At 40.8% G+C, this 71,551-nt stretch overlaps 4 protein-coding genes across 4 annotated transcripts; 1 reads left to right on the top strand and 3 right to left on the bottom strand.

Moving 5' to 3' along the window:
* Positions 1 to 2,044: 2,044 nt before the first annotated feature.
* Positions 2,045 to 6,307, bottom strand: LOC137258142 (transcription factor MafB-like). The gene has a single exon (XM_067795708.1). The coding sequence runs from the start codon at positions 5,354 to 5,356 to the stop codon at positions 4,475 to 4,477; it is 882 nt and encodes a 293-aa protein (XP_067651809.1). The 5' UTR covers positions 5,357 to 6,307; the 3' UTR covers positions 2,045 to 4,474.
* A 17,505-nt stretch (positions 6,308 to 23,812) lies between these two features.
* Positions 23,813 to 24,652, bottom strand: LOC137257487 (uncharacterized). The gene has a single exon (XM_067794817.1). The coding sequence runs from the start codon at positions 24,650 to 24,652 to the stop codon at positions 23,813 to 23,815; it is 840 nt and encodes a 279-aa protein (XP_067650918.1).
* Positions 24,653 to 38,920: 14,268 nt separating this feature from the next.
* On the bottom strand, positions 38,921 to 53,326 carry LOC137258135 (uncharacterized). Its single transcript, XM_067795700.1, has 11 exons — positions 53,263 to 53,326; positions 50,616 to 52,301; positions 49,194 to 49,344; positions 46,559 to 46,809; positions 45,854 to 45,946; positions 44,825 to 44,966; positions 44,018 to 44,182; positions 43,162 to 43,357; positions 42,533 to 42,648; positions 40,404 to 41,035; positions 38,921 to 39,506 (listed from the first exon to the last, which is right to left on the bottom strand). The coding sequence occupies exons 1-11, from the start codon at positions 53,318 to 53,320 to the stop codon at positions 39,475 to 39,477; spliced, it is 3,522 nt and encodes a 1,173-aa protein (XP_067651801.1). The 5' UTR covers positions 53,321 to 53,326; the 3' UTR covers positions 38,921 to 39,474.
* A 187-nt stretch (positions 53,327 to 53,513) lies between these two features.
* LOC137258141 (ubiquitin-conjugating enzyme E2 25-like) lies at positions 53,514 to 69,851 on the top strand. Its single transcript, XM_067795707.1, has 9 exons — positions 53,514 to 53,835; positions 56,336 to 56,458; positions 58,938 to 59,095; positions 62,248 to 62,330; positions 64,571 to 64,647; positions 65,073 to 65,153; positions 65,404 to 65,497; positions 66,818 to 66,894; positions 68,365 to 69,851. Exons 1-9 carry the CDS (start codon positions 53,665 to 53,667, stop codon positions 68,506 to 68,508), a joined length of 1,008 nt encoding a protein of 335 aa, XP_067651808.1. The 5' UTR covers positions 53,514 to 53,664; the 3' UTR covers positions 68,509 to 69,851.
* The last annotated feature ends 1,700 nt before the right edge of the window (positions 69,852 to 71,551 follow it).

Below are 71,551 nucleotides of genomic sequence, written 5' to 3'. Positions count from 1 at the left end.
AAACACGGAAAATCAACATGGCGCACGCTACTAAGAATATAGTCGGTACTGATATGAGATTCGACCCTAGACCAAGGTTCCTAAGGACGTAGCTATGAGCTGTGTTAGACAACTAGGTCAGTCAATAGTGCCCTACGGGTTATTTAACACCTATCGCAGCATTGTTTGTTCAGTACAACATGGCCATATCGACCATACTCAACAGATAATTCGGTAATTGCGTCACTTAACATCAAGGGCCGTTTACAATAATCTATACATGACATATGTGACGCAGCCTGTCGCTAACTTCCACTGACATTTCACAAACGATTTGCACGTCCATATTAACCTTTGAAATTCGATTTACCCAAGCGTTCATGAAACAATTTAAGATCGTGGAAAAAACATAATCCCTAGTAATGATAATTAAGCACTTATTTATGCTGCAATATTTTCTGTTCCCCAGATTGCCCGGATTTTCTCTCCGATGTGAAATGGAAAATGTGTCTTATCTCAGTTTATGCTCTGATAAAAAATGTTCTTATTCATTCAGGTCAGCTTGATTTTTATTTGTCTACATTTATTAAAATAGGTTTCCGAAGCAAATCGACACCACCTTTCACAACCAAACTCAGTCTAAAAACTAGAATGTATTTCCAAATTGAAAAATAACTTTGGTAATTTCAGTTTCTCTTTCGCCCGCCGCCATCTTCTTGTTGATGTCACTAAGGCTTGTATCGGTTAGAAACAGTGATCTAAAGACATAGGTGTATAGACCGTACCCAACTATCCCTTTATATAGTACTGGGGTAGGGCCTATACACATAGATGTCTCTAACACTGTTTCTAAGCGATACAATCCCACGTGGTTGATATTGGAGATGACAAACACATAAAAAGTATGGATAGACCACAGAATCATACAACCTGCCATGATGCCAAACTCACTGTGCTTTGTTGTACAATCTACCATTATTGCACAAATAAATGAAATACAACAGAAATATACGGATTCGTAGTCTCAACTGTTTGGTAGTTGTTCTCTGCAATATCCCAGTTATTTATCGGCGGTATGTAAATAATGGAGTATGGATCTGATAATCCAATGACAAACATTATAATCACTCGATCTTATTAGACGCCTCTCAGCAACATGAGATCCGGGTAGATAGGTCTACCAGCAATATTCAATGAGGGTGCCCCGCTCCCCACCCCCTTTCGGTATAGCTGATACAGCAGTGTAGCCATAGGTAATAGGGATCCATTGAAATAGTGATCTGGTATGAGGGTGACAATATTTAAAAGTCGATTTTTCTTAAAACAAACAATTCTTCCAAAGAGCGACAAATCATTAAATATTTCTCTCTGAAGTACTCATGTATGGGCACAAATGGCCACGTGACCTATAAAACAAACTTCCAGTCTAAATTACTTGTACTCCTATACGACTCTTAATTCGATACTGTTATATGACTGGAATATTATTGACGTCAACAGTATTTGATCATATGGCAAATCGAGTGTCCTGATTTCTGGCCAAGGGTGGTCAGGCAGGCTGACTTGGTTGACACGTCATCGGTTCCCAGTCGCGCAGATCAATGCTAACGCTGTTGATCATTGGATTATCTGTTCCATTCTCGGTTATTTACAGCTTGAATATTGCCGAGTGAGGCGTAAAAGTAAACTCACTCACTCTGGCCTAGTCAGGTTTGGCTCCCTCATACATTTCGCAGCCACCCGAGCCATTGAATCCACAAGGGTATTCGAACCTGTTGTTTGGCATGATAAGGGAAGGCTTACACCACTGGGCTAACCCACAGTTAAATACAAATGCATATCAGTCAAACTCTGAAAACCCAGTTCTGCAAACAAGTACCTTGACCTATTTCAGAGCAGTGCGCTGGCATGTCTGAAAAATGTAATTCACGAACACTTTGTAGCCTTTCTTCACATCGCTACATCAAAGACAAAACTTTGAACACTGCGAAGGACTCAAACTGACGGTGGGTTAGCCCAGGGCCTTCGTACTACCCACCACAAATACAAGACAAAACGAGAAGAATCGTTTTTTTCATGCTTTAATGCTTTAAATAGGTCAGCTGACAATCTGAACCATAGGTAAAGCTAATAGCAACAAATGCAGTGAACAACGTGCCCCTGCTGGGGGTCACGCTCTGAGACATACGTGATACACTCTTAATGACAGGTCATTCAGTCTGACGCCTACTGACATAACAAGGGGAGATAACTCCCACGTAACAGGTATGTACACTATTTACAGTAAATGGTAACATGTTAACATAAGTGTCAGTGTCATAAGTAATATCACATTTTTTCAGATTCAACTAAGAGCTTTACTTACGACAGAATGTTACAATGAATCAACACATCACTGAACCTGACAAAGGGTCCCCCGAGGAGGCGCTTCGAGATGACAATATGGTGACGTCTCACTCGGTGGACATGGGATTTACATCATACATGACAATCCCTTCGACCTACACGTGAGGATGGAATTCACGCGAGGCCAGGGGGAGGTAACCGACCTGGTCAAGCTTGGTCACACCTTGTTAGGTGCGAATGTCCCAGCTGGGACAACAAAATTTGACTGGCAAGTTCGAGAGCTGGACCCAGCATCACTTGTGTTACATCTGCTCGTCCAAGCTTTTTTTCGTATTTTTGTACTTTTTTTCTTCTTTTGCTATTTTTTTGTCCCATTCCCACATGAGGAATAATTTTTTTTTGTGGATTTTTTTTTCATACATACACATACATACATGTAGATAAACGTATACAAGGTATTTGGTTGTTGTGGCCCTTTTTATGTTAGTTTTTGCTTTTTTTGTCGTTTTAGTCTTACACAGTTCATACATGCACACACACAGTTTCATAGTCAATCGTCATCTTCCGGTTTGTCCGAGATCAACTTCTCCCCAGCACACTTCTCGATCGTGGGGAGAAATATAAGCATTACAAAATAGGCTGACATGTCCGGTACCCACCAGTCGCCTTTAACTGACAGTATATTGGTATAACAGCACATTCCTGCAGTAAAGATTCATCACCATGGCAACATGGCTGTCAGTGCACTGACATTTTACATATATCACAGTCAAGGAGGTGTCCCGCGTGCAAACTACTGAGTTGTTTGCCCTTGGTCAGGTCTTCACACCGGAGACATCCGATAGTGCTTGAACACTATTTAGTAACAGAATGCACAGGAAATGTGACAGAGTGGGACACACGCACGTGTGTTACTGTGCACGTGCAGTAGTGAAATATGTACACGTTTAACACGTCGATATGTTCTGTGTTATTTTCAGGTTAGTGCTGCAACAGTCGACACCAACATCAAACATGCAGTGAACTAAAACAGGTTAAATTACAGAAATAACCATAAAAATGTCAACTACTAAATATTATCAATTAACAATATAAACATTTGAACCTTCATGTGATGTAACACTGGTAACCGCTAACAAGAGGTGGCGACTGCGGAAGGAAGGTAAAAAGTGTCACGCGACACGCTATCACACAATCAACCATGAAACTCAACACTATGACAGCATTAGCACAGTTTCAGTCTGCTCAAGGCAGAATATTTTTATCACAAGATTTTCAATGGCAACTAGTCCGTCCGTCAAACAAACATTATACTATTTGAGACATGACACCTGGAAAATACTGAAACAATGAACATGTGTTTGATATGGTCAAATAGCATGATGTCTGGATTCTGGTGTGGACATTCAATAGTAATCAATATATTCTAGAAACTTTTTAACAAATTGTAACAGTGTTTAGGTGTGACAAAAGCCACAAACAAGTTCTTTACAGCACTAAGTATAGAAACCAGATACCGACTACAGGGCTATTTGCCAGTGTGCAACTCTACATCTGTGGAACATTGGTGTGATCGATAATTCATCGAAGCATTCACTTTGTAAGTGGGTTCGACACAAAGAAGACATATCGACTATATGTTGCCTACCTAGAAAATCAATACACTTCCAGCAAGCGGGAGGCGCCGTGAGTCGACGAACAGCATATGGCATAAAGTCCATGGTGAATTGTGTAGTGGGTAGGCTTCGCTGCACAGTCATTGCAGTAGATACACTTTATTTTGCATTGTTGAGGAGACTGTTGAAAAGTCTAGCAGAATAAATAACGTATTTGTAGTGTAGTGAATGCGATGACCTAGTTTCGCTGAGGCAGGACTGGTTAGACGATCAGCTGAGCTGGCAAGTATCCAAGTCTTGAACAGCGAGGTTTCCATGTCGGCTGCACGCTGTCGGTCTTAGCTAGCACTCAATCCTCGTTCTGGCAACACCAATTCACGTGCACCGGGCACGAGCACTCCTTACTTGCACGCACAGTCTAAATATAATCTCCATGTAGAAAAAATGAATTAGCATTAGAATCACAGAATTTAGGCACAGCATGAAGTCCCCATCTGTCAGCTTGGGTGGAGGGAGGGTGGAGGGAAGGAGGGTTAGAAGTTGTCGTCGGGAGAGCTAGGGTAGCTACTGCTGACAGAGCCATCCCGACTCCCCCTGGGGGGTGTTGCTGCCTTGACCTGTGACCTCAAGAGGCCACACTGCTGCTTGTACAAGTCTCGTTCACGTGTCAAGTGGCTTACCTGACGCTGCAGGGATGTAATCTGCTGCTGTAATGTCGTGTTCGTGTTTTCTAGTTCGTATTTATGCTGCAGACGTTTAGAGCGACAGTTTTGTGCGTAGCCTCGGTTTTTAAGTGTCCTGCGTTTTTGCTTGAGCCTGAGAACTTCGTCTTTAGGGAACCCTTGCAGGCGTCTGTTGAGCTCCCGCACCGGTAACGTCACCAACTCCTCATCACCAAGACGAGTCACACGCTCTCCACGACCATGTTTCGCACGTGACTTTGTTTGGGGGACCTGAGGCGAGTCGTCGACTTCTTTTTTCACCTTCTCTTCAACGTCAGAAATGTCATCAAAGTCGGTAATGAGTTCGTCGTCGTCATCGTCATCTTCCTCCTCGTCCGCTATGGACGTTGCCACAGACGGAGGAGCACTTTCCACAGAATTTATGATTTCCTCTAGGGCATGTTCCGGCGAGAAGTCTGGAGCACACAGGGCGTTCAGTTGCAGACCAGCACTCCACTGCAGCCAGTTGAGGTCTTCCAGCAAAGATTTCTGCTCCTTGGGGCTGGGAAGATCGTCCGTGAGCGCGGGGGAGGGAGGTAGACAGCATTCTGGGGTCGCAGGGCTCACTGGGCCAGGGGCATCGGCTACACAACAAGCCGACCGGACCCTCCCGTCAAACTCACGCTTGATTTCAGCAAAGTCCAACTGGTCCAGATCGAATGTATTAATGTACTCCTCTGCTAAGCTCTCCATGTCTGCCGTCTGTTTGTACCCGAGTTAAGAGCAATGGCTGTCTGACTGCCGGGTGTTGCCGTGCTCTCTCTTCTCTCTCCTGTGTAAGTAGGTCACAGGCGACCTGACGGCTAGCAGATCAGCTGGCAGCCGGCAAGCAGCAAGACAATACTGGTGAAGGCCGTCAGCTAGCTAATGAGTGATCCCAACACCCGGACTGGCCTCCTCGTTCACCTTGAGTCTGTAAGTAACTCACAGTACTCACAGAAGCGGCGTGGACAACACCGGGGAGCCTCGGAGTCCAATCGTCGGTGGTTCAAGGGCCTAACCACCACGATGTGCACAGTCCGATCGAGCAGGCAACAACAAGTGGCCAGGGGAATCCCACTTGCTTATATACTTGGCATCACGTGACCAGGTTCGTTTTAGAAACCCGTCACTGTGGACCAATCGCTGCGCTTCGGTGTTACTATTTCGGGCAACTTGCGTGTCAGTTTCACTTCGAGGCCGAACTATTCGATCCAATATGGCGCACCGTTGTGCAATAGCACATGGAACCGGTATAGAGGCTGCTCACAAAACTATTTTTCAGAGCTCGTATGCTAGGTGTTACTCAGTCTTACACACATCCAAATACACATGTACTGACCCCAATATAGCCGTTCCTAGAATCCAAAATCAAAATCAGCTGTCACAAATTCCTAATCGGGGAATTTTAAAAGGAAACTTGATAGACTGGGTGTCAAAATGGAGAGTTTCGCTCTGTGGTTAATCGCTACTTCCTACCTAGGTCGTGTCAACCAGTTTGACAACTCCCGTGCAATACCGGTTCAAAATCGGTCAATCCTCCTCTAGTCCGAGCCGTGCATGTGATACAGTCATCGCCCCTCAAATGACTAGTCTTTAGGTTACAGATGGTGAACAACGATGGTTGTAGCGAGTGAGCAACGTGCTTCACAAGTCGCGTTGATGCAAGCTGAGATGAAGGCCCGTCATCCGCCGAGCTACAGACTTGTCTTAGCCTGTCTCAACATACAGCTCTGGAGGCTTTGGCTAACTCCACGTGTTCTAATGAACCGGGATACTTTTTCACTGCATGTAACTACAATGCCGCGCCATGAAAAAATATAGAGTTAAATGGATTTGATAATTTAAGTAGTTTATATGAAATATGTCCAACATTTGTGTTATCATGGACGATATTCATTCTTTTATGATCAGAATCAATATTTTATTTTTAAACCTATTCCTACTACATCACTATAAGGTTCAATAACTGAAAACTGGATTGAACCAGATTGACGAAGCTATAAATAGAGATTGCTCTCTTAAAAGTGGTGACGGTGATTGGTCGAGGACATCCCTTTAAAATATTCGTGATGATATTTATCTCCAATTTCTGAATTTCCTTTATCTTGGTATTTATAAACACATCACTAAATCTGGTCAGGGCTTCAGTAGAGAGTTATTTATACTGTAACTACTTCATACAGTTTACCTGACTCATAAAAGGTTTACAATGCTTTCACCAATCTACAGGGTGGAGCTAATGATTCAAACGTTTCAGTTTGCACTCTTGTTAGCTAATGCAGTTTAACAATTAATTATACACGATTTCTTAGTTCCACACAAGGCTTTAATTACAGTGTCTAGACCTATCCTGGAAATGGGGACAAGGCTCTGTAGCCAAGCCCCCATTTAAGCAGCCAGGAATCCTCCAGCGTGGTGGGATGCTACAAGGTTAAGTTTCTGCAGTGCTACCTCCGTATGTTTTTGCCATATAATGTTGACATGCTAGACACCCCGAGTCCGACAAGTACACCTGTTGCCTTCTCCCTCTCTCACTGAGAATATCGAGTAACCTAGGCTGTGGACGGCGATTCTCACTGCCTTACACTTAACACATAGAGACACATAGAGACACACACAGAGACGTAGCTACCATTATAAAAATAGGCCTGGCTTAAAACGGTTAGGAAATCTCTCTCTCTCTCTCTCTCTCTCTCTCTCTCTCTCTCTCTCTCTCTCTCTCTCTCTCTCTCTCTCTCTCTCTCTCTCTCTCTCTCTCTCTCTCTCTCTCTCACGCGCAGTGGTGAAAAATGAGTGACGGGATTCGAACCCGCCACTGCCGAAGCCCTCCGTCGGTCGCGTTGAACCCCCTCTATCTGATGACTGGTGCAGATAAACCACTGCAGTTGGCTATGTAGTTATTTCTGATCAGAGGATGTGCCTTCCAATCGATACATATGGCGCTCCCTGTCCCTGTCAGCGACAACATTACAATTTGTTTGATAAATGGACCGATCTTTGTTGTCCTATCTCTCGCTATGGGACACGCTTATATATGTTATCAGTTCATAGCATGGGGATGGGATGCATTAGACAGATTTGCACCCTCCCCAACCCAACCAGACCCCTACATAACGCCCTAATCCCATTCCTCCATGCTGTAATTAATCTCCCGTCACAGCCCGTCCGTCCCTCCCGAACACCCTCCACCCACCGAAACCCATCAAGGCCACTCGCTATACATACACAGTTGACAAGGCACATCTCCATGGTCCTGTACTCTAGTGTCACGTGACAACCCTCCCACGACCCAGCGACTGGTGTTGTCAATCAATGTGTTCATGTCACACAGTCAAAGAACTTAACAAAATATTCAGCGAGTTCTGGTTTACTACGCTTTGCTGGATCTTCGTTATACCGCGTGGCTGCAATCCCCTTGTATAAGACGCGACGTTACATGCATGGCGGTGTAATTGTAAAGTCGTATTGTGATATTTTTTTTCTGACAGAACCATATGGTAGATTTTAGAACTAGTTGTGTTCGACCTAACATACCTAACATACATGCACGTATACACGCACGCACGAGCACACACACACACACACACACACACACACACACACACACACACACATGCATACATACATGTCCTACGAATGTGCTATATTCCCCCAGCGCAAGTTCTTCTCAGTTCCATTCCATTTCTCAATGAAACCTCGAACATACCTAAACTACAGATGTATAACGCCACAATACAACACTTACAAGACATGACACGTCACAGTGCAGAAACACTTGCAAGACACGTCACGTCACAAAATAGCAACACATAACACGTCACAATGCAGAAACACGTACAACACATGGCACGTCACAATACAGTAACACGCACAACACATGGCAAGTCACAATGCTGCAACACACGCAACACATGATACGTCACAATGCAGTAACAATTACAGCACCTGACACGTCAGAATGCAGTAACAGTGCCACACATGACACGTCACAATGCAGTAACATTACTACACGTGACACATAACAATACGATAACAATACTACACATGACACACACAATATAGTATTAATGCTACACATGGCATGTCACACTGCAGCAACAATTACAACACATGACACACCCCAATAGTAGCAAAACTACACATGACACGTCAAAACACAATATGACTACAGCACATGACTCGTCACAATACAGTAACACTGCTACACATGGCGTGTCACAGTGCAGCAACACTTACAGCAAATGACACGTCACGATACACTAACAATACACGTGCAACCACAGTTCATCAACAGCACATAATATCTCACGTCATGATACAGTTTGACTACAGCATATGACGCCATACCAAAACTGTGGCACATGGTACGTCACAAGAGATCCACAATGCAAGACACGTCACAGTTAGTAAACTTCGCATGACACGTCACAACACAGCACGGTTACGACATGACACGTCACAATGACAATGGCATCTTTGCTGCACACGGCACTTCCTGATACCATGTCACCAACACTGAAGCAGATTATACGTCATAATACAATCACACTTCAGTACAAGACTCACTGACAACGTCATAATACGTCACAACAGCACAGTGTTTGTTAGGCAACTGAATTGTTAGTTTAAGTGCAGCTACACCATACACACTGTCAACACATCTCACACAAGTAATGTTACGTACTCATCTGGTTGAGGATGTTCATGGCCACGGGACAGTGAACATTAACACAGCACGTCAAATTACTTACAGCATTGGGAAGCTATTCGAATGATCAGTGTATCGATTAAGTGTTATGATAATTGGATAAGCTTGTTTAGAACGTGGGGTCCATTAATGAATCGTTTGCCAGTGCATGAACTGTGACTGTAAATATCAAAGTGCGTGCCACACCGGCTACACCATGCGTGTTATATCTCAATCACTGTAGACGTAGCTGTATAGGAAATGTTCGTTATATATTAACCGTAGAAGGCGCTCGTCGCCAGATGAACAGTTGGCTAGCACTAGAAGAACAGCACAGGAAATTCGTCGCTATGTTCTTAAAACAGGTGTTCGTTACAAGCTGTTTCAGGTGCTCGGTACTGCATGTATCTAGGGCAGGCTTCTGTAAATTGGCGCAGTTAGGACAGGTCAGATATGATATCTGTCACTTACCACACATTGGCAGGGCAGGTGTCAGTCACTTGACGTAGCTAGGACAGCTGTTCGTCACTAGACAAAGTTATGACAGGCGTATAGTCGTTGCATACCCATGGCATGCATGCGTAGCTGGGAGAGGTGTCCGTCACGTAGCTTGGAGTGGTGTCCGTCACGTAGCTTGGAGAGATGTCCGTCACTTAGTTTGGAGAGGTGTCCGTCACGTACCTGGGCCAGGTATTCAGATATTCTGTATTTCGTCACTAGATGTGGCTGGGAGAGTGTCTGTCACGTACGAGGGGATGTCAATAAGTTTTGAACCTTGCACAGAAAAACACAAAATATTGGTATGAACCACATTTATTTTTCAACATAGTCCCTTTGTGAGTCAAGCCACTTGTCCCATATTTTCTGCCAGGCGCTGATGCCATCTCTGAAGAAGGCGCCATTTTGGTCCTCAAACCAAGCCTCAGTAGCAGTAATAAGCTCATTATCATCCTGAAATCTACGATCACGCGAGTGTTTCTTAGAGATTTGGGAATAGATGGTAATCACTTGGTGCCCGGTCTGGAGAGTAGCGGGGATGCGGCAAGATTTCGTACCCACATTCCTGGACAGCAGCGACTGCAACGCGAGAGGTGTGTACTGGAGCATTGTCTTGATGTAGAAGATTCATTGTTCTTCCTTTTGGTAAGTAATCTATGTGGGTGACGCCTTTGCTATCCCAGAAGACTGTCGCCATTACCTTCTGCACTGATATGGAGGTTTTGAACTTTTTTGGTCCTGGGAGAAGTGACATGTTTCCGTTCCATGGATTCTTGTTTGCTCTCAGGATCATAGTGGTGGATCCAGGCTTCATCACAGGTTACTAGCCTCAAGTGAAAATCTTCTGGATTCTTGTTGTATCTGGTTAGCATGGGGTTGCTTATGGTGACCCTTGTTTGCTTCATTTCATCTGTAATCATTCTTGGCACCCATCTTGCGCACACCTTAGACATGACGAGATGTTCATGAAGAATTGTCTCGATGGATCCGTGTGAAATGCCGAAATGTGTGATTCGACGATTTTCCAGCACAAGTCTATGCACTCTGTCAATATTTTCCTGATTAGTGCTTATTGTTGGGCGACCTGGACGGGGGTCATCTTCAAGACTCTCTCTACCATGCTTAAATTCATTGACCCATCGTTTGATGGTAGTAGATGAAGGGGAAGACTTCCCATAAACTGCTGAAAGCCTTTCTTCAATGTTCTTCGCCGAGTTTCCTTCAAGAACTAAAAACGTAATTACTGCCCTATACTCAATTTTATTCATTTTCATGCCGTGAGGGGGGTCTCTTTCTGTCAATGTGAGCTGTTCAATAACTTCTGAGAGTAGGATACCAAAACTTACATATCACATCAGCTACACCCCAAGGTTCAATGTTGTACCATAGGTTGTGACACCTGGGTATGAAAAATGCTCAAGGCTCAAAACTTACTGACATCCCCTCGTAGTTAGGGAAGGTATTCTGGATTCGTCATTAGGCCTAACTAAGTGACGAAATACATAACTAGTACTGCTTACTGGTGGCAGATGTCCCTCACTTGCACAATTTGAACAGGAATATGGCGCTTTACATGGGGCAGGTGTTCGTCACTGAATGTTGCTGAAGCAGGTGTCCACCACTTCGTGTAGCTTGGACAGGTCCATTCGATATCGATGGGACAGGTGTGGAACCCTCGTAAGACGAGAGACAGATATGCACAATTCTGCCTTTTCTATTCCACTGATGCAACATAATGGGCTGGGCTACTTTCGCATTATTTACTTGTATTCAGCCTGAAGCCTAGTAGTGCTTAAGCACTGCTGATAAGTCAGAAAGAAATGAGTGATAATACACATCGCGTTATGCACTTATACGTTGTTAAAGTATTGTGAGATTTCATGCGTAGTATTGTTACAGTATTGAGGTGTGTCATGTGTGGTATTGTTACAGTATTACGGCGTGTCATGTGTGGTATTGTTACAGTATTCTGACGTTTCGTGTGCAGTATTGTTACAGTATTGTAGCGTCGAGGTTTGAGTACGAAATGAAATGGAGTTTACGTAGAGCGCACGTCAGAATTTTATGTATGTATGTATGTATGTGTGTATGTATGTATGTGTGTGTGTGTGTGTGTGTGTGTGTGTGTATGTATGTATGTATGATAATTAATATATGTTAGTATTGTTACAGTATTGTAGCGTCGAGGTTTGAGTACGAAATGAAATGGAGTTTACGTAGAGCGCACGTCAGAATTTTATATATGTATGTATGTATGTATGTATGTATGTATGTATGTATGTATGTATGTATGTATGTATGTATGTATGTATGTATGATAATCAATATATGTTAGTATTGTTACAGTATTGTAGCGTCGAGGTTTGAGTACGAAATGAAATGCAGTTTACGTAGAGCGCACGTCAGAATTTCATGTATGTATGTATGTATGTATGTATGTATGTATGTATGTATGTATGTATGTATGTATGTATGTATGTATGTATGTATGTATGTATGTATGATAATTAATATATGTTAAACGAACAATGTCTTATTAAAACTATTTCCTAGCAGCCAAAACTCCATACTTTTCCCCACGATACGTCACTCCATGGCGTGTCCTGGCAACTTGGTTCGTACTGCGTTCGTGTTTTACCTCACAACATGTAGATGTTTATATCAATGCGACAGTGACGGCACTTCCTAGTTCCTCAACTAGTGTACGACCCCCACCCGGAAATGGGGGCCCGGGGGAAGGGGAGCCAGTCCGAGTACATCTGCGATATTGTGGTGTGTTGGGTAAACTCTCAGTGTTGAATCAAACTCCGCCAAGTTGGATACCAGCGAGAAGATCTGCCGTAAGCCGCACTGTGATTGGCTGAGATGTTGATAATCAGGATTATGATTGGTTGAGAACCTGTATTGATCTTCAGAGCTGTGACCCTTATTGTAAGTTTACTTTTCACGGGAACAACATGGTTCTTATCCGAAGTGCAAATTACTCAGGTATTAATAGCAATTAAACTAACATTTGTGAAGCAATTAAACCCAACCAGGAAACAATCAAAGGAAGTGTTTTGTTTTGGAACATTATTTAACAAACAATTTTTACAACAATATGGTGCGTTCAGGTTAAAAATTGTCAAACATATAAACACACTCTTATTAAGCATATATGTCTGAATTTCCTTGTCAGGTTTCGTACTAAGAATGACTAAGGGTGCAGAGCAACTATTCAGTGTTATGGAACCGACTTTCAAAGATTATTTAAGAAGATTCAAACGCAATACAGCTCGGTCCGTTTATAATACATACATGTACATTTGATCATTTTACCCCATGTAAACATTATTGTGAATTAATGCCAAGTTCTTGCCTTCAAGTGACACCAACTGCCTTCATTACAACCTTTGATTTCTTGTCTTCAAATGACAACCACTGCCCACATTGTAACTAATAGTATGCATTTCTTGGCTTCAAATGACAACCACTGCCCACATTGTAACTAAAAGTATGTATTTCTTGTCTTCAAGTGACACCCAATGAATGTATTGCAACCATTGATTTCTTCTTGCCTACACGTGCCGCCAAGTGTCTTTATTGCAACCATTGATTTCTTGCCTACACGTGCCGCCAAGTGTCTTTATTGCAACCATGGAATGCTTGTCTGCAAGTGACAACCGATGAATATGTTACTACAACTGAATTACTGCCTTCAAGAGACATCTGATTATGTTACTACAATTGATTTCTTGTCTCCCGGTGACAACCGATGAATATGCCACTACCATTGATTTCATGCCCACAAGTGACAACCGACGAATATATTACTACCACTGATGTCTTTCCTTCAGGTGACAACCGATGAACATGTTACTACCACTGATGTCTTTCCTTCAGGTGACAACCGATGAACATGTTACTACCATTGATGTCTTTTCTTCAAGTGACAACCGATGAACATGTTACTACCATTGATTTCTCATCTACAAGTGACAACTGACAAATATTTTACTACCACTGATTCCTCGTCTTCAAGTGACAACCGATGAATATGTTACTACCATTTATTTCATGTCTTTAAATGCCACCCACTCTCTTTATTGCTATCACGGAGTTCTTGTCTTACACGACACACAATTAATATATTTCGATCACGGAGTTCTTGTCTGTTGAATGACACCCATTGACTATGTTACTGTTACGGATGTCTTGTCTCAAAGGGACAACCAATGAAATTATTACAACAACAGAATGAATTTACCAACTGCCTTCATTACAACCACAGATTTTTTGTATTCAGCAGCGTTTGTACGTACGTCCCGATTCTTGTTAAAGCGACATCTCTAGAACTGTTGTACACAATGTCTTCAAATTTGGTGACAGCTTGCATTAGGAGATAACACAGACACCAGTTGATTGGGGTGACCTTGACCTTATTTTAAAGGTCACCCCGATCCTTTGACCACTCTTCAAACTCTTGTTAACGCGATATCTCATGAGATGTTGTACGCAATGTCTCCAAATTTGGTGACAGCCTCCATTGGGGGATAGTCAGTTTGGATGACCTTGACCTTGGTTTCAAGGTCATCACGACTCTTTGACCACTCTTCAAACTCTTGTTAGCGTGATATCTTATCAACTGTTATACCCAATGTCTCCACATTTGATGACAGCCTACACTGGGGGATTACATGGACACCAATTGATTTGGGTGACCTTGATCTTATTTTCAAGGTCACCACGACTCTCGATAAAGCAATATCTCATAAGCTGTTGTACTCAGTGTCTTGAAATTTGGTGACAACCTACACTGGGGGATTACATAAACACCATTCGATTTGGGTGATCTTGATTTTATTTTCAGTGTGACCACGACACTTTGTTCGTTTTACAAACATTGCAACCAATGTTCAGTTTTGTCGACAGCCTACACTGAGTGATTATGCAGGTACCAGTCACTGCATGCATCTTGTGTATGACCAAAAAGTAAAAAGTAGTGAATATGTTATATATATTTCAATCGTCTTTATCGGCGGGGGACATTGACACATTAGTGGCAAACACTTGTTTGTCTTCAAATGCCATCCACTCTCTTTATTAGTAACTTGTATGTCTTGTTTTAAATGACACCTAGTGAATATATTACGATCAAGGATGCCGGTGCTACGATCATGGATTAAAACGCGGCGGATGTGGACTGGTTAACTTTTCATGGATTGCCTGCCCTTGTCCCTGAACTGTGCACGACAACGCAATCTACTTTGCACATTGAACCTTAGGTGCACGTGTTTTCAATCAAAACTGCTTTTAACAGAAATACGTTTGGGACAGTACTGTTCATATCTTGTGTGTACATTCGTTTTCAGGGATAAAACATTTGTGTACTCGTGCTTTAGCTGTTTTGTTTTTGTTTGTTTAACGCCGCACTCAGCAACAATCCAGCTTTATTATCTGTAAATAGTCGAGTCTAGGCCAGGTTCTCAACATCATGGGCATCGATCTACACAGCTGGGATATGATGACATGTGTCCAGCAAGTCAGCGAGCCTGACCACCCCATCCCGTTAGTTGCCTCTAACGACAAGCAAGGATTCCCGAGGACCAGGTCTAACTCAGTTCTTTACCGGTGTGGTTCTGACAAACCATGAAACCCGGAAGTATTGTCAGGACATTCATGGCGTTCTGTGAAGGGTATGATTGAAACATGTGAGCCGAGTGGGGTGAAATCAAATGGGGCTTAACGTCGCGCTTAAGAACATTTTGCCCATATGACGGCATGCATACGCGTGTGTGTATGCTTGCTTGTATGAGCTCATACTTAACCTGGTTTTATAGTGCCAACTCGCTGAGAAACCATGCCGCAATTGAGCAGGAATAACCCACTCATGACACATGATGCTGACTCCCAACCGACCAGTCCTTGTCCTCGGCATTAATGCCGAGTGCCAGGTAGGGTCCAACAAGTACCTTATTTTAACGTCTTTTGGTATGACACGGCCAGGGATGAGCCAGCGATGGACGGACGCTATAACTACAGCGTACCAAGTGTGGGAATAACTGGGGTGGAACAACAGAGAAGTGACGCTGCACAATGGTGAATGGTTCACGGTGTGGTATCCGATTCACGAATGGATTGAAACGTTATTTTCAACGTAGCGGAGGGCTGTGTGCCACGGCAACAACCACGACCAGGTCGATATGGGTGCGGTAGTGTCGAACTTTATCAACCGGCGATCTGTTATCATGAATGTTCATCAGAGTATCCAGCGATACGCTGAATAAATCTCAAACAATTCCATTCGCAAGAATTATCGACAGAATTATTGAACTGATGACAACGCCAGACGATCACGGACATTATCCCAAAGAAAAAGGCATACAGATACTGAAGATTCGCCCGCCAAGTCAACTCACTTGGTCGCAAGAGAGCATCCATTGGAGAACTTCTTCATCTATATATTGCCCCCCTTCCTTATCTATGGGATCGACGTCGACGAACTTGGGGTAGCTATACAGGTGTGATGGTGGACAATTCCGAGGAAAAGTTTCAACAGTTACTCAAAACTATGCCGCCTGGGTATCACCCAACACAGTTGACGCACCATTGCGTAGAAAGATGCTCATGATGTTGATCACTGGGTTGTATGGTCCACACTCGATTATTACAGACCGTCGCCATACAGCTAGTTGTCTCACAGTCCTTGGCCCGTAGTATTTTCCATACAGCCTAGCCATCCCTGCAATGCTAAAGCCCCAAATGACGTAATTTAAGTCTAAGTTAAATGGTAAATGGGTTACCGTCCCAAATTGTAAAGGGCTAAACCTATCAACGAGTTTCTCATGAGCACTGTAACTAGGATACCCCATTCAAACAGTACCAGCGTTTCTATAACTCCGACAGGGATGCGAACCACTGGTCTATTGCTCTCTGGGCAGACGCGCTATCCACTACACCATGGGACTAGTCAAACACTGCTGTCTATATCGACCATATAGCTTTAGCAGATACAGCGCCTCAAGCCAAAATACGAATGTGTGTCAAATGTGATGCTGTTTCTGTAGTGGATCGTTCATGCGTCATGGCAGCGCCTGCTGTTCGAGAGGTCGTCATGGTACCCAAAGCTATCCACTCCTTCCATCGGCACGGACACCACGCCTGCGAGGATGTATGTTGCCGTCACTATCGCCACCGACAGCTGTGTTCTGACTCCCTCTCACAGGCAGATAGCTGCACATCACCACAGTGGCACACAGCAGGCGAGTTGTAATGCCAACAGCAGCTAGGACAGAGGCTCTTTCCGCCAAGCTCCCCACGTGTTTATTTGGTCTACTTGTGCCTGTACAACTGGCTGCAGTTCCTCCCCACCACTAGGGAAGTACTCCCACCCTCCCTGCCTCCCAGCTGCTCGGCCACCGAACAGAAGCGGATCTCAGCCTGCAGGGCAGGTTGTTGTGACCTGAGAATACAGGGGAGGGACAGGGGGAGGGTACGCGAGATGTAATCAGGCCACAGCACTAGACTTGCTGTACTCACGGTCTCCTGGTTTGTCTTGTGAGACATTGACAAGAGTAGACAAGAAGTCGCATACTGAATCTGATGTTAGTACGAGCATCACGAGCTTCACCAAGGGGAATACTGGTAATTGTCCAAGAGGCAGGCAAAGGATAATTAATGGGGACTCGTGATGAGTGAGTAAGTGAGTGAGTGAGTGAGTATGAGTTTTACGCCGCTTTAACATTATTCCTGCAATATCATGGTTGGTGGGGACTCATACTGACAGCGGATTGGCGAGTTTGTGTATAAGTACGTTCGTGTGCGTGTGAGTGCGCGTGTGTATGTGCGTTGCTGTGTACGTGTGTGCGTGCATGCGTGCATGGGTATTTGCGGAATGAAAGGATGGATGTATGGGTGTCACCGGGTGACCGGTTGTAGTCACTGGGAGAAATTGTCCAGTTGGTGCAGGAGTTACTGGCTGTTTCTGTGTCTCTGCAGAAAGTTCCGATTAAGAGGAGAAAGTTTGCCGTGGCCCTCTCGATCCCTCCCTGCTGTCGTCCCCGAGCTACTGTGTTTGTACTACGACACGGGGACAAAAGAGAACATCGTACAAATAACCAAAAAAGAGTATGTCTATCAGACACTGTATTTAGAGAGATGTTAATCTCATATTTGTTCAATGAAACAAAGAGTGTGTTCAACAGACAGAATACATTACTGGCGACCGCAAATCACTGTAAAGATTTCTACTTAAAACTAAATATTTTTTGTATAATTTTCATCTTCCTAAACCATTAACCATTATTTTTGCCTCTATTTAAATAGGTTTGCTGAACGTCCGTGATCCAAACATGAATACAGCTGTTGATACGTTATGCCGTGAATATGTTAACCGATTTACAGACTGTGGCATATTAAGTAGTACTGAAGATGCATCATACCACACTGATTTATACAGGACAGTACTGAGAGCGTAGCATATTATACGTCACTGTGTGTGTGTGTGTGTGTGTGTGTGTGTGTGTGTGTGTGTGTGTGTGTGTGTGTGTGTGTGTGTGTGTGTGTGTGTGTTATACAGGACAGGATTGATGCTATGTTATATATCACTGATGTATGTGTTATGTACAGGACAGGACTGATACTATATTATATGTCACAGTGTGCGTTACTAGTATATGCAGGACAGGACTTATGGTATATTATACTACACTGATGTATGCGTTATCTACAGAACAGGACTGATGGTGTATTATACTACACTGATGTATGTGTTGTGTACAGGTCAGGACTGATGGTGTCTTATATATGACTGATGTATGTGTTGTGTACAGGTCAGGACTGATGGTGTATTATATATGACTGATGTATGTGTTGTGTACAGGTCAGGACTGATGGTGTACTATATATCACTGATGTATGTGTTATATACAGGACATGACTGATGGTGTATTATACTACACTGATGTATGTGTTGTGTACAGGTCAGGATTGATGGTGTATTATATATGACTGATGTATATGTTGTGTACAGGTCAGGACTGATGGTGTATTATATATGACTGATGTATGTGTTGTGTACAGGTCAGGACTGATGGTGTACTATATATCACTGATGTATGTGTTATATACAGGACATGACTGATGGTGTATTATACTACACTGATGTATGTGTTGTGTACAGGTCAGGACTGATGGTGTATTATATATGACTGATGTATGTGTTGTGTACAGGTCAGGACTGATGGTGTATTATACTACACTGATGTATGTGTTGTGTACAGGTCAGGACTGATGGTGTATTATATATGACTGATGTATGTGTTGTGTACAGGTCAGGACTGATGGTGTATTATACTACACTGATGTATGTGTTGTGTACAGGTCAGGACTGATGGTGTATTATATATGACTGATGTATGTGTTATATACAGAACAGGACTGATGGTGTATTATACTACACTGATGTATGTGTTGTGTACAGGTCAGGACTGATGGTGTATTATACTACACTGATGTATGTGTTGTGTACAGGTCAGGACTGATGGTGTATTATATATGACTGATGTATGTGTTATATACAGAACAGGACTGATGGTGTATTATACTACACTGATGTCTGTGTTGTGTACAGGTCAGGACTGATGGTGTATTATACTACACTGATGTATGTGTTGTGTACAGGTCAGGACTGATGGTGTATTATATATGACTGATGTATGTGTTGTGTACAGGTCAGGACTGATGGTGTATTATACTACACTGATGTATGTGTTGTGTACAGGTCAGGACTGATGGTGTATTATATATGACTGATGTATGTGTTATATCCAGAACAGGACTGATGGTGTATTATACTAGACTGATGTCTGTGTTGTGTACAGGTCAGGACTGATGGTGTATTATACTACACTGATGTATGTGTTGTGTACAGGTCAGGACTGATGGTGTATTATATATGACTGATGTATGTGTTATATACAGAACAGGACTGATGGTGTATTATACTACACTGATGTATGTGTTGTGTACAGGTCAGGACTGATGGTGTATTATATATGACTGATGTATGTGTTATATACAGAACAGGACTGATGGTGTATTATACTACACTGATGTATGTGTTGTGTACAGGTCAGGACTGATGGTGTATTATACTACACTGATGTATGTGTTGTGTACAGGTCAGGACTGATGGTGTATTATATATGACTGATGTATGTGTTATATACAGAACAGGACTGATGGTGTATTATACTAGACTGATGTCTGTGTTGTGTACAGGTCAGGACTGATGATGTACTAAGTATCACTGATGTATGTATTATATACAGGACAGGAATGATGGTGCACTATGTATGAATGATGTATGTGTTATATGCAGGGCAGGACTGATGGTGCACTATGTATGACTGATGTATGTGTTATATGCAGGTCAGGACTGATGGTGTACTATATATCACTGATGTATGTGTTATATACAGGAGATGCCTGGCGGTGTATTATACTACACTGATGTATGTGTTATATACAGAACAGGACTGATGGTGTACTATATATCACTGATGTATGTGTTGTGTGCACGTCAGGACTGATGATGTTTTTTACTACACTGATGTATGCCTTGTGTACAGGTCAGGACCGATGGTGTATTATACACCACTGATGTATGTGTTGTGTACAGGTCAGGACTGATGGTATGTTATGTATCACTGATGTATGTGTTATATACAGGACAGGACTGATGGTGTATTTTACTACACTGATGTATGTGTTGTGTACAGGACATGACTGATGACATATGCTATATCACTGATGTATGTGTTGCGCACAGGACAGGACTGATGTTGTGTTATATTTCACTGATGTGTTATATGTCACTGATATGGGTGTTATATACAGGACAGGACTGAGTGTGTATTGTACCTCGGTGATGTATGCGTTATATACAGGACAGTACTGATGATGTATTGTACCACACTGGTGTATATGTTATATACAGGACAGTACTGATGATGTATTGTACCACACTGGTGTATGTGTTATATACAGGACAGGACTGATGATGTATTGTACCACACTGGTGTATGTGTTATATACAGGACAGTACTGATGATGTATTGTACCGTACCACACTGGTGTATGCGTTATATACAGGACAGTACTGATGATGTATTGTACCACACTGGTGTATGTTTTATATGCAGGACAGTACTGATGATGTATTGTACCACACTGGTGTATGTGTTATATACAGGACAGTACTGGTGATGTATTGTACCACACTGGTGTATGTGTTATATACAGGACAGGACTGATGATGTATTGTACCACACTGGTGTATGTGTTATATACAGGACAGTACTGATGATGTATTGTACCGTACCACACTGGTGTATGTGTTATATACAGGACAGTACTGATGATGTATTGTACCACACTGGTGTATGTTTTATATGCAGGACAGTACTGATGATGTATTGTACCACACTGGTGTATGTGTTATATACAGGACAGGACTGATGATGTAATGTACCACACTGGTGTATGTGTTATTTACAGGACAGTACTGATGATGTATTGTACCACACTTGTGTATGTGTTATATACAGAATAGTAGTTAGCTAACTTAGTACTAGAAGTGTCAGTCAGAACATGCATGTAAGTTTTAACTGGGAAGATCAGTCACGTGGCTCCACTCCGTGTGTTTGTTATCACTATCCTGGTGTTCGCTGCATTCTTTGGTAGTGGGTTGCTGGAGCATTCATGATCTGTGCCATGTGAACATAGGTGTCGCCAGCCTGAAAAACTAAACGTCGACCCACACGTTCTATGTGTTATAAAGAACGTCCGTCTGTCCGTCCGTATGTACTGCCCAGTTACCCTTCAAATTACGGCGTGGGGTCAGCTCAGTCAATCATGGTGGTGCCACCCCACAACATAACCGAACCACCGGGGTCTCAAGTTCGCACTGGCCTGACGTTCATTTTCCACGTCATTTCCACGTTCATTTCCACGTCACCACAAACGACCACGCCTAATTTCGAAATGAATCAGAAATCACCTTAAAACAGGAAACATGATCGGTAATGACGTGAACGTTATTTACACCACTGACACTTGAAAACTTGAAAAACAATATGTGACTGCACGGAGATTAGCTGTTTTAGACGATTTCTGAACGTCGGGCCCACGTCACAAAGCCATCTCAGCGCTACAATGATCGTAACTCCCATATTCTAACACAGGCTTAGGTCTTAACGCCCAGATAGCTTCGTGCTAGTGGGCATTCTGCCGCACGATAAGTACGTTCCTTTGCTTGTTCAAGGACATTTTATTATATTAGGTAAACTACAGCCATATGAGAAGCAGAATCAATAAGCCAGAAATGATACGCAATAGGACAAACATTACAGAATAGTCGACCTTAATTAAATTAAGTGAGTGAGTTGACAGTGAGTTGAGGTGAGGAATGACACATTAAGCAGCTTTGTTGTGGCATATACCAACTATCTGACTATAACAACACTAATGTCTGTGTCTCATACAGAACACATATGGCAAAGTTCGCTGACATAGACGAACTTACATGGCTATTAGACAACAAACAAATCTTTGCTCTAATACTTCATAATTATTAAAATTTATGTTTTATGATGCCCGACTATTTTAAAAGCATACATTAGAATTTCAATCATCTGTTCGAGCTGAAAACTATTTGCAAAATATCTTCAACAACTACTCTCAATAAATCCATATACAAACAACCATTATCTCTTGTAGTAAACGACCTCCTGGCGTGCTGTTCAATTGTTCCCTACTTATGCATCCGAAAAACATCAACCTATCACAACAGTCAACAGATGTTCCAAATGGTCAAAGCAATATTTTCGTCATGATATGTCTGTATATCGTACTCTGCGGGAAGTATATTACAAACTGCATGGAGGCGCGACCAGCGTTGCCATTATAGTGAACAACATCTGTAGCACTTCACGCTCGACTGACGGTCGTAGTGCGGCATGTTCCAGCCTAGCCGGAGACGCTAACATGGAGAACGTCCACACCCACAACTGGTCGAACAGTCCGGTGACGTTTTTCGCGTACGAGGAACGTTCAGAGGCGACAGAATACAATAAACGGCACGAGTGTATTTCCTGTTAGCCAAACCTGCAGTGAACGAATTCCTAGGTCGTGTTAACAAATATAGAGAGGCCTGCAAATCGTTAACCTTTACAGGCCAGACACAGCAGTTGCGGACATTGTGAGCACCGATCCAGGCCGCCAGGTTAAGAAAACAAACCAAGTTACCCTACTGCAGTGGTGTAAGAAAATATCCACACTTACGGCAATTCGCAATCCCCTGCCGCTGATTGGCATGTGTGTGTGTGCGTGTGTGCGTGTGTGCGTGTGTGCGAGTGCGAGCCTGCTTGTACTTGTATACAGTACTAGTGGTCCATGTGTAGAAACACTGTAGACAATTTCACATGATGGAATCCCCTTTAACTGTGTGGCATAGGGGTGTGCACAAGTGCGAGCCTGCTTGTACATGTAGAGACCAATCTATCAGTGCCACGTTTTAAAGGATCTTGGTAAGGATTAGCCTGGAATCAAACTATCCATCACATTGTCTAATACTACCAGGGCATTATGTACTGGGACTTTGTACAGAATGGCTTGATTCTTATTCTGTCTAGGCTCGGATAAGAGTCAGATGAACTGTGTGAACTGTTCTGATGACAAGCATTGGGCCTAGTGGACCACGTGTCCTCAAAAGAGGACAGATGGACCATGTGTTTTCTAGAGAAAACTAGAGACCCATGCGTTATTTAGAGAGAACATGTAGACCATGTGTTCCGTAGAGAGGACTGGTGGACCATGTGCTCTGTGGAGAGGACAGGTGGAACCTTTTGTGTTCTGTAGAGAGGACAGGTGGGCCACGTGTTCTTTGGAGAAGACAGGTGGACCATGTGCTCTGTAGAGAGGACAGGTGGACCATGTGTTCTTTAAAGAGGACTGGTGGGCAATGCTTTCTGTAGAGTGGACAGGTGCACCATGTGTTCTGTAGAGAGGACAGGTGGACCATGTGTTCTGTAGAGATGACAGGTGGACCATGTGTTCTGTGGAGAGGACAGGTAGTCCATGTGTTCTGTAGAGGTGACAGGAGGACCATGTGTTCTGTGGAGAGGACAGGTGGACCACGTGTTCTTTAGAGAGGACTGGTGGGCAATGCTTTCTGTAGAGTGGACAGGTGGACCATGTGTTCTGTAGAGAGGACAGGTGGACCATGTGTTCTTTAGAGAGGACAGGTGGACCATGTGTTCTGTGGAGAGGACAGGTGGAACCCTTTGTGTTCTGTAGAGAGGACAGGTGGAACCTTTTGTGTTCTGTAGAGAGGACAGGTGGGCCACGTGTTCTTTGGAGAAGACAGGTGGACCATGTGTTCTGTAGAGAGGACAGGTGGGCCACGTGTTCTGTAGAGAGGACTGGTGGACAATGCTTTCTGTAGAGTGGACATGTGGACCATGTGTTCTGTAGAGAGGACTGGAGGACAATGTGTTCTGTAGAGAGGACAGGTGGACCATGTGTTCTCTAGAGAGCACAAGTAGTCCATGTGTTCTGTAGAGAGGACAGGTGGACCATGTGTTCTGTAGAGATGACAGGTGGACCATGTGTTCTGTGGAGAGGACAGGTAGTCCATGTGTTCTGTAGAGGTGACAGGAGGACCATGTGTTCTGTGGAGAGGACAGGTGGACCACGTGTTCTTTAGAGAGGACTGGTGGGCAATGCTTTCTGTAGAGTGGACAGGTGGACCATGTGTTCTGTAGAGAGGACAGGTGGACCATGTGTTCTTTAGAGAGGACAGGTGGACCATGTGTTCTGTGGAGAGGACAGGTGGAACCCTTTGTGTTCTGTAGAGAGGACAGGTGGAACCTTTTGTGTTCTGTAGAGAGGACAGGTGGGCCACGTGTTCTTTGGAGAAGACAGGTGGACCATGTGTTCTGTAGAGAGGACAGGTGGGCCACGTGTTCTGTAGAGAGGACTGGTGGACAATGCTTTCTGTAGAGTGGACATGTGGACCATGTGTTCTGTAGAGAGGACTGGAGGACAATGTGTTCTGTAGAGAGGACAGGTGGACCATGTGTTCTCTAGAGAGCACAAGTAGTCCATGTGTTCTGTAGAGAGGACTGGTGGACCATGTGTTCTGTAGAGAGGACAGGTAGACCGTGTGTTCTGAGGAGAGAAGCAGTGGAACATGTGGTCAATAGACAGGACAAGTGGACCTTGGTTAGAAAAGAACTGATCCTGTCAGACCATAATTGTTCATTGGAAGGTTCTAGTAAACAATACTAAAGATCCATAGTGAAGACAAGCACTGAGATAACTGGGACTACAGGTCACACACAGAACTGGATATATCAGATTCACAATCCATAATCTTCAGTCCACAGTCCTAAACATCCATAGCATATTCCTTGTATGAAGGTTCCTGTGTGCATGTTGCTGGGATTCACGTCAACAAGACACCCCATTGTTGTATGCCTTTTCCGGGATATGCTGTTTGTTGGTTTCACCAACGTGAGTGAGTGAGGGAATGGGTTTCGTTTTACATCACACTCAGCAATGTTCCAGCTATATGGCGACTGTCTGTCCGGACCAGACAATCAAGAGATCAACATCATGAGAATCGCCCTATGCAACAGGGATACGATGGCAAGTCAGCGAGTCTGACCACCCGCGAGTCTGACCACCCGCGAGTCTGACCACCTCTTGTAGCAAGTATGAGTTACTAAGTTCTAACCCACATCCTCACTGGCATGGTACATGGTCAAAGAGATTGTGATGACCAGGCGCAGAAATTGGTCGAAGATGGAGAAGATCACATATGGATCACACAAAATCCTTTGGTAAAACATCAAACATTAAATCTGGGATTTGAATCCCAGCAACAGGCAAACAAGCGTTGTGCCAATGCCTGTTTGATATCAGCATCGACCTGTGATGGTGACCTACATAAGGATGAGCTGGACACACTATAGCACTGCTGCTCTTGCTGTCGACCGCTGTTCTGTTTGTACCATGCTTAAGTTATAAACCAAGCTTCTTCAATGATGCTGGAAATATTTTTCGTCCTGAACAAATGGATTTCAGATATTGCCTCTCCGTCTTCATTTACGTTTACTTTTGTATCAGATAGTAAATGTAACAGACAAGGGTGATCTTACTCACAAGATGTTGTTATAAATATTTAGAGTGAATGAGTTGGTACATAGTATCCGACTTTGCCACCTGTGCCAGAAGTATAGAGACCTATGAGTCACATATCATATACACAGTCAATATGTGTGAAATTATTCACTGAATGCATTGTGTCATGTATAAAGCTGTACTTGTTTCATCTGCATGATTACACAGCAGATGCACTTAGCAATGACATGCAGCTGTCCGTTGAACAATGTCATACAGCTGTCCATTGAACAATGTCACACAGCTTGATCCCTGAACAATGACATGCAGCTGTCCATTGAACAATGCCATGCAGCTTGATCCCTGAACAATGCTATGCAGCTGTCCATTGAACAGTGTCACACAGCTTGATCCCTGAACAATGACATGCAGCTGTCCATTGAACAATGCCATACAGCTTGATCCAAGAACAATGCCATACAGCTGTCCATTGAACAATGTCACACAGCGTGATCCCTGAACAATGCCATACAGCTGTCCATTGAACAATGTCACACAGCTTGATCCAAGAACAATGACATACAGCTGTCCATTGAACAATGACATGCAACTGTCCATTGAACAATGTCACACAGCTTGATCCCTGAACAATGGCATACAGCTGTCCATTGAACAATGCCACACAGCTTGATCCAAGAACAATGCCATACAGCTGTCCATTCAACAATGCCACACAGCTTGATCCCTGAACAGTGCCATACAGTTGTCCATTGAACAATGCCACACAGCTTGACCGATGAACAATGCCATATAGCTGTCCATTGAACAATGCCATACAGCTTGATCCAAGAACAATACCATACAGTTGTCCATTGAACAATGCCATACAGCTTGATCCAAGAACAATGCCATACAGCTGTCCATTGAACCATGCCATACAGCTTGATCCAAGAACAATGACACGCAGCTGTCTATTGAATGCCACACAATGCCACACAGCTTGATCCCGGTACAATCCTGGGACTTCTGAAGAATACCATACATCTGGGCCACTGAACAATGCCATACAGCTTGGTCACTGAACATTACTATACAGCTGAACAATACTATACAGTCAGGCTACTGAACATTGCCATGAAGCAGGGTCACTAAACTATGCCATACAGCAGGACCACTAAGCAATGCCATACATTTGGGCTACTGAACAATGCCACACAGCTAGCACTTAACAATACCATACAGCTGGGCCACTAAACAATGCCATACAGCAGGACCACTAAGCAATGTCATACAGTTGGGCCAGTGAACAATGCCATACAGCTGGCACTTAACAATGCCATAGAGCTGGGCCACTAAACAATGTCTTACAGTTGGGCCACTGAATAATGCCATACAGTTGGGCCACTGAACAATGCCATACAGCTAGCTCTTAACAATGCCATACAGCTGGGCCACTAAACAATGCCATACATCTGGGCCACTGAACAATGCCATACAGCTGGCACTGGGCCACTGAACAATGCCACTGACATGTCCTTGACAATGCCATCCAATGTATATCTAAAAATACAACACATACAAATGTTATGCAAACATAGTATTGATGTTTTTATATTTAAATTGTTGACAAAATTTTAATGCACTGGCAGATGTTGACAAAATTATCAATAATTCAAACAACATCTTGAGAGTTGTTCTGCCCTCAAAAGATCGATAGGTTCACACAGTAAAACGTCCACTCTTATGAGGGAGACAAGGCACGCATTACTTCACTTCCCAGAAAATTTGATTCAGCTCCCTTAAACATTATATTCGATGTCTGCAAAAATATATATAATTGTATGGTGTACATCAAATATACAACAATAATAAACCTAATTCAAAAAGGAAATACTGCCTTGGTTTACATTTATTGTACAAAGCTACAGCACACAGTGTCAGCCATGGTGAAACCGAACCCTTGTAGCTACACCTGCCACAAATGATTAATGTTACTTGCTACATGATCCGTTTGGCTGTGTCAGTATGGTTTTATGCTGCTTTTAGCAATATTCCAGCAATATCATGCTGGAAGACACCAGAAATTGACTGTATCCATGTGGGGAACTGAACCAGGTCCTTAGTGGAACACTTTAACCTCTGGGCTACCCCATTAGGGGTGGACACAGCTCTTTGAGAAAGGGGGATGTGCACTGCTGAGAAAATAAGTGGTGCACCACTTTATTTTCAGCTGAAACCAAATGGTCCATTTATAAACTTTCAGCATAAAGAGAATGGGGTTGAGTAGAGGGGGGGTTGGGGGATCAGAAAAGTGTCACACATGCAATGATTGTCAACTTAAACAATGAAAGTTATAATGAGCGAAAGACATGTAGTGGATTTACGATGTGGTCAGCAGAGGTACCAAATTATAATAATGATTTCTCATTATGGGCAGTAGGTGTAGCCTTGTGGTTAAAGTCATCTTTTATCATGTGGAAGACCTGGGTTCGACTTTCAATATGGGGTACACTGCATGAACCCATCTTCTTGTTCCCTGTCATGATATTGCTAGAATATTGCTAAAAGCGGCGTAAAACTGAACACTCACCTCTCCTCTCCTCGCCTCGCCTCGCCTCACCTCACCTCACCTCACCTCACCTCACCTCACAAAAACCCAGCTTACTATTAGTGAGTGTTTTAGGGAATATTTACCCTAAAACAGAAAACTCTATGAACAAACCAAGCAATGTGCAAGAACAATGGACAATTACTGTTTTTGATTATCTGATAGTAGAATAGGGCTGAGGTTTGTATCAGAATATAGGTATGAAAGACATCACAGATTTCATACTTTTGTGTTTGCAGGGTGTGTTAGTATCATTTTATGTACATTTATATTCCAGTATTCCAGCAATATCAAGCAGGAAAGACCAGAAATGGGCTTCACACATTGCAACCATGTGGGGAACTGAACCAGGATCTTTGGTGTGATTGATGAATGCTTTAATCACTGGGCTACCTCACTGCCCCTGAGTGTGTGCATGCATGCATACATGTGTGCATGCTTTAGTAGCATTCTTTTTTTTTTTTGTATTATAAACATAAAAAATTGGTGTGGAAACTTCTTGTATGTAGATGCATCTTTTGGTAAACACAAAATTATTTACATCAATCCTTAAACTTATAAAAATCAACAAGTGCCCACAGCAGAAAACATACCATTACTTCTTAAATTATATACAAAATTCAAGGCAGTGAGATGTTTAGAAAACAAATCCGACATAACTGTAATACTTTCCATTCATAAACAGACATATTTGAAATGGGTTAAAAATAATAATGATGAAACAGATTTAGCAACTACAAGGGTTAACAGACTGCACACTTGCAACAGATAGTGAGATTTATGTGACTGTAATTTGTTAGTTCAGCTTAATTTGACTCTAAGTATGTAGCTGTGAATTCAAAACTGTCAAGCTGTAGCCTTGAGTGATATCACTCAAGGACCTCCATGATGCCTTGACCCAGTTTCCTATGTGCTACTGGTAATGTGCCTTGTATGACTGATCTCTGTGTGAGCTGTGTAGCCTTCTATCCATGTAGAGGTGGTGACTGCTTCCAAAGATTTCTAAGGAACTTTACTTGTACTCAAGAATTGTGGTGCTGTCATGGTGTCTATTTTGATTTCATTTCATTTAGAACACATTACTTCATGTGTCCTTTGAGGAAAATTCCTGTCATGCTTGCTTCACCTCAACAGACCAACAAGAATTACCTCCCTTGATATATCATTATGTTCAATGGTTGAAAATTTGCATGGCTTGCTACAGAAAGTCAGTGTTTACCTGCTGAAATTTGCAGAGCTCATTGTACTCATGTGGGGAATTGAACCCGGTCTTCAGCATGATGAACGGACGCTTAAACCACTTGGCTAACTTACTGCCCATGGTACATAGAGCCAGTGTTAATTAGCTGTCAGTGCAAAACCTGAATATAGGAAACAACCCGCATGGTCTACTACCATGATGTCTAAGTCTAGACAGTGTCCACTTTCAGCAAAGCATTATAATTGGACCTGAACATAAAACCGAAACCCTGCATTTGTTCAATTCCATTAAGAGTGAGTGAGTATGGTTTTATACCGTTTTTAGCAATATTCTACCAACATCAGGGCAGCGACACAAGAAATGGGCTTCACACATTGTACCATGTGGGGAATTGAAAACAGGTTTCTAATGTGATCAGCGAACACTTCAACCACTAGGCTACCCCACTGTCCCTCCTGCACTGTCTAGTTCCTCCTATCATTTTATTAAAGCAAAGAAATGCCTGTTGAAAACGTCAGTGCATATTCTTAGCTTGCTGACTTCACACACATCCAGGCAGGCTCAAAGTGCTACATTAGCTCCCAGGTCAGTGGATAAGTGTGGAAATTAATCAACTGATTTTCACTCTCAGCTCCTTTGGAAGCACACAACTGGAGCTGTCTCTGTGGGCTAAAAGGTAGCAGCAACAGTCATGCTGGGTACCCACTCATCAGTGAAGAGGGCCATGTTTCAAACTGAGCCACTTTCTTAGTTACTAGGGAGACACCATATATAGACATGTCCTTTAGTGTCAGGCTGCACATTGCCTTAATGTGAGGCTGCACATCCTTCTGTGTGAAGCTGCACATGTCCTTTAGAGTGAGGTTGCACATGTCCATTAGTGGGAGGCTGCGCATGTCCTTTATTGTCAGGCTTTAATGTCCTTTGTGTGAGACTGCACATGTCCTTTGGTGTGAGGTTGCACGTCCCTTATTGTGAGACTACACATGTCCATTTGTGTGAGGCTGCACATATCCTTTAGTGTGAGGCTGCACATGTCCCTTAGTCTGAGGCTGCACATCCCTTAGTGTGGGTCTGGCCCAAAGCCTAAGAAACACTCAAGAGTCTCCCAAACCCACTCACCAGCCCAATAATTCCTACCATAGAGGATAGAGTGAGTGAGTGAGTTTATTTTTACACCACTTTTAGGAAATATTTCAGAAATATTACAGCAGGTGGACACCAGAAATGGGCCTCACACACTGTGCCCATGTGGGAAATCGAACATGGGTCTTCGGCATGATAAGCAAACACTATAACCACAAGGCTACACAACCCACTGACCCCATTACAGCCATTGTTCCTGTGTACAGTGTGAATATTATTTATAATTCACTACTCCAAAATTTGAATGGCGACACAGGTTTCATCATTAAGCTACTAATATGATGATCATAATCTTGCATGACATAAAAGTATATTATAACTTAACTAATCGGAGAGACATACATGTCTTTACAAAATGACCTCTTGAAAATTCACTAGCCATTTGAAAGAGTGACTGTGGAGATTTACTGGCCTGATTGGATTTATACTAGCCACAGGCTAGCAGGCCAGTGGCATTTTTTCACACTGCCTGTGTAGTTAGGTACCAGGCAGATATCATCTCATTTCACACACAACCAAAACAAGTGAATAACTTGAATCAAATGTGCCAGAACACTATCGATAATCCAAACATGGTTCCTTTTAACATGATAGAAAGCTGGTCTAAAGAGCAATGGGGGAAAGCAACTTCATTAATTCAATAACCTTATCTCTTTTTATGGAGGGGAATAACCTCATTTATAACCTGTAAATACAAGCATCTGACTCAAGATTTATGACTGCAGGTCAAGAGCATTTGACCAACATGTTATATTTGGCTACTTGTACGGCATGATCTGCCTCTTTACAACATGGCTGCTCACATGGAATGTACCATACATCATATATGACATCTGTTATGTGCTAGCTGTAAATGGGTACCAGTAGGATGAGTTAATGAGCAAGACTAGTTTTGCACTGCACTCAGCTATATTCCAGCTATATGTGAACAGACTGTAAATAATTGAGTCTGGACCAGACAAGTTATTGATCACCAGCATGAGCATTGATCTACTTGAATATGACATGTGTCAACCATGTCAGCGAGACTCACCACCTGATCCCATTAGTCGCCTCTTACGACAAACATGGGTTACTGAAGATCAAATCTAATTCGCATCTTCATGTGTTGTAGGATGAGAGGTGACTATTCACCTGCTAACCCCTTAAAGCTGGAGCGAGCTGAGAGCAAAAAATAAAGCGTTAACCTGTCTGATAACAACAACAATGTAGTGTTTTAACCATGCATATGGGTGTGGATAGGTGTATGATAAAATGTGGATTATTCTTACTGTTGTTAGGGACCATTCATAATTTATGGCCAGAGGGTGGTGGTGATGTTTTTGAGTGGTGTCAACCATTCAGGGGAGGTGGGGTCATCAATTTTGTACACATGTTCTGGCTGCTGTTGGGGGTGGTCACGGATTTTGTACATGACATATGTTACTTTGTACATTAATTTTAGGTGGGGAGGGTCATTGTACATCCAACTCCATGAAAATCATCATCCTCAATAGCCATAAATTATGAATGGTCCCTTACCACTATTACCTTGTAATCGCTCTATGCAGACAGGGCATATTTTCCACAAGTCTGCCTAATGAAGTCAGTTGGCTACTTCAAGCAGTATTACAGTTATATCACGCCATGTCAGCTTACTGTCAGAGCGAGGGCATCAGGGCAGTGTAATGGTTAAAGCACCTGCTCATTACACTGAAGACCCAGGTTCAATTCCCCACATGAGGACTATGTGTGAAGCCCATTTCAGGTGTCCCTCCGTTATATATCTGGAATAATGCTTCAGCTCCCTTCAGGTGAAGAGCAACAGACTGAGGCAACAGACTTAGGGCTCCTTTCACGAAACTACCTTTACTAATGTTAACAGTAGCTCCCACTCTTTAACATTGCAGGTTACCATAGAGACTTGCAATCACCTCAGCACTTTGTGAAAAGAGGCCCGGAATATTATCTAATCCAGTCCCTACAGGGGGTATGATAATAATGATAACAAAGAGTCAGATCGTACAGTCATTGACAGGTTTATTATGAATAGGTGTGTTGTGTACTCTGGGAGTTACACAAACCAGGTCAGCACTGACTCTGAGTTACTGATGATTCGGATGCTGTCTTTGAAGGAAATATGTTTTCGGGTTAAACATTCAATTTTCACTTTTGCTTTATCTTTCATTTTGAGGATCCTTTTTGTAACTGAACCTCAAATCAATCCAAAATAAAAATCTACATGTATAAGTTACTAAATGTTGTAAAAATTACTTTGGATTTTCCAGAACATCCTAAAATGATGCATGATATTATCAATTCTCCATGGGTTTGTATACAATATGGTCCTTTGTTGTCAATAAACACTTGACACTACCCACTACAAGTAATGGAAGAACACAGTGCATAAAATCCCATGAAGTATTTCCAATATGATGCTGCAAGTATTAACAATACATTAACACTGCAACTAGTAACAATATGTGATACTGCAATTGTGAACATGCATATGATACTGCAAGTATCGATAAAGTGTATGATACTTCCTGTATTGACGTGTAGAATACTGCCAGTATTGACATTAAGTTTAACACTGTAAGTACTGAGAATACATTTGATACTGCAAATGTGACCATGTGTATGATACTGCAAGTATTGACAAGGTGAAGGATGCTCATTAAACTGCCAGTGAGTAGGTGACAATGTGAATGGTACTGCTTTTATTGACAATATGAATGACACTGCCAATATTGATGAGTATGATACTGCAAAAAAGGATGATGCTGTCAGAAAACAAAAAGTTCTAGATTACAAAACAATCAATCTCAGAGACTTAGAAATCAATTAGAAATGACACCAGAATTTCAAACCATAACTCAAGAAACATGTATAGACTAATAACAGCAAAACTAACATCATCTACAATATAACACCACCTACAATTTGACATCTGCAGAACTTTCAAAATCAAGGCCAATTTATACCCACCATATTTACTGTGATCAAAACTATAGAACATCAGAACATATAAAGTTTCAACAATGAAAAATACATGTGACATGAGTGAAAGACTGTCAGTGAAACCCGAAACACCTCCAGAAAAAGGGGAGATTTTCTACTCTATGTATAGTACATCAGGGTTTTACCTCGACTTATAAAGGTTATAAAGCTTACATGCAACATTTGAAGACAATTTTGATACTGGTACCTTTCAGTATGGACTTAAAGTAACAAATTATCAAAAATTCTAAGAACATACTGCAAAATTGGAGTTCAAACAGTTCAATCATTATATGAGGGTCGGGTAAACTACTGAAATGGTGTAGTGCACATTCAGATAATTACTTCAGAGCCTGAAATGAATCAGTGGCCATGTGGACATTGATCTTGACTAGGCCTGCAATGATTCAGTTCGATTCATCGAAAATCGAATCTGACACCTCACTTTCAATTGTTTGATGCCAGGCTGATTGTCTGATGAGAATTGTTGTTACTGGTAAACACATATAAGATGATCCACGACCTGACAAATGACCCCAATTTGCATTTCACGAAGCAAATGACATTTTCCTGGGGTTTTTTTTAACAAAATTGTTGAATATCTAAAATGCTTGTCAATGCCCCAATCATCTTCGTCTTATCTAAAGGTTAGCGTGGAATACCAGTATCTTATGCCTGACATTGCAGTCTTATCATTCGAAGGAATATGCGGTGTTGTTTTAATGGGTAAAGTTGACTTTTCGTCTGCTAAATATTAAATAGATAATAACTACATATAGTTAATTGTGTTTCATTTAACTATTTAATATGTTAACAGTTATCTGTTACTGAATGGTGGTGGCTAAATCAGAGTCCTGTTTCTCTGTACGGGCTGATTTTCGTCAGGGTTAGCAATGTTGATTTCATGTCACGGTTAGCATGTATTGCACGTGCATAATCGTCAAGCTACCTGCAGCAGCCAAGTGTACTCGCCCAATTCGTTGTACCGCCTCTCTTGTCACAAATGCGTTTAGTGCGCAGGATCATCTAATATGTGTCTAGCAGTAGTAGATATCACGAACTGATGATGGACTTCATGCTAAAATGTCAACTCTGAGAACTAAATGAAACTGATGTCTCTACAAAGAATGTACTAAGAATCAAACGCAAAATGATTGAATCGAGGATCCAATATCTAAAATCGAATGAAATTGAGGTCAGGGTGAATCGTTGCAGCTCTAGTAGGCACCACAAGAAACAACAACTTTTAGTAATCAAAAAAGCTGTAGCCAGAAATGATCTGACAGTCTCATCACCGACATACAAGAACACACCCAACATCAAGTTGCCTGCAACAATGTCTGTGAAGCCAACAGTGGTAACCTTGACAGTTCGTCCAGAGGCTATCAGATGACAGGATTAACAATCAGATTCAGCTTTCCACATTTGAAACTGAAAGCATCAAACCTAAATTTCTTCTCAACATTAATCCAGATATACATTCTGACTTTTCAATCTCTTTCTTTCATCATCTTATGAAAATACTGTCAGCATTATTATCAGACATGTACTGTTTCACAAAACAATTCTACAGATGTGATTGTCACAAGGCCAAGTTGAGACATGCTTGTTAGAACTGTCATAGAGGTACGGCAGCTTCACGACTCAAATCCCTAGCACAAACAAGTACTAGGGATTTGTGTAAAATAAATAAACATAACAAATATAAAGTAAGGAAGTGATAAACACAACATAAACAATTTGGCAGTTACTCAAGACAAATTAACACTGCATGATAAAGCAGATGGGATAATTTTTCCCCTGAACTGTATATCTGTTATATCTGTAAAATGTCATCAATATGATAAGTCTGTTTGTGTGTTTATTTGCTGTTTAATGCCACACTCAGCAATATTCCAGCAAATTGGGAGCAGTCAATTCAGAACCATATAATCCAATGAACAATATCATGAGCCTAAATATGGATTGGTCTTCCAAATTAATTCAGCCTAACATTTCCACAGCTTCACATCTTAGTTTTGAAATAGGCTAGCGCTTAACTTTTTATTCTTGGGATATGATAGGAAACCTTTAGTGACACCAAGAGTAGACACTGACCTCTAAGGCTAAGCCCAGAGGTAAAGTGTGGTGTTGATAGGCCAAGAATACAAGTCAAGGAGCATCCAGTACGAAAATAATGCACAGCAGATCCTCACACAGTTAAGGGACATTACTCTCCCTTGCAACTCGTATCCTTCAACCCCCTATCTGAAAAGACATTCTATAGCTTTCTTAACCACTCTGTACAAGTTTTACCTAACAATTATTATATTTCTATTTCAATTTGGGTAATATAAACACAGAGACAGTTTTTAGACTGAAAACGTCTATCATAGCTAAGGCAGATTATTATCTTAGTCATTCAGATCTAAACTGAACGTCAGGGAGGAGTGAAACAATATACCATGGTACTAGTAGAACCGGGATATTTTGTTTTCAGTGTGGTATGCATTAATGCGAAAATAAAAAATCAGAACTTTTTCATTTTTATACCACCACTTTATTTACCCCTTTAAAGCCTTTTCTAAAATGTGTAGGTTTAACTGTTGTCAGTATTCTGCATTATGATCATATCTCATGTACTGGAATGAACCGAAGGTCTTGTACCGCAATATTTACCATGCCGTGTAAGAGTGTACTATTTCACGAGGGCCCATATCTGTAAAGACATTCTATAGCTTTCTTAACCACTCTGTACAAGTTTGACAAAACAGTCACTGTATTTCTATTTCAAGGTGGCTAATAAGAACACAGGGGCTGTTTTTAAACTGAAAACATCTATCAAAGTACAGGCATATTTTTATGTTAAGTTATTCAGATCTAAACTGAACATCACAACTCAATGGCATGGATACATCTGATTAAACTGAAGCCACAACACATCAACACAAATTTCTTTAGTTCAACAACATAACTCACAAGTAAGTGAAAGATTTCAGAAAGAGGAACAGTCTAGATGAAATTTTCATCCAGGTGTGTATCCCAGATGAGTTACATCAGTATGCATCACAAACAACCAGCCACTCTCGTACAACACATCATCTCCACACATCTTCACAACAGGAAACATGTCTACAGTGTCCTTTACCACTGAATATACAAGTTAGTTTACCCGTCCAAATCATTTAACAAACTTGGACCATGTTCAGCAATGCCAATACAGAGACACAAATAATCACTTTTCGTTACAAATAATTTACATAATATTATACACACTCACACTGTCTTGAAATATAAGTTTCTCATCACAAACACTGCATGTAACAAGAAACAGCATGAATGACAACTTCACCAACAATCTGATACACATACTTGGTCCATGCATACTTCATAAGCGTCGACAGCAAAATGTGGCTCAAGTGCTCATGCTTCATAGCAGAGCTAGTATCTGCACAGATATTTGACTCTAATGTATACAGAAGTTTTTCGTCATGCACTTTCTTGCTTCCATAAAGCGCTAGAATGACAGTCCTTGGTTAAAGGGGCACTGATGCGGAGCGAATAATGCTTCTCGCCAACGGTCTAATTATGAAAGCAGACCGCAAATTGGTCAGCGCCCACTCCTTCGACCGTGACGGACAAAGGAACTGGGCACCTGTCCATATTAGCAGAATTTCTTCACCTAAACAGTCAGGAGGCCGGATGCCCATCACATGCCATTTGTTTAAAATATCCATGATATTCCTTGTCTGATCGTAACCATATATCCCAGCAGTGTAGTTCTTTTCGGATGCTTGGATGGTATACTTACTGATCCAATTTGATCCTATTTCTGTGTTTTTAACCTCGATATTTAATCATGTTACATGCAAATATGATGTCTACAGGCACGTAGCAAGCCATTTGTTTCAGTACGGAAGATTGCAAAGCTTTATATTTAGGTAGTTTTGAGTGTTGGTTGAGCTGTGATAGCAAATAGCATACGTAAATTCTGGTAGCTATAGTAGCTACAATGGTTTATTATTTATGATAATAAAACACACAGTTGATTTATTTGAATTCGTAAACAAAAAAAAAACGATGACTTTGCCTTTGGTAGAGAAATCTGAAAATTGTCTTACGTAAAAAAAACTTATTTCACCTATTTACCAAAGTACACAGCAAATGCCTGTGTGTATTCCTTATGTAACGAAATTCCGTTGGTATCCTCAAAACAGTTTCGGCCCATAAGTGTTTTCAGGCTGCGACACAGAGATTACATCTTCCTTGCTGTAACTCACGTTTGATGGTGTAAACCTACACGTGTCATTTGTCATCATTCTCTTGATGGTCAATTCATGAATTTATAACAGGTATAATTAGTAGCAACACCACTTCGGTTACTCAACACAGGTTCCCATTTGGCATTTCTCCTGTCTGGAGTAAATACTCAACATTATAAATTAAGGTCTGTAATGGCAAATGTGTTGTATGTTATGTAATATGTGCATGTAAGTGATGCAAGAGGGTTTATCAGCTGAGTTACAAAAACAAACATCGATCAAAGGATTAACCGATAACACACTGATTGATTAATTACTTTTATCTTCTAGCGGATTTGTCAAAAGGCAGAGTGTGTAGATGACTACACCCTGTCGTAAAGTGTGAGTGCAAAAACAACATCCTCCCTTCAAAGAATTAACCACCCTTGCGTTGATTGATTGATTGCTCAATATTGGTTAACTAAATTACTTAGAATAATGGACATCATACAATTAGTTGCCAGGTGTGCTATCTTGGGAGACCAATCAGAGGTTTATCTAGTTTTCACCAACGAAAGACGTGAAACGATGTGTTACTTTTTCGCAAACTAGACAGTTGTAAGACACGCGACATAGAGCAGGATTATTTACCAGCTGCAGATGAATGGAATACGATTTCTTTTACGTGGATATTGATGGATACATTCCTGAACAAGGTAGTAGCCTGACATTGTTGCTATATTATTAGTCTGTTTTACATTCATTATTTGCATTTTGTTTTAATTTATTTGTTGTAGCATTCAGCAGAATCTGTATGACAGAAAACACACACTAGATCGCGTATGTGTGTGAAATAGGATCCACATTGGCAATCTATACACTGTATAAATGTTGCTGTTATGTTAGAAATTTACTATGAGTATAAGCAAATCGTGTGTTCTTTTATTAATTTTCAGAATCATACAAATACGACAATAAACTAATTAGGGTTATGAGACAAAATATAGAGACGTGCATTGGCTTCGTTATTTTTCCGTCCTAATAGTTTTTTACCATTTCTACCACTGGCAGATGATTAACCTTCAAAGTGTTTCATTTGTTTTCCTAATACATTTGTAATGAAGTACAAATGACTTCACCTCAGTTGATCTGTCTATAATTAAACTATCAATTGCGCTTACGGACTGCGCAGCAGAGGTCACGAACCAGTCACGAATTCTGTGATATCATCCGGGTACTCACGGAAGAAAAACAATAACAAAAGTTTACACCAGTCCACGGAAATTGCTCCGCATCAGTGCCCCTTTAAGTACAGTCGGTGAATCATCACAAGCGAGGCCGGATGTGTAGTGAAGACTCTGAAACATGCGGAAAAGAATTTTGAGACAACTTATCCTTGGTAATTTGATGATTGAAGTAACATGATTAACAAGGGGGGAAAACAGTATGCTCATATCACGGTATGGTATGTATTGTGGTACAACTACAAGACCTTTATTTTGGACCGTTTCGGTTCAGTACATGAAATATGATCATGCAGAACGGTTCAGTACATGAAATATGATCATGCAGAAAACAGACAAGAAGAGCCAAATCTAGACAGATTTGACAAAATGGTTTGACATTTAGACTCTTTTTAAAAGGTATAAAATGGTTAACAAAATGACAGTACGAAAACTGAAAATACTGATTTCTTTAAATGCATTACAGCATACATAACTGGAGGGAAAACACTGCAGTTCTACTAATACCATGGTAAACACTTTCATCGTATGTTTAATAACATGTTATTATTAGATCCATAAAAAACATTGTGTTGACAATACGTTTGTGTTCACATAAAACATTTATCCAAAAACATGGATTAAAAACCTATTAACAACAGAGGGAATGATGATTTGGGCGTAAAGGACCCCTGACTACCCCCTGCATGGTAGAGGAGGCAGCTCTGGATAGGCCCTAAGCTCAGTGTGTTAACCGGAATAACTGGCATCTCATGTAATCTTCAGCTAGCTCATGAGATTTTGCCGTTTAGAATATCTGCTGATGTTCAAAACCTGGGTTCGATTCCCCACATGGGAGCAGTGTGTGAGGCCCATTTCTCGTCTCGCCTGCCATATTGCCAGAATATTGTTAAAAGCAGCCAAAACCCATACTCACTCACTAGCATATCTGCCCTTTTCAAGTATCTGCAAGATTAGAATTGTTGGTGTTGCATGAAGAGATGTAACACAATCCATAATCACATAACTCACCTGTGCTGGACTGTCCTCCATCTGACTTGCTCCCGAGGTTTTCCTCATTCATACTGATATCTGCAAGGGATATGAACGAAGGCAACTTCTCTGGAGAAGGGGAGTTGGGATCGTCTGTCTGAACACACATGTCTGATGTGGTCTGAACACAAGCTTCTGCTGTGGTTTTCATGCCATTTGCTGGAACACCACGGTCACCTGATGTTGTATCGCTGTTCGCAACCTCTGTTGGTGCCGTCAGAGTCTTCTGTTCTGATCCAGCATCATTTGCCTTTCCATCAGCAGTGACTGATGATGAGGAACGTGTACTCTCACTGTCAAGAGTGCTGTGCTTGGACACATTCACAGAATCAATTTCAGACCTATCTTCAAGTACAGGAGCAGTACTGGGCCCAGACTGGGAATCTATTAACGTGCCAGCAGTTGAGGTTAAATCCTGCAAATTATCACATACCATGGTAGAGGCATCAACAGATGTCTTTTGACTAGAGCCTATATATGTGTTTGTGCTTCCAACTGCCTTTACTGTCTCTCTGGCAGTAACATCAGCAGTCATTGAAGTTGTTTGATCTGAAGCAGGTGTCACATCCTCAGTTTGTCTCTGTTCGCCACTCTTTGGTGAACCATTTGACCTGAAAATAGCATGATATCCGTTAATGCTGGAGTGACTGATCGAGTAATTGTCAGTTGATTGATCTCACTTGATCAGTAAGTATCGTCAATCATCTCGATCGTGGTATTAATCAGTGCCTGTTTCATTTCCACAATGTTACGACCACTGTCCTATTGTTGTCCACATGAGTTTAGCAGGGTTTATAATTACAACAGATCAATGATGGACTACTGAGCTCCAATTATCAATCTGCGCATTGTGAGCAAAAACCATCACTATAATCCATACAAAAATTCTGTACCAGCCAACAGCAGATAACCTGATCACAGACCAAGAAACACAGCCCTGCAAAATCTTCATGGGACAAAATATTTTAAGCATTGTTAGACAAATAACATTAAGAAGGAGGCATGGTCATCAATATCCCCCACCACAGTGTTTTGATCCAATTCTGTTCCTGGTTTTTATCTCCATCAAGACATTCACGTCCTGAAAACGCAAAAATTTGTTTTTCCGATCTTTAACGATTTCTGGGAAAATCTGTCCCCATTGGGGATACCATGCACTGAGTCAAAAAACCCATGACAAGGGCCATAACTCTGTTTGCAAATTGCAAAACAGTTTCAGTTTCCCTCCATCATGCATGATGAAAGCACACATCAAAAAAGGGTGTCCTTTTTCAGAAAAATCAGTTTCCACATCTTGGACAAATGGATAGATGGAGCTCAAACTGATATCCCCCTCCCACTTGATGGCAGGGGATAATAAACATCAATCAAACCTTAAAACACATTGGACACCTTAGGACTGTTTGTTGATGACCATGCCACTGAGTATTGTTCCAGCTATAAAACAGAGGTCTGTAAACTATCAAGTCTTGATCAGAAAATATAGAGCTTGACATCACATTGACCTGCATAATTGAACAAGAAGCAGTCTTGATGACCAAATCTCTTTTGTCACCTGTTGCGAACAACATGAGCTTGTGAAGAACAATTCCAACACCAATACTCAAGCTCTATCAACTGTGGCCTCTAAATAATTGATCAGTCAGCATTACAGCTGCAATGATATATCATAGTATCGACAATCGTGATATTTTTTCAGATGATAAATAGATATCGATACCTTTTTCATATCGTGATATGTATTGTTGACCTAATAATGGTTAATTTTCATCAGAAATTGACGGTTATGCTAAACTTTACACTGTTACTTGATATCAAAATATACGTTTTTAAAGAAAATAACTAAATATAGCATATCATGATGTGAATCAAACTGTATCGTATCATTCCAAGATGTCACAAATTATCATCACACCTCTTGTCAGCATGCCACTGGTTGACATGAGCAATAATTCAAACCATTATAGCAAAGTCGCTCGATCAGCCAGACATGGCCTTCCTTGGCAAAAATATTCTAGGAACGCAAACTTTACATACTGGAATCATAGGGAAAAATAGACCTGCATCGTCAGACTGTCAAAGGCCGTAACAATGTGGGGCTACGTTACCTGTTCGTCTGTAGTCTCTTGGCACTTCTCTTGTGCAGCATGGGGCACTTCTTGCCTCGAGGACACGACCCTGATTCAGCAAATGTTGGACATCTCAGGGTGTGCTTCTTTGAACACTAGAAACAGAGATGTCAAATCATGCAGTGTTATCACCATTACCAGCGTCTGATACACTGTTTTCTATCACTATCAAAATATGGCTCATGGTTACATGTACATTACTCCAAAACCCTGAATTGGAAAGCATTATATGTTTCACACTGGTCATTGGATTGTAATGATTGTATAGATGTTTTTCTCTTTACCCAGAGGGCTAGCCACCATCATGACGTAATCAGTCATGCAACACAGTAACAAACATTCACCCACCAACAATTTGACCATATTGAATCAATGACTTGTTTTATTGTTGTTTCATGCCAGACTCTGCAATATTCCAGCCATACAGCAGCGGTCCGTATATAATCAAGTCTGGAGCAGACAATCCAGTGATCAACATCATGAGCATTGATCTACACAACTGAGATTACATCTCTCAGGCAAGTCAGTGAGCCTCACCACCAAATCACTGACAAACTCATACAAATACTATGACAGACTACTAAGAACCCATTCCTGGCAAATCTCACCTGCTCCCCACGTGGACAGAAGCCGCGAACAAAATCTTGGCACACCTCTGCATCTTTGCTGACCTTGACATGTAAGTAAGGGCAGTTGTCACGGTTACACAAGCCACGTAAGAAGTACGAGCACACTGGCATCTTATCCCGTGCCACTTTGTGTGAGAAGGGACAGGAATCCACCTTGCATGTTCCCCGAAGAAACCTGCAACAGTCACTCACACTGTAGCTCACTTAATCCATTACATGACATGAGCCTGGACCAGACAATCCAGTGATCAACAGCATGAGCACTGATCCATGCAACTGGAGTACAATGACATGTCAACCAGGTCTGACCACCTGATCCCTTCAGTCACCTCTTACAGCAAGCATGGGTACAACACAATACAACACAATGTTCTTTAAAAATTAAAAAATATAAGATTCCAAAGCCACTGAGACGTAATTCATTATGTTAAATGAAGGTGGCAGGATGTTTCCTTTATAGAGGACAGATTGGGTGGGGAAGTGGGTGTGTCTGCCAAGAGGCAGATAGGAATATCTCCAACTAGTAATTCAATGTACAAAACTTAAACTAGCATTTCTCAGTGTGATGGCATGGTTTTGAGGATTATACATTATGATTTGTGTTCATTATAATCACAACTCGAAACCTTAGCACATATGATAATAAATCGATCACTAATTAGTCAAGAGCATCTAAATGGCTGCACCAAATATCTAGTACAAATTACATTTGATGTTTCAGGACAAATTCATAAAGATATTTCACTCAATTATATCAGACAAATTTGGTTCATCTTCAAGATATCATCATGGATCTTCCACAATAATAATAGGTGACATGTGTTATCACTCCTACCGTGTACAGACAGCAACTTTGCTTGGATCATGCTTATAAGGACACCTTGTTCCCAGCCTGCACCGACCAAACTTGTTATAGAAGACACAGTAACCATTCACAGACTTGGTGTTGTCCTTATGCAGGCTGTTTGTCGCAGCTATGATGACTCGACTCTTCACTCGACTAAAGTACAAAGGAGAAACACACAGGTAAGTACTGAAAGCTTAAACCTGTGCCTTCGCATTATGACAGACAGCTCTCAGTGTTAGACACAATAAGTGAGCTAGTTCAAAAAATTATGAAAAACTGTATACTTCTTTGATGGACATTTTAGGAGTTTGTGTTTAACTGACAGACATGGGATATTATTACTCGCCTGTGGAAGATATGTAATATTACACTAGTATACTACCGCTAGATGTATGACATCATAATGGTTCACAGTTATGACATCACAATGCTAATATTGCTGTCACAGTGGTACTGGACCTTGCTTAACTCGCAGAAAGCTGAGTCATCATACTATAGGCAATTTCACCACAGTTTCTGTCAATTTATGTTGGAGAATAATAAACAGAATACTAGAATCGCTTCCATGAAATACCATTTTTATTGAACTTGTGAAAGATTCAGCATCAAACTCGCTTTCAATCGTTTGATACCAAATCATTAACTCGTTTGACAAAAATGGTATTACATGGAAGGTTGTTTAGTATCCTCGATTACTACTCAAAAGAAGTTAAACATTCACACATATCCATGGTAACCATGGTAACATATTTTTAGGACCTGAAGCAATGAAGCATTTTGCCAAGACAACATTACCTAGCAACAGCTCTGGTTCGGACTGTTGTAGATCGTACAAGGGTCCCTGGTTTCGTCTGTATGAATGTAACTCCACCAATGTCCACGCGTTTGATCTCGGCTCTGTGCTGCTTCCTACCAACAGACTTGGTCGGGGACTGGGCTGTAAGAGAGATACATCAGCATGAAAGTTTGTTTCATTTACTCAGTTAGCTGTATTTTCTGCCTTGATTTCAAATCATGGCTGATATTATGAGCTCTCAAATATTTAATGAGATCCCATGCTGTTACCTATCCTTACCATCTGATCTGATTTCATCATCTCTTATGAAAAGCAACATGTGTTCATCAGGGCTGGTTCCTGTTAGAGCTAGTACCTGTCATCAGATTTCAGGTTTATACATTAGGAATTGTACCTGCTATTCAGAGCTAGCTCTTTACTCAGAGCAAGTAAATGTGTAATCGGGCTATTCCTGTTCATAAGGGTTAGTTCCTGTTGTTAAGAGATAGCTCTTTTTCATCAGAGCAAGTAAATGTGTAATCGGGCTATTCCTGTTCATAAGGGTTAGTTCCTGTTGTTAAGAGATAGCTCACTTTCATCAGAGCAAGTAAATATGTAATCGGGCTATTCCTGTTCATAAGGGTTAGTTCCTGTTGTTAAGAGATAGCTCACTTTCATCAGAGCAAGTAACTGTAATCAGGGCTACTGTTCATCAGGGTTACCTCCATTTCATCTTGATTAGTTCATCTTTGTGAGGAAGAGCTGTATTCATCTTGGTTATATCATATTTAGATGGGCTAGTTCATTCCCATTGAGTTTATCAGGCCACATTCAGAACAAAGATCATGTTCATCACAGCTAGTTAATAACCATCAGCGTTAGATCCTGTTCATCTGATTACTAGTCACTGAGGCTAATGAACTTTTCATGTTTATGTCTGTACGGGCATCACAACAGTATCATCAGGCTCAAAGAGTTTGAGATAACAAAAAACAAATGCAAAAAGTACATTAATCAGCAAGGACATAAGCAAAGGCAAAGGCACTTACTCTGGTCAATACGCTGCAGACTGCGTCCTGAGGAATCCATACGGAACTTGACTCCCCTCACAGAGATGGTTTTCATTGCAGCTGCATTCAGCTCTGTCGAAGAATGAACCACAATATACATGACCTTGTCACACAGTAATGACAGCGGTACACATGGCACAGCTCACTTTCAGTGTGTACATTCTCAGTTGAATATAAATGAAGTCCATAGAGTGTGTGAGTGTGTAAGTATGTTTTTACGCTGCTTTTAGCAATATTCCAGAATTATCATGGCGACGGACACCAAAATTGGGCTTCATATCAAAGACAAGGTATTCTCATTTACCACACTACTTTTGAAAATTTTACTGCTGACATTGTAGAAACATGTTTGGGAATGCCTCCCAATATTACGACTTGTAACAAGATTTATGAATTCATGAATCGTGAGCTGTATTCTAGTCTTATCTTGGTGTCGCCTTGACATGGCAGGAAAGTTAGTGTAATGAAGTACTCAGATGATTATCACTTTGGTTGTAGACAGAACAAGAAACATGAACCTGGGATGGGCAAACCAGGATTCAAATCCAGAATAGGTTCCTAGCATGTACCGCGACACTTTAACTATGCAACTCAGGCTCTGGAATCTTCTTTTCATAATACATGAGTCTCATGGTGACCTTCTCCTACTATACCTGTAATGTCAATCTCCAATCACATACTCACGTTTGACAACAACTGATCTCTTCTTGCCAGTGAGGGGTTGGGTTTTTGTTCCCCTTACCGTTGCTGCCAGAGCTTTCTGAGGGGGTACTGCTTTGGTCAGAGTGGTACTGGAAGACTTATATAGTATGCCATTAATGAGAACATGTCTGGAGGAGGAGCTCTGCCTTGGGCCATCTTTAATGGCCAGCCTTGGACTGTCTTTAATGGCTAGTCTTCTCACAGTGGCTTTTTGACGGCGATCAAATTTCAGTCTGAAGAAGAGAGTTATTCATGTTAATTTTAACCGCAATATATTAATAAGCACTAGTTGACAAAGTGACAATTGACATTATCATGTTATTGAGTGAGTGAGGAGGGTTCTATGCCATTTTTAAATCATGACAAAGAATACCAGGAATTGGCTTCATGCATGAGGGGAATCTAACATTGGTTTATATATTGATTAGCAAACACTATAACTACTAGTGATGCAACAAAATCAGGGCCTCATTCCTCAAGACAATCATTACACTACGAAAGTCGTAAGTCAATGTTACAGCATGGGAGTTACGACTATAGTAGCACTACAATCACCTAGAGGAATGGGGCCCAGGACTGTAGTATAATTTATCATATTGTACATTATTCATGGCAAAAGGTTAATGTTTCACTAGTTTCAGTTGTTTGTTTGGTGTTTGACGCCACACAAAGCAATATTCCAGCCATATGGTGGCAATCTATAAATAATGAAGTCTAGACCAGACAATCCTGTGATCAACAGTGCTGTAACGATATATCATAGTATCCATAATTGTGACATTTATTGGACGATAAATATATTGATACTTTTTTCGCATAGTGATTAAGAAATACAGTTCGTTCTACCACCATGTATAGTGTAATAAAGCACACTTTCACCCTGAACTATTATAACGTTAAAGCACTCTGACGCAAGCGTCCTCGTGCTTTAACTATAACAATTCAGGAAGAAAATATGCTTTATTACACTAAACATGGCGGTAGAGTGAACTGTATTTCTTTTCTAAGATGCCGTATTCAATGACTTCTAAGCCTAATTTCGATTAATCTATGGCAGAAAACAAACGACGGTGTCTGTGACCTAAATTAAGAATCCTCACACAGGGCTAACTGACGCGCTGTTATTTTAACGTGTCAGCCCTCTACGTTAAGACAAAGGTTACTAGAAAAACAAATGATGAACAGTTTGGTGATGGCTTATGTTCGGGTTAAATGTCTTCTCTAGATCATTTTAATTACATCCGTGATTCATTTCTACTACCAACGAACATTTAGATCAGTACATTCAGAGGAAGGTGACAAGTCAAGCGACATTCCACGATTGCATTGTGGGAATATAAACATTGCCAACATTACAGTGCCTCTGTAAGATTTTGAGTCGAACTATGAGACATTTTATCCGTCGGAAAACATAAACGTAATGTTTCCAAAGTGGTGTTGGCTGTGTGGTGCCACTGCAAACCAAGAAACGGGATGCGATGAAGCAGTTTACTGTGGAAGGCTGTACGAGGCGATGGCAGCTGACATTCATCGTGACGTCGGTTACATTGTGACGTAATGCAAAAAAGTTCGATTAAGGCGGGGCAGACTGGAATGGCGCAGTGACGTCAACACATTGTGACGTAATGCAAAAAGTGCACATTATCGTCTGATAAAGTATTGTCGGCGCCTTTAATCTTTCACCGAAGCATCTTAGAATACATATTATTGAGCTAAAACTTGTTAAGTTTCACTAGAAATTAACGTTTATGTCAAAATTTACACTGCTACTTGCTATAAAAAAATATGTTTTTAAGGAAACAACTGAAGATAACATAATGTGATGTCCGTATCATTACAAGACATCGTGATATGTACCATACCATGAAATTTCTGTATCATCACACCTTTAGTGATCAACATCATGAGCATCGACCTACACAATTGGGATACAATGACATAGGAACATGCCATTCCTTAACACGCTCCACATATACAGAGAATCTCGCACAACTGTCTTTTGATATCAAATATATCACCACAAGTTGCTAAAGTTACAAATATCTGTGAGCTTGCCGACAATATTTGTACTTTTATCAATTTGATATCAAAAGACACAAGACACATTCTAGTTATCATTAAAAATCACTCTTTAGTTTTCAATGAAAATGTACAACTCTGAACACGGTACCGCCATTAGACCTGCAGTGCAGTGATGTCATAGCATTGTTCATGATGTCATGGCATTGTTCATGATGTCATGGCATAGTCTGGGCATTGTACAAATCTACTCTCAAACAATATCTCCTGAGGAGCAAAGTTTTGAATGATAAATATACTTCTCATAAAGGTGTGATGATACAGAAAATTCATGAAACGATACGTATCATGATATTTTGAAATGATACGATACAATTTGATTCACATCACGATATGCTATCTTTAGTTATTTTCTTTAAGAACGTGTACTTTGATATCAAGCAACAGTGTTAAGTTTGACATAACTGTTAATTTCTGATGAACATTAACAATTTTAAGGTCAACGATACGTATCACGATATGAAAAAAGTATCACAGACTACAATACATCGTCAGAGTCCTAATATCTCAGTATCACTATGATCACACCAACACTTACCGAGATGCACGGTGCTTGTTGGATCTCCTCAGAAGATGTAACCTCTTCTGCAAAATGTTTTTCATGGTCAGACGAGATTTCTGTTTCCATGACAACCACTGGTGCTTTTTCCAGACTCGTGATGTTGATTGCGGATACCTGCCTGTATAGCCTGCAGTGACAACCATATGCACAATAAGTAAAGTACAAGAAACTCCAATGAAAATGCCCAGTGTGTCTTGGTATATTGTAAACATGATAAATCAAAGCATCTTCAAATTGTCTGTATAACTATCAATAGTGATATCCAAATCATTCAAAGATATTCTCCTAATTGTTGTTAATCAGTGAGTGTTGGATACTGTGATTATCATTATTTGCTCAAACAGTGAAAACTTGATTACCATGTTCATAACTACAATTAGGTAAACAGATATGAATTAGGAGATAATGTGTTGGCCAGATGTTATTGAGTATTTGAAGCATGGGAATACATTTGGAACCGACAACATCAGCCGGAAGTTTCAAATGAAATATTCCATTGACACTGTAAACAAAAAAAGAAAACCAAAGGGTTTTTGCTGTCTGCTCTCATTTACATCGAGTACGGGTACAGCAGCGAAGTGTCATCTGCTGTCCGTTTCAGCTGGTTCCCATGGTAGCATCTGGAGTTGCTCATTTGTGATGTCATTTTAACTTAACGTCACAAATATGATTTGAATGATGACTGTTGATGACACAACAAAACAACTGTTTGCAATGTTTCTGCATGTCAACACATGGTCAATACACTGCTTCCAGGAATTGAATACCATTTGATCATGTTTTTCAACCAAACAGATTACAGAATACGCTTGCACGCACGCACGCACACACGCACCCACGCATTGCCAATTTACACTCATCAAAGGGGTACACAATGTACGCAGTCTAGACTACCAGATGTCCGACTTTCATTGTGAAAGTCGTGGTGGCTGAGCTGGCTAGGCGGCTGACTTTGCGTGCTGGCGATTAGGTGCCTGACTCTGAGGGTGGGGGTTCGAAACATGGAACTCAAACAAAAAAGTACTAGAATCTGTACTTTACTAAGAAAGTGAAATCCCCAATATGACATATGTTGCATTTGACCACTTTCTAAATGGCATCGTGTAATCATAACATCATGAGCATTGATCTAATCAATCGGACCCTCTCATTTCCTGTATCTTATTCTGCACATTTATCAGTGAAGTCAGTTACTTAACTAATGACAGTCACACATACTATTGATAGTTTTTCTTTTCTCAGATAAACAGTTGGAACCCACTGATGGTTTGATACATTGTTACGGCACCACAACTGGCACAGACATATTTTGCTGATTCAAAGGGCATTCAGACTTCATCATTTTGGAAACAGTTCTTGTTCTCAAAATGAGTTTAGATTTGCCACTGAAAGACCTACCTCCAACATGCTGGTACGATGAAGCTGCTTGTGTGTTCCACGGTGCTGCCCTCTGTTGATAGGTCTGCCATAATCTAGGAACTCCTCTCCACATGTAGCGTCTGGGGTACCTGTACATGGTGGGTGGGAGAGCATATCGAGACATGTACCGGGGTACATAGCTGGGTCTGTATCGAGCAGGCTGGATCATGTACTTACTGTTGAAGTAGTTCATCTGTATGCTTCTGTTACCATACATGTCTGACTTTTCTATCTTGTACTTGCTGACAATAGTGTGTGCAGTACCAATACCTGGCACTGTTTTCTGCAGCTTGTACTTACTCATCAACACTTGAGATGTACCTGCCTGCTGAACACTGTGTGTCTGGGCAGCTTGCACTGATTGCTGCATGTTATTCGCCATCACCTGAGACTGAAACCTGGTGTTGACGACTGCTGGGGACATATGTCTATGTAAAGGTTTCACTAAACCGGAACCTGTCAGAGCTGATGTGTGCTGAGAAACCTGACGAGCAGCATGGAATTTGCTCCAAACAGGTGCTGCAGTAATGGGCCTCCCAACTACCTGTTGGGTTGACATGTTCCTAACAAACTGTAGAGGCTGACCAGTTCCATATCTTGACCACACTTTGTTTGTCTGGGCCAGTGGGTGACCTATCACAGAGGAGGCATGCACTGCTGAAATTCCAGAAGCTGGATTCACCATTGCTGACTGCATCCTCATTGCAACTCCCCCAGGTGTAGCAATGGACTGAATGGCAACCTGAGACTGGAAAGCAGCAGGTTGTTGCTGCTGCGGAGGAGGAGGAGGAGGCTGAGTGTTCTGAGAGGTATTCATTAGTTGATTTTGTAGAGCTTGGATCTTGGTTTGTGTTTTTTGTAATTCCTCCATTAATACAGCCATCTGCTGCATTTTAGGTTCTTCATTAGAACTGGAGGCTGATGCAGAATCCCCAGGTCTTGACGGAACCAGGGCAGATCTAGGGTTATCTGGTGTAAGCACATCGTGGGAGGTGGTGTTTGTCTGTAAAGACAGCATTTGTGAAGAAGCAGATACATTTCCAGGTAGCATTCCAGTGTGTGTTGCTTGTGATGCATTGACACATATATCTGCATTATGGCGAGACATCTGCATATAATTAGCACCAATCTTTGCATCTTGTGGAACTCCTTGTCTTTGTAACACATCCTGCTGAAGCATCCGAGCATGTGATAGAAGTTGTTGCTGTTGTTGTTGCTGCTGCTGAACAATAGGCGATCCTATAACATTCCTGATATTATTGGAACTAACGGGTATATTTTGATTGCTTGGTTGGTTTACGTTTGGCTGATAAACTGTCCTGGAATTGTTAATTTGTGTTGGTCTATTAAAGACAGAAGTTCCAGCAGCTCTGTGGGCCTGATGAGAAACAACAGGAGCTGAGTTGGCAAGTGGGAACTGACGATTACCTGCTCCCATCATCACACGAGATGGTGTTGCAACAGCAGTGGTGCGATTGGAAATACCATATGGATGACTTGAAGGAAATCTTGACCGATTATATGTGGGCCTTCCAATATTGAAAGAGTTGTTCCACTGTGGCCGCATCTGACCTCTGACTTGCCCATAGCTTAGTGAAGTTTGAGATGGATGTCTCAAGCCATGAACAGCTGGTTGTCCTGGAGCCCGAGCAGAATTTATCAGATCTGGTGGAAGCAAAAATAATCATTACCAGATCATATCTTTAACAGTGATATTTTCCATTATGTTCTGACATAGGTTAATAATGTTCAATAGGAACACTTCAGAGCATTTAAAATTCTCAGATAAAGTCCCAGATCTTGCATGCTTAAGATCAAATTCCATATTACATGAAAAATATGTACACATTACCAGTTACAAAACATACTGATCATGCAGAAGTCAACACTGGTACAAATGTTTTCACTCCTAATACTGACTGACAAAATAAATGTCATCCTAGTTCTTACTCTTTTGTTTTATTAATTTGGCAAAATTATTCCAAATACAAAATAATTTTTAAACTAGAAAACTGGTCCAATTTTGCATACATTTTACCTAAGACCTGTACAACATTGACACTTTCGAAAACCACCCCCCTGCTGCTTTCCATCCCTGGTTCAATACCGAAGGTGTTCCACTGTAAAATGCATGACACTTTCAGTTTGAACAAATAGTCAGTGATAAAAGTGGAAACATGTTATAGCTTTCTTACAACGATTTCAACTATCCTGTAACAATTCACTATAATTTCCTTGTCATTCTGTAACATGTTGGAGAAGAGGCGGGCGGGGCGTATCTCCATAATGCAATAAATCCGAGTCGACTTACGACAGGTTGTCTTCAGATCTATAGTTATTCCAAACTTAAATAAGATCCGCGTTTCACGTGACAAAGTCAGCTCATATTCCCGTAACTCGAAACAACGGTCGATGTGAGGGCGTCTGTAATAATGAGCGTTCTTGACTACGGAATATACAGCTAATCAAGACATAACGTTAAACAATGACACTGAAGACTGTGGTCATTTATGAACACCTGCACCACAATGTGACCATGACTCACTCGTTGCAGAATCACAGTGCCTGATTGCGTCGCAATAGTGTCTCTACAACCAGTAATAGTAAATAAATTTAATGTACTAACTTGTTAGAAATGCAATTTGTTGACGCAATTTGTCTGCTTCGGATGGAGCAGCGGCCATTTTGACATATTTCCCCTTGCCTCAATCACAAAAGTTGATAACACTGAAAATATCATATTGTGTCGTGTAAGCCACATGTAAAATACATGAAGCATTTCCGTAATAAGTGAGATGTATAAAACGCTTATAATATAACTCAAATACAGTTTAGAGCAACCACACATAATATTGTATACCGTAAGCGATCGCGAGTATTTCCAAGTAATGGTGTAAGAAATACCCATGAGTTATAGTTAGTAACACATACTATTTGATAGAGAGAAACTTCCTCATCGGATTCAAGGTTATCACTTGGGAGTTGTATCTGCTCTAACGCTGAGGGTTTCTTGTTGCGCACCGTTACAATGGATGGTGATTCTTTAAGCAAAGAGTTTCAGGAGTGGAAAACAACGAACAACTCCCACCTCGATCTGGTTGATATTGACATTAAACTGAGGAGACTAAATTTTCAACAACAGAATACAGATACAAGATTTTATGTTGATGTCACAGCTGACGACAGTCCGACGAAATGGGTAATTACATATATATATTAGTATTAGTAAGACTGTCGTGTTAGTCATCATGATCATTCAATCATGTGATGCTCAACATCTGTATAATCAGTTTATTATTCCTATGAATGCCATATAACCAAGATTGTCCCAAGATTTTTGGCACAACTTTGGCATATATGAGGCATTAGCCAGTGTTTTTGGAATGAATGTAACGTCAGACTACTTTGAGATGGTCACTTTACCTTATACTTTCCAATCTCAGTACCAAATTCATACACAATCATCATTACACACAGAAGTGTACCTTGGGACTATATTTTTGTATGCATTATTGCATATATACATAAGTGAATTTGGTGTGCTGCAAAAAGTAGACTCACTTCAATGTCAGGTCAGGGTATATTTTGGGAGGACTGGAAAATGCTGAGTAATTATACACTTAAACAATTGTGAACTCAAATATGTCACTATCAGCATAATGAGGAAATTACTTCCTTGTAACACTAATCCAAAATGTTGAGTGTCCACTTGCTGCTGAACAGATATCATAGCGATAATTACAGAATTACTCTGCTGTGCACTACTTTAATGATACAGAATTAATTATGATACATCATCAGCTATTCACAAACGTGTCCCGTCTGTCATGCTTTTATGTACGGTAATGCAGCGGAAAGGAATCATGGCAGTACAAATTGGTGTTTTCACACAACCAAAGATGTACAGTCAAGTCTCGTTAATCCAACCTCAGTTTATCCAACAATCAGCTCTATCTGATGTTTCTGTTGGTAAGAAATTGAATAAACATTTTAGTCTGATTTATTTAATCTGACATTCTCATTAATCTGACAATTTACTGTGCAACGGATGATGTATTAACAAGGCTTGACTGTATATACATCGTTACTCACAACTACCTGTAACATTTTTTGCTATTTCAGAATTTCCCATGTTATTCATGAAGAAAATATATTAATGTCATAAAGTAACCCCTAATGATTGATTGTGTGACAAGTAGAGTGATTGTTTACCATGTTTACAGTAGACTGATAGGGAATAAACCAATGAATGACTTGTGAACTTGTTCTTGCTATCATATAGGTCTTGTGACATCACTTCGACTAAGTTTATGGGGTTCATAATTTTACCTGTAATTTTTCTCTTATGTTACTTACCGTGAAGGAATGTCTTTTGCTATCCATTATTGTTGTCAAATATCATGGTTAAAATTTACCTGGGCCTAGATTTTCGAAGCTCTCTTAGTGCTAAGATAGTCGTAATTGCCATACATTAGCATTAACCAACAACTATCTTAGCACTAAGACAGCTTCGAAATCCAGGGCCATTATTGTAATTCACGAGAACTGTGCATGCATGATACTGATGGTTTGGCAATAACTGATATGCAACGATAACTGTTTGGCAACTAGTACATGTACACTGTTCCACAAGCTTAAGCATTTGTTTATCTGTCAGGAGGGATGGCCTTTTTCCTGTTTCAATTTGTAGCAAAATATAGGCAATGAAAACTGGTTCAGACTTTTTTGTCTTTTATGTTTCACATCCTACTAGTCAATGGGGACTATATCTTTGAATTTTCATGTGTCCTGAGCACAGTTTAGAAGTCGGTCTAGCCAACTGTAGTCTGTTTCAGTAAAAAAAAATAATGGGTCACAATCTAACTCCAAATTGATTCTACCTGTGAAGGTCGGGGGTAGATTAGGGCTTCAGCAACCCATGCTCGCCATAAAAGGTGACTATGCTTATCGTAAGAGGCAACTAACGGGATCGGGTGGTCAGCCTCGTATGACTTAGCTGACACATGTCATCAGTTCCCAAATGTGCAGGTCAGTGCTCATGCTGATGATCACTGGATTGTCTGATCTGAACTCGATTATTTACAGACCTCTGCCATATAGCTGGAATATGTGTGGAGTGTGGCGTAAAACTGAACTCACTCACCCAAATGGATTCATGATAAAGCATTCAAATCAGTGTAGAATGTAATGAAAATATCAGTGTAGGGTAAAAGTACTACTGTTGCAGGAACAGCCTCCAGGGAGGGATGCAAAACTCTTCCAGACTGGAATCTGATGAAATTAATGATTCACTTTCAGTAATCTCAGATTGTACACTTATGATGGCTATTTGAATGGTGGCATAATCAACACCACTTTCCCGTTCATGGATCAAGGTCCTGAAACAAAGTGCTTGTCGTAAGAGGCCTCCAGCAACCCATGCTTGCCATAAAAGGTGACTATACTTGTTGTAAGAGGCAACTAACGGGATCAGGTGGTCAAACTCACTGACTTGGTTGACACATGTCATCAGTTCCCAGTTGTGCAGATCGATGTGTATGCTGTCGATCACTGGATTGTCTGGTCTGGAGTTGATTATTTACAGGCCTTCGCCATATAGGTGGCGTATTGCTGAGTGTGACGTAAAAATTAACTCGCTCACTCACTTGAACAGTGTTACACAGAAGTTGTTAATATTATCTTTCACAACTATGTTTCAGCATTTGTGGAGTGAGAGCGAGTCAGTCTTGGTGCAGCTTCAGCCAAGTATAGAGTCAGTGACAAGCGGCAAAGTGATGTCACTGTCTGATATCCTGACCAGCTGTTGTAAAGACATAGAGCAGGTAGGCTGGCCCTTGCTTCTGTGTCTGGTCATCCTGTATCATGTGGCGTACATTCATTTCTAACATTTCTAAAACATAGCAACAAGAAACTTCAGGACTTTCCTACAGTGACATCATGCTGATTTGTCCCCAACCCAGTGGCTGGGTTAGCCGTCTACCTCCTGATTACTCAGTGTTACTCACCAGTTACTGGCAAACAAGGATAAGCTGGGCCGGCACAGAGAACATGTTTACATGAAGTAGGCAGTGCATGGCAGTGAGCAAACCCATTTGGTTTGTGAAAGGGAGAGCAGATGTAGGCTAGTGCACATGCAGTGCATGATGATGAAATTGATTTCGCTCATAGCAGCACACACCCTGCTCACAAAACAGGCTTCACCCATCACAGTACACTTGATCTCATACAACATGGGGCCTTCACTCTCAATGGCAAGCGCCAGTGGCTGACACTCATACATGGTATACGGGTCAGTTGTCATGTCGGTGCTCAACTTATCCTTGTTTTCCAGTAGTACTGTATATCAACTAGGCCTGGCTAAAATATTCGATAGTTGGAAATATTATTGATCTGAAAAATAAATATGGTAACTGATTTTGAGACATTGAGGTTCGACCATATAGTCATTTATTTCAGGACTGTTTGGCTGTTTTGCTCGAAGTTACATCTCCAGTATTTTATATCTTATTATTTCATTAATAATTATCTTTGAATATCAATTCCTGTTATCAATGTAGATAACCTGTCCTAGTATCAACAGCCGCATGTACATTTCAAGAGGTATTGGACCTGTTAAGATCTAGGTTAGAATTGGTCATTAACAACCTTTGGTTGTAAGAGGCAACTAACAGGATTGGGTGGTCAGGCTTGTTGATTTTATTAATTAGTATCTGTATACAGTCGAACCCCATTTATCCAGACGTTTTGGTTTCACTTGAAAATCGTCCGGATAGCGAGACATCAAGGTAACTGGATCAAACAAGCAAAACATGAAAATCAGGTGGAAGTAAAAAAAATTTCATGTACGTATAGCAATAAATCAACTGTCAATAGTAATAACAGTGAATCATCATAGACCCGTGAAGGCCTTTAGCAACCCATGCTTGCCATAAAAAGGTGACTGTGCTTGTCGTAAGAGGCTACTAATGGGATCGGGTGGTCAGACTCGCTGACTTGGTTGACACATGTCATCGGTTCACAGTTGAGCAGATCGATGATGCTCATGTTGTTGATCACTGCATTATCTGGTCCAGATTCGATTATTTATAATGCTGGAATATTGCTGAGTGCATCGTAAAACTAAACTCACTCACTCACTCACTGAATCATCATAACATATAAGTGTACTGATAAAACATGGCAGGCGGAACGCAGGTAGGCATTTGTCATGTGTTTTCGTTACTGATGAGATGTTCTCACACACCCCAATTTCTAATGAGTGCCACGCATCACTAGTGTGTTGATGGCCAATTAATCAATTCACACCAAATGCCTTCCGATAGATTAAGAATAAAAACACATAGTTGTGGGGTAAACAGTATTGACGTGACACATACACATGCACGTTGCACACATCTCTCCGTCCGTATAACTGGATCATTTTTCAATGGAAATCTGTAGGAATGGTTTTAAAATTCGCGGAAGCGTGGGGTCTGGTTAAGCGAGTACAATTAATGAATGTAAGTTTCGTTTCACATAAAAATCGTCCGGAAGGCAGGGTTCCCGGATATGTGGGGTCCGAGTAAACGGGGTTCGACTGTATCAAGAATGCATAGATGAATTCTCATGATTCCTTTACTGGATTATTTCCAGACTCATTTAGCTGGAACATTGCTGTGTACAACATTAATAGTCAGAGACATAATGTGTATGCAAGACGGCCTATTGTATGCGAGACAGGTGTGCTCCGCAATACTAACTGAAGCATTACACCCTAATTAATTCAGTCATCGTGGATCAAGCAAACAAAATTAGAAGAAATCTTCAGCACCTCATGCTTATAATAAGAAGAGACGAAAAGGATTAAAGTCCCAGTTCACAAAGCTCTCGTAGCACTACGACCATCGTAAGTCAGTTTTATAGTATGGAAGGTACAAATGCTAAGAGAAAAGTTTTACTCTTTGGCTTAGGAGAGCGTTGTGAATTAGGGCACAGGTGGTCTTGGTTGACGCATCATAATATCCAAAATGCATAGATTGATGCTCATAATGTCCGTCACTGGACTTTGTTATCCAGACATGATTATTAACAAACCAGTGACTAGATTTCTGAAGCTCTCAGGGCTAAGATAGTCGTAAGTTAATGTATGGCACTTATGATTATCTTAGAGAGCTTCGAAAATCTATTCCCAGCGTCACATAGCTCGAAAATTGCTGTGTGCTGGCATTAAGCAATAACCAAACAAACATCTCACAAGATATCTTGTTCTCAGCTAAGTTCACCTCATTACTGTCTTGTTGCGTGTGTCCCATTTAACACCAGACTAAGAGAGACCAAAATGATGAAGTAGAGGAGGAGGGAGACGACGACGACAATGATGATGATGATGATGATGATGGTGATGATGATTACTATAATGAGTCTGAAGGTTTCATGGAAGACATTCAGGAGGCAATCAACCCTGGTAATCACGAGGACAGGTAGGTGGAACACATTTGCATTAAGACACAAAAAGTGTGGTCTAGTGAGGTTTGGGGAGACTTCATTATTTACTGCCCTGATGATATTGATGTAGCATTGCTGAATCACAATTTAGGTCTGATGTGTGGAATGAGTCAATTACTCCCTTTCTCTATCATGCACACTTGCACATGTGCATGTGCATGCCTGCATGCACCCACCCACCCACCCAAGCCTACTCTGGTAAGAACCTTGCTGGTTAAAGTTTTGCTCATCATACCAAAAACTTGAGTTCTATTCCCTACGTCAATACAATCAGTGAAGTCTAGACTCCATGTATACTACCCATCAAAAGTTTAGACTCACTTAAAGCATTCAGTGTACGTTATGTCTACATATATGGTTACATCAATGATGAATTTTTCCACCAACTTATCGGACTGCAAACCTTATGCAGGAGAATGCTCAAGGATTATGCATGAAATTGGTAAAAAGCATTTGCAAATATCATGCATGTGAACAACTGTTTTTTGTACTTTTGTTAAGACGCCACCAATTTTCTCTGAGTTTGATTATGTATTGAACTCATGATGTTACCGTTAAAAATTTGCTGTGACAAAAAGTGTAAGAAATGCCCTCAGAACCAGCAAAGTATAACACAGATAAGTTTAAAATATTAAATATTTTTGTTTTGAGCAGAGTGCAAGATACAAACATTCACAACAGAGGTTTTATGTACAATGGAACTGAGTCAAACTAGAGTAATGGGTCACAAATATAATATCAACTCACCAAAGTCTTGGTTTGAGAATGATAAACAGTTATACTTATTGTAACATGGTGAGTGGTCAGGCAGCGGTCATGTAGTTCAAGCGTTGACGGAGGCATTCAGATTGGTGTACTCCAGCTAATTGTGTGTGTCCATTTCGTCAACACGACAACCACCATTTATTTACGAAGTCACTGATTCCAGAATATTCAAGCACAATGCGACCATTGACATAGAATTCTCTCTTAGTCTCCTGGAAGTATCGACAACTAATCAAAACACTTACTCAAGGGGGGTACCTCTAAAGCACAACCTGCTGCCAAAGTACAAAAAGCACTAAACATTTATTATATGAAATGTGATTCATAATAATTATCACTCAAAACTTTAAACATTGTGACCCAAATAATAATTATCACTTTATCAGTATTACAATTTACAGAAAATACACTCTCCTATTTCAACGCTACAAATGTTCATGGGGAACAGTACCTTTAAATAGAATGGAATATTTTGGAAAATATAGTTAAGAGCAGTTGCCTGCAGTAAGTGGCTATATTTATACTAGTGAGTCTAAACTTTTGATGGGTAGATCATATTCAACAAGAGAGCAATCAGAATTATGGAATATGTACATATCCTACATAGAAAGTGCCAGTCTGTTACGTTTTGAATTTGTGGCAGGTTTTAATCACTATAGTGTACATATTATGGGGATTGTGTCTTGTTTATAATCAGTGTGTCTATTTCTAAGTGGGGATATATTCCATCTATAATAGTTTTCTGTGGTACACCTGAAGTAGGTAGAACACTTCCTGATCAAAGACTCAAACATACAGTGGCTGTTGTCTGGTGTTGCAAGTGCTTTATAGTGGACAAATGGGTGATCAGGACGTAGCAAGGTCAAAATTATTTTTTTAAATGGCAATGAAAAATTGTTAAACGCACAAATAGAAGTGATGCGCCGATGGTTGTTGTCTTGTGTTGTACATATGTTCTGAATATCTTTTTGGAATCATTTTGGTTATTTGAAACAGGTGTTGTGTAACCAGTTGGAAGTTACCTAATGAGTGTTGTGTAACCAAACTAGGTTTTTCAATGCTAATGACATCATAATGATGAACTTTCTGTTGCCAAATAAATATTTCATATTAACTTTCAAGGTCATTCAAGCAGTTTTTGACCCAAAAATGTCAGCCAATCAAAACATTAGGTTTGTGGAAAATGAAAATTCATTTTCTGTGTCCTTGGGATTAGTACATGTATTACTTTCCAGTTGAATATTTTTTATGTTTATGTTCATGTATAAAGTAGTCTTGACAGATTTATCTCCCTTTTATTTTGTTTGCATGCGGCATCATCTGTTTGATTTGTCATCATGGCTCACACTGTTTTCCCATCCTGTGAGTAATAAAATATATCACAGAGTTTATGGTTGTTTAATATGGAAAATATTCTGAAATATTTTTAAACCTTTTGATTGATTTATGAGCGAATATTCCAGTGAGGTATCTGTGAACGTTTGAGCGAAAGCCCGTGAATACATCAAAATCTCCAAAAATAGCTCATTGGAATATTTTACATTCAACATCCACTTGTTTTGTAATTGCTATGTTTTTAAGTGCAAATTTTTTAATTGTTTGTTTTCATTTATAAAGTAGTCATGATAGAGTTATCCCACTTTCATTCGTTTACATCCGACATCATCTGCTTGATTTGTCATCATGGCTCCAGTGTATGAAATAGCATCTGTCCGGCTGCCCGTTGCTTGCTAGTTACATGACAGGCTTACAACTTTATTTTATAGCCATCCTTGTGTGCCAATACATTTTCCAAGGGTATACATTTGACAGTGTCATTGACTACGGGGAATATTTAGAAAATAATTTACAGCTGTGGTAAATATATGATGTCTGTATAATTCGTGATCAACCAAACTGTAACTTTCACACATCAACCTACCCATTTATCTAACACTAAACGTGACTGGTCTAGAGAATGCTTTCAGCCAATGAATAATGTCGTTCTTTTCTGATGGCAGTGACACTAAATGAATTGACAGTGACCACTAAGTCATGGTTTTATTAAATTTGCTTTTGCACACTGTTTAAGTTTGCCTCACTGTAAGTAATTCATTAATTAATTTCTTTTAACACCTTGTCTCAATATCTTTTATTTAATACAAGGCTGGTTATATGTTTACAGGTCCAGCAACATTTTTCAGTCATCGGCCCTGTGGGCCTCCTGTCTTTTTGTAGGACTTTCATACACTGCATGGCTCACACTGTTTTCCCATCTGGTGTATGTTTTATAATCTCTATATTTTTAGGTGGAAAAATTTTGAGACATTCAGTGTCTTTGACCATCACCTCAGCAAATAGTTAAGAAATGGATTTCTTTCAGTGATGTGGATCCAGACGATGAACCAGGATTCTTTGGCCCAATGAACACAGCAACAAGCACTGCCATACAGAGATTGAAAAGGGGTGAGTCTTACATGCTCGCCAACATTTGTAGGATTGAAACTGAAAAAATGACACTGTTAATTGCTACATATTACCGTAGATAGGCTGGATTTTGAAGATGAAAAAAACAGCCTGTGGAAGGGAGTCAGCATATCTATGGGTAGCACTTTCATCAAAATTTTTTTTCTGGTGGTAAGAAAACAACATCATATGTCTTTGTATGATTGCACAAGAGAAAACAACTTGGTAAATGACGCCGAATTTGCAACTAAACATCACTAGTTTATTTACCATATCTGTTCTAATTTGTTTTTGGTTGGGATTATGTTATATGTATCGTTTAAGATTATTGTGTGTGTTTGTCTTGTATATATAAAGCCAGTAATAGCAATCAGCTGTGCACACGTTCCAGCAATCTACCTGTGATGTAGTTAAATATCCAATAATATTACAAGATGAACCCTTAACCGTTCGTGGTTGGCGGGAAATCATGTTTGTCTAATTATACGTGTGTTTGTACTCTTTTGTTGCGCACTTTATTATTGTGGGCTGCTGCTTATGTTGCAGATTTATGCCACGTTGTATTGGCTGTAATGGCAGCAAATCAGGCCGAGACCCCCATCGATTGTACTCGGCATTGTTCACTGACATCAACTGTTCTCATTGTCTCCAACTTGCCCCCTCAGCTTTCAGTATGTACCTGCGGGTTTCAAGGAAGCAGCAAGCATATAGGCGTAGGATGTTCGCTTCTCAGAACTCTGTTGTTTCCTGGACTAATGTGGACTGGTGTGGTTCCTCACAGGAGACTACACCTCCACAACTTCAGCAGTATCTGGGTTGCTTTAGAGGATTGTTGACTCCTCTTGCAGTGTCTGTGACTTCATTTGCTACGGCATTGACTCTTGGTGCACCGAATCTGTGTCCGTTTCTGGTGCCTTTAGTGTCTACCTCAACGTTTTTTGTGCTTGATGACTATGGTGCGCCTCTGGCACCTTACATGCAGCCATTTATACAGTCTATGTTTCAGCAGAGGATGGCACCTTCGAGGATCCCCAGGACAGACAGCATTTGCAGCACCTGGGGCACTATCTCTGTGGCCATTCCTCCCACGCACCTCATACCTCTGTTACCAACTACACAGTCAGCACTGATCATACTTGTGCTGGCGCGCCATTTGTACTCCCGACCCTCCATCATCTGTATTTCCTCCGACTCCGTCAATGTTTGTGGCATCGTCTACTTCTAGGGCTACTTCTTATCACGATTTGGCTTCACCTGGTGCCAGTATATGCAATAGCAGGAAATCTTCTACACAGAGACATAGATCAAGGAGTCGTTCTCCAGTTCAGCAACCTTACAGCTACCATTCTGATTCATTGGAAGGTGCTTTCGTTCCAGGTTATGAGGACTCCTCTCCGGAAGTAAATACTCATTTGGGACTTTGACAAGTTCCCGATTGGATGACCGATTAATTGTCTCAGGTGTCTCCTTGATAAGAGGGATTTGGTCAAACCCAAATTCTATCTCTCAGGATTCACTGATTTAGGATTTGATAACGGCTCTAGAAAGTATTTTGCCAGGTTATCTCTCACTCCATCCAATACGGTGCCATGTTTTCGTAAGGATGACTTTTTTGTTCCTACACTTGAGGTGGTGGATTTGCCTCATGCACTTGATGAGGACTTACATCGTATCACAGGCTCCTCTAACAAATCCAGCAGGTATAGATCATCTCCGTACTGTGATGACTTTTAAACAGAGGCAGATTGAACATATGAGCAATTATTTGAAGGCGGCAGTTGAGATCACATCTACTAAATGCCTTGGATATTTCGAACTTTCAGACTACAATTCTGAATTTAAACGCTAATTGTTTGCGTCAACCATGGTCTGCTCCCTCCCCGTTTAATGGGGAGGTTTCCAATACACACTCCCATGTCTCTGCTTTCCCCTGTGATGACACGACCCTCAGGGCCCTGGAACAGGTTTTGAAGAATTCAGCATTGAAGATCCTTTGGGAAGGAAACTGCCAATATCAAGATTTTACTAGGAATCTGTACTTTACTGAGAAAGTGTAACCCCAAGTATGCTACCTTTGACCACTTTCCAAACATCATTATGTATTCATAACTGATGACATGTTTACTGAAGAAGACTGATATAATAAAAAAATAAATAAGAGCTATACGAAGCTATTTCATTATAGGCATGTGGGCCAGGACATTAAATGTAGGCCTTGAACATTTCACCTGATGTTGCAGATTTAAAGAATATTCTCAAAGTTGGCCCACAGTATGGCATTGTAGCAAACCCAAGGGGAGACAACTTGTTTATGTGGGTGAGTCCAACAGTGATTTAAGTATCTGATGCTTGACTTAGCCTTGTCAGTGGGGGTGGATGTAATGAATGATGATGGTAATAGGGGTGGATGTAATGAATGATGATGGTAATAGGGGTGGATGTAATGAATGATGATGTCAGTAGGGGTAGATGTAATGAATGACAGTGTTGCTAGGGGTGAAAGTAATGAATGGCAATGTTAATGGGGTGGATGTAATGAATGGTGATGTTAATAGGGGTGGATGTAATGATTGGCGAGGTTGGTGTCAGTGGAGTTATATAGGGTGATGACATATGGATGTGGTTGAAGATGGCCACTATTGGCTTTGATGAAGTGGAAGACATGAATAGTTACTGTGAATTTATGTGTATGGATCGCTTCGATCAAGGAGCACTATTTCATCTTTAGTTTCCCTGTTCCAGGACGTAAAGCTGACTGATGTCCCGACTGACAGTCGCCTTGGCAAGGATCTCCAGCAGTACTCCACCAAGTACAAGCAGGAGGTTGGTGTTGCTCAGCCACCATCACTGGGATGGTTGGTGTGAAGCCCTTTCAGGCAGTGCCTGCAAATTGCCTGAAGTAGTACTATGATATCATTATTTATTCGTATATTTTTTTATTACTTATGTGCTATTGAATTAAACTGATATTTAAATGCAAAGCTTGACATTCTATGTATGAAATTTCATCTGAATCCTGGTAAGATCCTTTCAGACATTTTGTGGTTATGAACTAATGGCCTTTCTTTGACAGCCGGTTGTGACACTGGAGATGCAGTTTCCTCAGGACTATCCCTACACGCCACCATTCATCAGAGTCATCAGACCACGGTTCAAGTTCCTGACAGGTACGTACCCACCGTTCATCAGAGTCATCAGACCACGTTTTAAGTCCCTGACAGGTAGGTACCCACCATTCATCAGAGTCATCCAACCACAGTTCAAGCTCCTGACAAGTAGGTACCCACCATTCATCAGAGTCATCAGACCGCAGTTCAAGTTCCTGACAAGTAGGTACCCACCATTCATCAGAGTCATCAGACTGCAGTTCAAGTTCCTGACAGGTACCCACCATTCATCAGAGTCATCAGACCGCAGTTCAAGTTCCTGACAGGTAGGTACCCACCATTCATCAAAGTCATCAGACCGCAGTTCAAGTTCCTGACAGATAGGTACCCACCATTCATCAGAGTCATCAGACTGCAGTTCAAGTTCCTGACAGGTACCCACCATTCATCAGAGTCATCAGACCGTAGTTCAAGTTCCTGACAGGTAGGTACCCACCATTCATCAGAGTCATCAGACCGCAGTTCAAGTTCCTGACAGATAGGTACCCACCATTCATCAGAGTCATCAGACCGCAGTTCAAGTTCCTGACAGGTAGGTACCCACCATTCATCAGAGTCATCAGGTCATGGTTCAAGTTGCCAGCAGTTTTATGGGTAATTGTTTAAATCTTACCCATACATGCCTCTCACTCTCAGTGTATTTTGTTACACTCCATCACTGATTTTCACAAAACCTAGCAGAAGGTTGCGTCAGGTAACCTTTGAGCGACCAATGACCGTCCAATAAAACACGAGACGTCAAATAGATTTAACGAATCAGACAACAACTACTATTTAGGAATTGGAGGGACTTTCAAAATATTCAGGTCACTGACACAGATCTCTCCACAAACAAAAATCTGCATGTAATACAGTTATTTGACCAGCTGTATATACGCTTTGGGGTTTGTGTTGACATGGTTACCATCAGCTAATATTTCCGCAAGATAACATCCTAGAATGTTGCTAAAAACACTATTTTCAGCGACTCACCGTTGTCATGGTTGTACTTATACTGTGTGCTTCACCCTGAAGCGAGCATACGCTAAATAGCATTCGGAATCGTTCGGGTACGAATCTTTTCGAGATAAAATTTTCAAAAGGTATGTGCGAGTATGCTCTTTCGCGATTTGGTAAGCTGTGTTCTGTTCTGATTGGCCAGTCTCAAAGGTTACCTGACGCGACCTCCCATAAGGTTTTGTTAGACTCAGTTGTAGAGTGTAGCGAAAAGTACTGAGGATAAGTTTACTTAGTCTGACATGCCTCTCATGTTTCTCTCATCCTTGACCTTTGACCTGTACCCTCGTCCCAATGCTGCTGACATTGTTCTGTGTATTCCAGGTCATGTGACAATAGGAGGCAGTATTTGCATGGAGATGCTGACTAAGTCGGGCTGGGTTCCATCTAATGACATTGAGGTGAGACATTAGTATGTCTGTGGTTTTTTCTCTGGGTTAAAGGAACATGTTATGCAACCTCCTACTCGGGTTTGTTAGAATCAGTTGAGGAGTGTAATGAATAATACTGTGACTAAGTTGGTTGTACTGCATGTGACATGTGGCCTTATTGCCACCCTTTCTGAAATCTGCCCCCACTAAGACTTGAAGGGAGGCTAGAAGGTGGTGAGAGGGGATGGTTGGGAGCACCCCTAGCCGGTGAGTCAAGATAAGTGTAAAATATCAAGATTGCCATAAAAATTACATCATTTGTTGCATAAGAATGGATTTGGTATCATTCGTTTGCAACAGAGCTAGGTCCAAGGTAGAATAGGCTTTCAGCAACCCATGCTTGCCATGAAAGGCGACTATGCTTGTCATAAGAGATAACTAACGGGATCAGGTGGTCAGTCTCGCTGACTTGGTTGACACATGTCATCAGTTCCCAATTGCACAGATCGACGTTCATGTTGTTGATCACTGGATTGTCTGGTCCAGACTCGATTATTTACAGATCGCTGCCATATAGCTGGAATATTGCTGAGTGCAGCGTACAAGTAAACTCACTCACTCACTCACTCACTCACTCACTCACTCACTCACTCACTCGTTTGCAACAAGGTGTTGGTGATGTCTTCCATTTTCTTAGAGGTTGTAAGGAATAGATGCAGGACTGCTGGAAACTTACATGGGCACATGCCACAGGTGAAACCAGTAAGCGTGATAATTATTTCATAATCAAAAGGTATCTGTAATACTTGAAAAGTAAAAATTGCCCTTAGCAGATTCAGGTGTGATAATCAGAAGTTGGCTGTTGAAACAGGCCTATGGGGAGAGAGGACAGAATGTGTAAATATTGTTTTCATAATTTGAATGTACCTGCACTTGAAGACAAAGTGCACTATATTATTTCATGTCAATTATATACTAATAACTAGTTGAGAAATATTTTTTACCAAGTATTGTAGTTTTCTATGTAATGTAGACAAATTTAAGAAAGTTATGGGAGATTATACTGTGTCAGAATCTCTAGCACTGTATATTCTAAAGTACACGCAAATGAGACAGCTGTATGTTAACAGGTAAGGGAGACAGCTGACAATTTTACTTATGCTTTATTAACTTTTTTGTGCTAGAAAACTTAATTATTATGATCATTAATGATATATACTGTGGTTTGACTATATATACTGGTACACTCTACATACATGTACTTATGGCTGAAGGCCTTTGATACAGAATATGGAATCTTGAAATTCAGAAGGCTATGTCCGTGAATCAGAGATAGTAGTCACATGTTGAACAGGACCCAGTAATACTTTAAAATAATTCACAAATCAAATGTTGTATTTATTGGTACTTGAAAACTCTCATATCTGTTGTGAATTTGTGTATTTTATTTGTGTCATAAATATACAGAAATGATAATGTTTCTTGTCACCATGGTTACAGAGCATCTTGGTTCAAGTGAGAGCGGAGATCATGTCCGATCCGAATGCCAGTCTTGACAGCACCAGACCTAATGAAGCCTACACAGAACGGGAAGCCCGCGATGCTTTCAACAGAATGGTCAGCAGGTATGGCTGGAACAAATGAAAGGGTCATGTGACCAGGACAGACTTCTTGCAAGACAGCCACCTGGACATCACGATCGTGTTCATCTCATCAGTCACCATGACAACTCCCTGCAATGACTAGTATTATCCAGGTGTTCATGTCGTACAGTTATTTTTTTACATCAATGCCTGTCTGTCCAAACCTATGGAAGACTTGAAACTGTGATATAGACAGGGAGCATTCATGCCACTTCATGTCACTTCATGTCTCTAGATATGCCATTACTACATCAAATATACACATGGCAATACCATGCAAGAATACCATTAATTCTATGTCAATTTTCCAAGAGTAATGTTTTCTGTATCTGAGCCAGATAACCTTTGAGGCTAGCATTGCCTTACTGCCTGTCACACAGATAGACCTACACATGTATCAAGTCTGAGTCAGTTTTCAAAGAGTAATGTTTTCTGTATCTGAGCCAGATAACCTTTTAGTCTAGCGTTGCATTACTGCCTGTCACACAGATAGACCTACACATGTATCAAGTCTGTGTCAGTTTTCAAAGAGTAATGTTTCCAGTAACTGAATCAGGTAGCTATTACATCAGCATTGCCTTACTGCCTATCACAAAACAAGATTCCAAATCCAACCACTATATTAATCAGAATGAACCAATAAACAGTTATATATGGTAAACACAAACTGCTTGATTGTAAAGTTGTACTAGGATTTTGTATTAAACATGGCAGTATGTATCGGTACTGAAGTAGGTATATTGGGATACTGTCTGCAACTGTAGAACACAAACCTGTATGACACTGTGTGCATAGCATAGAGTTACTTCATTTAATACACATGCTGAACTTCAAACACTGTGAATACCTGTAGGTGTAAATATTGTTCCATATGCTCTTCTTGGGCAAGATGTTTCCTACTCTATGACAGGAGGTGTTCCATAAAGTGTTTTAAGGGTACATCTTCCTTCCGTTAAACCCGTTTCTGATGTCAGTCTGCCGTGATATTGTTGGGGTATTACTAAAAGCGGCCTAAAACCATACATTCTCAAATTTACAAATTCAGGAAGGCTAGCAGAAAGGGTATACATTTTTAACCCAGCTGAATGGAACAAAGTCTTAACTGACTGGGAAGTTATACAATTTATTTATTTCTAATATGCAAACAAACATTGTTGACTGTGGGGTGTTTTCCTCCAAACTTGTTATTTTTTTCATTACTAAAAGCAAACTCTTCTTTTTTTTTGTAAATGTAGGATATTCTCCTTTGAATGTCAACTGAAAAACAAACACTGTTTTGTTTCACATATTTTGGTGAGAGTTTATTTCACAATAATATAATGGTTTGTGTAATAAAATGTACAACCAACCCATTGTTATGATGTATGTACTGTGGACCAGCTAGTTATCATAGACTCAACACTTACTTGGGCGTTAGGGTTGATTAGCTAATTGTGATTTCTCCATCTGTAGACCACATATTTGTGTTTCTGCAAAATGGACAGTTATTTTCGACCAGTTAATTATTCAATTTCTACTTACAGTCAAGAGCTTTGAGATTTTCAAAGCTCCCTTAGCACTAAGATAGTCATAAGGGCCATACGTTAACCTTGACTTACGACCATGTCGACTCTGAGAGGTTTGAAAATCAAGACTCTGGATGTTATTGATCACCTTGTCACGACAGTTGGCATCAACCAGCAAGGTATTACATATCAACTTACTGACCAGAGGAGAATGCTGGGGTAGCCTAGTGGTTAAAGCATTTGTTCACCACACTGAAGGCCCAGGTTCAGTTTTCCACTTGGAAACAATGAGTGAAACCCATTTCTGGTGTCCCCTGCTATGTTATTGCTGGAATATTGCTAAAAGTAACATAATTATGCTCACTCACATTGGTCATGAAACTGGTGTGCCGTAGATAAAATACTGTGCACATTACGTTTCATTGAAAGTATACATTTTGGTTGTTATTTCCTACCTCAGCTAAGCTCCTGTCTTGAAGTATGATATATGTTCATTCCATGGGTTTCCTTATCATCCTTCTTGATACGAGCCTGTCCAAAACTACGTTGTAGTGTTACCTATTAGTGTAAAATACTAGTATTGTGTTTTAATTGAAAAATTCAACATGGCTGCCAGACATGTAAAATGCTGAAATACAACTGACATATAAAGGCCAGGCTGATACTGAATGGTATTTGTTCATTTAACTGCTTAGGGTTGTATTTTTTTCAAAGTTTATTTAATCCAACTAAATTGGATGTTTTGGATGGACATTTGATCTCTCACATATTTAACACACACGTCATTCAAATGAGATCTGAGTTCTTGCTAACACTAAACAGGTCTCATTTAAATGAAATTTTTGGATGTCTGTCTAATCTCTGTGACAAGACAAGGAAATCCAGCTAACTGTTGATGTACAGTTGTGATCTTGCACACGAATATTGCAGATTTAGGCTAATGATGGAGGCTGATGGTATGTGTGCATTTTGTTTGTCAGTACTTTCTGACCCGTTAAGATCCATGAAAATGTAAGCAGCATGATTTATTGATCATGTGTATTTTCATTCATATGTACCCGTGAAGATATTCATGCTGTTGATTACTGAATTGTTTGGTCAAGACATTATTTACGGACTGCTGTATAATAGCTTGAATATTGCTGAGTGCAGCATTAAACAGCAAACCAACCAACATTACTTTCTGAAAGTGCTTTTGATGATGAATTAGTTACTTGAAGTTTAGTCTGTCCAGATCAACTTCAGAATTCAGACTATATTTACCCTGCGTTGCAGATATTTGTGAAACCCAGGTAGCAGCAATATAACAGGTAACTGAGATCTGTGTTGTAGTCAGAGTCTATAGACCCTGAAACAAACACAATGAAGCCCATGCAAGTCTAGAATGTGTGGCAAGTCTAGATAACAACAGACTGAAAATAAAGAAAGTAAGGAGATTCCTCTTTGTTGTGTTTTGTTAACATAATTTAGACACCATTTTTGTCTTTTTTGTTCTTTTTTTTTTTTTTTTAGGTTTATTTGGGATTTTGGGTTGGGGGG

Source organism: Haliotis asinina, chromosome 12 (genome assembly GCF_037392515.1).
Source record: "Haliotis asinina isolate JCU_RB_2024 chromosome 12, JCU_Hal_asi_v2, whole genome shotgun sequence".
NCBI classification, from domain to species: Eukaryota; Metazoa; Mollusca; class Gastropoda; order Lepetellida; family Haliotidae; genus Haliotis; species Haliotis asinina.
This window is presented reverse-complemented; position numbering and strand designations above follow the sequence as displayed.

Bases quoted from the DNA above. Each gene is read 5' to 3' on its own strand.
- LOC137258142 (XM_067795708.1), bottom strand. From the start codon at position 5,356: ATGGAGAGCTTAGCAGAGGAGTACATTAATACATTCGATCTGGACCAG.
- LOC137257487 (XM_067794817.1), bottom strand. From the start codon at position 24,652: ATGGTCCACCTGTCCTCTCTACAGAACACATGGTCCACCTGTCCACTC.
- LOC137258135 (XM_067795700.1), bottom strand. From the start codon at position 53,320: ATGGCCGCTGCTCCATCCGAAGCAGACAAATTGCGTCAACAAATTGCA. The intron at 46,810-49,193 runs GTAAGTGTTGGT...TCTCTTCTTCAG, and splicing joins AACAAGCACCGTGCATCTCG to ACTGAAATTTGATCGCCGTC. The intron at 41,036-42,532 runs GTAACGTAGCCC...TGCTATTTTCAG, and splicing joins AAGAGACTACAGACGAACAG to GTCAAATGGTTCACCAAAGA.
- LOC137258141 (XM_067795707.1), top strand. From the start codon at position 53,665: ATGGATGGTGATTCTTTAAGCAAAGAGTTTCAGGAGTGGAAAACAACG. The intron at 56,459-58,937 runs GTAGGCTGGCCC...ATTTAACACCAG, and splicing joins GTTGTAAAGACATAGAGCAG to ACTAAGAGAGACCAAAATGA. The intron at 62,331-64,570 runs GTGAGTCTTACA...CTGATGTTGCAG, and splicing joins CATACAGAGATTGAAAAGGG to ATTTAAAGAATATTCTCAAA.